The sequence below is a fragment of the Triticum aestivum genome, chromosome 5B (assembly GCF_018294505.1).
Source record: "Triticum aestivum cultivar Chinese Spring chromosome 5B, IWGSC CS RefSeq v2.1, whole genome shotgun sequence".
Taxonomy (NCBI): domain Eukaryota; kingdom Viridiplantae; phylum Streptophyta; class Magnoliopsida; order Poales; family Poaceae; genus Triticum; species Triticum aestivum.
The window spans coordinates 552,936,688-553,001,638 of record NC_057807.1 but is presented as its reverse complement, the minus strand read 5'-3'; the positions used below and the strand labels follow the sequence as shown (position 1 = coordinate 553,001,638).

General features: G+C 46.6%; 1 protein-coding gene and 2 pseudogenes across 1 annotated transcript; 2 read left to right on the top strand and 1 right to left on the bottom strand.

The window, feature by feature from the left end:
* The first annotated feature begins 24,060 nt into the window (after positions 1-24,060).
* LOC123113146 (28 kDa ribonucleoprotein, chloroplastic) lies at positions 24,061-26,266 on the top strand. Its single transcript, XM_044534297.1, has 4 exons — positions 24,061-24,568; positions 25,208-25,309; positions 25,502-25,783; positions 25,910-26,266. The coding sequence occupies exons 1-4, from the start codon at positions 24,128-24,130 to the stop codon at positions 25,970-25,972; spliced, it is 888 nt and encodes a 295-aa protein (XP_044390232.1). The 5' UTR covers positions 24,061-24,127; the 3' UTR covers positions 25,973-26,266.
* Positions 26,267-27,737: 1,471 nt separating this feature from the next.
* On the top strand, positions 27,738-29,576 carry LOC123116891 (trans-cinnamate:CoA ligase, peroxisomal-like; annotated as a pseudogene).
* Positions 29,577-39,047: 9,471 nt separating this feature from the next.
* Positions 39,048-42,361, bottom strand: LOC123116890 (uncharacterized; annotated as a pseudogene).
* Between the last annotated feature and the right edge of the window lie 22,590 nt (positions 42,362-64,951).

Genomic DNA, 64,951 nt, shown 5'->3' with positions numbered 1-64,951 from the left:
GCTTTGATCACACTATCAAAACGTTTATTCCAACTCCGAGAGGCTTGCACCAGTCCATAAATGGATCGCTGGAGTTTGCACACTTTGTTAGCTCCCTTTGGATTGACAAAACCTTCTGGTTGCATCATATACAACTCTTCTTCCAGAAATCCATTCAGGAATGCAGTTTTGACATCCATTTGCCAAATTTCATAATCATAAAATGCGGCAATTGCTAACATGATTCAGACGGACTTAAGCATCGCTACGGGTGAGAAGGTCTCATCGTAGTCAATCCCTTGAACTTGCCGAAAACCTTTTGCGACAAGTCGAGCTTTGTAGACAGTAACATTACCATCAGCGTCAGTCTTCTTCTTAAAGATCCATTTATTCTCAATTGCTTGCCGATCATCGGGCAAGTCAACCAAAGTCCATACTTTGTTCTCATACATGGATCCCATCTCAGATTTCATGGCTTCAAGCCACTTTGCGGAATCTGGGCTCACCATCGCTTCTTCATAGTTCGTAGGTTCATCATGATCTAGTAGCATGACCTCCAGAACAGGATTACCGTACCACTCTGGTGCGGATCTTACTCTGGTTGATCTACGAGGTTCAGCAGTATCTTGATCTGAAGTTTCATGATCATTATCATTGGCTTCCTCACTAACTGGTGTAGGTGTCACTGAAATAGTTTTCTGTGATGAACTACTTTCCAGTAAGGGAGCAGGTACAGTTACCTCGTCAAGTTCTACTTTCCTCCCACTCACTTCTTTCGAGAGAAACTCCTTCTCTAGAAATGATCCATTCTTAGCAACGAATGTCTTGCCTTCGGATATGTGATAGAAGGTGTACCCAACAGTTTCCTTTGGGTATCCTATGAAGACACATTTCTCCGATTTGGGTTCGAGCTTTATCAGGTTGAAGCTTTTTCACATAAGCATCGCAGCCCCAAACTTTAAGAAACGACAACTTTGGTTTCTTGCCAAACCACAGTTCATAAGGCGTCGTCTCAACGGATTTTGATGGTGCCCTATTTAACGTGAATGCGGCCGTCTCTAAAGCATATCCCCAAAAAGATAGCGGTAAATCAGTAAGAGACATCATAGATCGCACCATATCTAGTAAAGTACGATTACGATGTTCGGACACACCATTACGCTGTGGTGTTCCGGGTGGCGTGAGTTGCGAAACTATTCCACAGTTTTTCAAATGTACACCAAACTCGTAACTCAAATATTCTCCTCCACGATCAGATCGTAGAAACTTTATTTTCTTGTTACGATGATTTTCAACTTCACTCTGAAATTCTTTGAACTTTTCAAATGTTTCAGACTTATGTTTCATTAAGTAGATATACCCATATCTGCTTAAATCATCTGTGAAGGTGAGAAAATAACGATATCCGCCACGAGCCTCAATATTCATCGGGCCACATACATCGGTATGTATGATTTCCAACAAATCTGTTGCTCTCTCCATAGTACCGGAGAACGGTGTTTTAGTCATCTTACCCATGAGGCACGGTTCGCAAGTACCAAGTGATTCATAATCAAGTGGTTCCAAAAGTCCATCAACATGGAGTTTCTTCATGCGCTTTATACCGATATGACCTAAACGACAGTGCCACAAATAAGTTGCACTTTCATTATCAACTCTGCATCTTTTGGCTTCAATATTATGAATATGTGTATTACTACTATCGAGATTCAATAAGAATAGACCACTCTTCAAGGGTGCATGACCATAGAAGATATTACTCATATAAATAGAACAACCATTATTCTCTGATTTAAATGAATAACCGTCTCGCATTAAACAAGATCCAGATATAATGTTCATGCTCAACGCTGGCACCAAATAACAATTATTTAGGTCTAATATTAATCCCGAAGGTAGATGTAGAGGTAGCGTGCCGACTGCGATCACATCGACTTTGGAACCGTTTCCCACGCGCATCGTCACCTCGTCCTTTGCCAGTGCCCGCTCATTCCGTAGTCCCTGTTTCGAGTTGCAAATATTAGCAACAGAACCAGTATCAAATACCCAGGTGCTACTGCGAGCTCTAGTAAGGTACACATCAATAACATGTATATCACATATACCTTTGTTCACCTTGCCATCCTTCTTATCCGCCAAATACTTGGGGCAGTTCCGCTTCCAGTGACCAGTCTGCTTGCAGTAGAAGCACTCAGTTTCAGGCTTAGGTCCAGACTTGGGTTTCTTCTCTTGAGCAGCAACTTGCTTGCCGTTCTTCTTGAAGTTCCCCTTTTTCTTCCCTTTGCCCTTTTTCTTGAAACTAGTGGTCTTGTTAACCATCAACACTTGATGCTCCTTCTTGATTTCTACCTCCGCAGCTTTCAGCATTGCGAAGAGCTCGGGAATAGTCTTGTTCATCCCTTGCATATTATAGTTCATCACGAAGCTCTTGTAGCTTGGTGGCAGTGATTGGAGAATTCTGTCAATGACGCAATCATCCGGAAGATTAACTCCCAATTGAATCAAGTGATTATTATACCCAGACATTTTGAGTATATGCTCACTGACAGAACTGTTCTCCTCCATCTTGCAGCTATAGAACTTATTGGAGACTTCATATCTCTCAATTCGGGCATTTTCTTGAAATATTAACTTCAACTCCTGGAACATCTCATATGCTCCATGATGTTCAAAACGTCGTTGAAGTCCCAATTCTAAGCCGTAAAGCATGGCACACTGAACTATCGAGTAGTCATCAGCTCTTTGCTCTGCCAGACGTTCATAACATCTGGTGTTGCTCCAGCAGCAAGCCTGGCACCCAGCGGTGCTTCCAGGACGTAATTTTTCTATGCAGCAATGAGGATAATCCTCAAGTTACGGACCCAGTCCGTGTAATTGCTACCATCATCTTTCAACTTTGCTTTCTCAAGGAACGCATTAAAATTCAACGGGACAACAACACGAGCCATCTATCTACAATCAACATAAACAAGCAAGATACTATCAGGTACTAAGTTCATGATAAATTTAAGTTCAATTAATCATATTATATAAGAACTCCCACTTAGATAGACATCCCTCTAATCCTCTAAGTGATTACGTGATCCAAATCAACTAAACCATGACCGATCATCACGTGAGATGGAGTAGTTTTCAATGGTGAACATCGTTATGTTGATCATATCTACTATATGATTCACGCTCGACCTTTCTGTCTCCGTGTTCCGAGGCCATATCTGCATATGCTAGGCTCGTCAAGTTTAACCTGAGTATTCTGCGTGTGCAAAACTGGCTTGCACCCGTTGTAGATGGACGTAGAGCTTATCACACCCGATCATCACGTGGTGTCTGGGCACGACGAACTTTGGCAACGGTGCATACTCAGGGAGAACACTTCTTGATAATTTAGTGAGAGATCATCTTATAATGCTACCGTCAATCAAAGCAAGATAAGATGCATAAAAAGATAAACATCACATGCAATCAATATAAGTGATATGATATGGTCATCATCTTCTTGTGCTTGTGATCTCCATCTCCGAAGCACCGTCATGATCACCATCGTCACCGGCGCGACACCTTGATCTCCATCGTAGCATCGTTGTCGTCTCGCCAATCTTATGCTTCCACGACTATCACTACCGTTTAGTAATAAAGTAAAGCATTACATCGCGATTGCATTGCATACAATAAAGCGACAACCATATGGCTCCTGCCAGTTGCCGATAACTCGGTTACAAAACATGATCATCTCATACAATAAAATTCAGCATCATGCTTTGACCATATCACATCACAACATGCCCTGCAAAAACAAGTTAGACGTCCTCTACTTTGTTGTTGCTTGTTTTACGTGGCTGCTACGGGCTTAAGTAAGAACCAATCTCACCTACGCATCAAAACCACAACGATAGTTTGTCAAATAGACTCCGTTTTAACCTTCGCAAGGACCGGGCGTAGCCATACTTGGTTCAACTAAAGTTGGAGAGACAGTCGCCCGCAAGCCATCTCTGTGCAAAGCACGTCGAGGGAACCGGTCTCGCGTAAGCGTACGCGTAAGGTTGGTCCGGATCGTCTCGTCCAACAATACCGCCGAACCAAAGTATGACATGCTGGTAGGCAGTATGACTTGTATCGTCCACAACTCACTTGTGTTCTACTCGTGCATATAACATCAACATAAATAATCTAGGCTCTGATACCACTGTTGGGTTTCGTAGTAATTTCAAAAAAATTTCCTACGCACACACAGGATCATGTGATGCATAGCAACGAGGGGAGAGTATTGTCTACGTACCCAACTCAGAACTGCGGAAGCGATGACACGACGTAGAGGAAGTAGTCGTACGTCTTCTCGATCCAACCGATCAAGTACCGAAACTACGGCACCTCCAAGTTCGAGCACACGTTCAGCTCGATGACGATCCCCGGACTCCGATCCAGCAAAGTGTCGGGGAAGAGTTTCGTCAGCACGACGGCGTGGTGACGATCTTGATGAACTACAGCAGCAGGGCTTCGCCTAAACTCCGCTACAGTATTATCGAGGAATATGGTGGCAGGGGGCACCGCACACGGCTAAGGAATTGATCACGTGGATCAACTTGTGTCAACTTGTGTGTTTAGAGGTGCCCCTGCCTCCGTATATAAAGGAGCCAAGGGGGGAGGGGGCGCCGGCCAAGAGGGAGAGGCGCAGGAGGAGTCCTACTCCTACCGGGAGTAGGACTCCCCCCCCCAATCCTATTCCAACTAGGATTCCCAAAGGGGGAAAGAGGGAGAGGGGTGGCCGGCCACCTCTCCTAGTCCTAATAGGACTAGGGGAAGGGGGGAGGTGCGCAGCCCCCTTGGGCCGCCCCTTTCTCCTTTCCACTAAGGCCCATGATGGCCCATATGGTTCCCGGGGGGGTTCCGGTAACCTCCCGGTAACCCGGTAAAATCCCGATTTCACCCAGAACACTTCCGATGTCCAAACATAGGCTTCCAATATATCAATCTTTATGTCTCGGCCATTTCGAGACTCCTCGTCATGTCCGTGATCATATCCGGGACTCCGAACAACCTTCGGTACATCAAAATGCATAAACTCATAATATAACTGTCATCGTAACCTTAAGCGTGCGGACCCTACGGGTTCGAGAACAATGTAGACATGACCGAGACACGTCTCTGGTCAATAACCAATAGCGGGACCTGGATGCCCATATTGGCTCCTACATATTCTACGAAGATCTTTATCGGTCAGACCGCATAACAACATACGTTGTTCCCTTTGTCATCGGTATGTTACTTGCCTGAGATTCGATCGTCGGTATCCAATACCTAGTTCAATCTCGTTACCGGCAAGTCTCTTTACTCGTTCCGTAATACATCATCTCACAACTAACATATTAGTTGTAATGCTTGCAAGGCTTATGTGATGTGTATTACCGAGAGGGCCCAGAGATACCTCTTCGACAATCGGAGTGACAAATCCTAATCTCGAAATACGCCAACCCAACATCGACCATTGGAGACACCTGTAGTACTCCTTTATAGTCACCCATTTACGTTGTGATGTTTGGTAGTACCCAAAGTGTTCCTCCGGTAAACGGGAGTTGCATAATCTCATAGTCATAGGAACATGTATAAGTCATGAAGAAAGCAATAGCAACATACTAAACGATCGGGTGCTAAGCTAATGGAATGGGTCATGTCAATCAGATCATTCTGCTAATGATGTGACCTCGTTAATCAAATAACAACTCATTGTTCATGGTTAGGAAAGATAACCATCTTTGATTAACGAGCTAGTCAAGTAGAGGCATACTAGTGACACTTTGTTTGTCTATGTATTCACACATGTATTATGTTTCCGGTAAATACAATTCTAGCATGAATAATAAACATTTATCATGATTATAAGGAAATAAATAATAACTTTATTATTGCCTCTAGAGCATATTTCCTTCAGGTATGTGAACCGGAAATTCCAACTGGCCCTATTGTCGAGAGGTTAAATTTAGTTGAAAGAGAAAACGAGTATTTGAAAGAAAAATTGAAAATAATTGAGGGGGAGAAGATGGAATTGGAGTTGCATGTTGCCAATGTCGTCGATGATCACAAGATCAAGATGGAGAAAATGAGATTGAAGATTAGAAAGATTAGAAAATATGCCATTGATAGTGTGGCTTGGTATCATTATGCTGTTGGATCAATTGTTACCTTAGTTGCGATCTTCATCGCATTTGTTATTGCATTTAAATTCTTTAGCTAGAGAGTTATTTGTATGTTGCATTTAATTAAGTGCTGTATATGAACTTTATGTATGAACTTTATGTATGAACTTGTATTAATTTGGTCTATTCGGTGTTGTGTAATGAAGATGAGCCGACAATGGATGTATGATGACCGATGCTCTCCCAAGTTCATTAATGGAGTGCATACTTTTCTGTGAGCCGCTGAGGCAAACAAGCGGGCAGATGGTTTTATGCCTTGTCCATGTGCTGGCTGTAAGAATGGTCACAGTTACTCTACGTCAAAAACCAGTCACGTCCACCTATTTAAGTCCGGTTTCATGCCCCACTATAATGTTTGGACCAAGCATGGAGAAATAGGGGTTATGATGGAAGACAATGAAGAAGAAGAGGACGACAACGGCTATCCTGGCCATGGGTTCCCTGAATACGATGATACAACAATGTGGGCAGAAGCTGAGTCGGCAATGCGGGAAGAAGCTGAAGAAGAGGCATCAGATGAGCCCGCTGATGATCTAGGTCGGGCCATTGCCGATGCAAAGAGAAACTGCGCAAGTGATCTGGAGAGGACGAAGTTGCAGCGCATGTTAGAGGATCACAAGAAATTGTTGTACCCGAATTGCTAAGCTGACAAAAAAAAGTTGGGCACCACACTTGAATTGCTGCAATGGAAGGCAGAGAATGGTGTATCTGACAAGGGATTTGGAAAGTTGCTGGTAATGATAAAGAATATGCTTCCAAAGGACAACAAATTGCCCGAGAGTACGTATGAAGCAAAGAAGGTTGTCTGCCCTCTAGGGTTAGAGGTGCAAAAGATACATGCATGCCTTAATGACTGCATCCTCTACCGCGGTGAGTATGAGGATTTGAACGCTTGCCCGGTATGCGGTGCATTGCGTTATAAGATCAGTCGCGATGACCCTGGTGATGTCGAGGGCGAGCGCCCCAGGAAGAAGATTCCTGCCAAGGTGATGTGGTATGCTCCTATAATACCATGGTTGAAACGTTTGTTCCAAAACAAGGAGCATGCGAAGGCGATGCGGTGGCACGCAGAAGACCGTAAGAAAGACGGAAAGTTGAGAGTACCCGCTGATGGTTCGCAGTGGAGAAAAATCGAGAGAAAGTACTGGGAGGAGTTTGCAGGTGACCCAAGGAACGTATGGTTTGGTCTAAGCGCAGATGGCATTAATCCTTTTGGGGAGCAGAGCAACAACCATAGCACGTGGCATGTGACTCTATGTTTGTATAACCTTCCTCCTTGGTTGTGCATGAAGCGGAAGTTGATTATGATGCCAATGCTCATCCAAGGCCCTAAGCAACCCGGCAACGACATTGATGTGTACCTAAGGCCATTAGTTGAAGAACTATTACAGCTGTGGAATGGAACGGGTGTACGTACGTGGGATGAGCACGGACAGGAAGAATTTGACCTAAAGGCATTGCTGTTCGTGACCATCAATGATTGGCCTGCTCTCAGTAACCTTTCAGGACGTACAAACAAGGGATACCGCGGATGCACACACTGTTTGGATGATACCGACAGTATATATTTGGATAGTTGTAGGAAGAATGTGTACCTGGGACATCGTCGATTTCTTCCGACAAGGCATCCCGTAAGAAACAAAGGCAAGCATTTCAAAGGTGAGGCGGATCATCGGACGAAGCCTCGCCACCGTACTGGTGCTGATGTACATGATATGGTCAAGGATTTGAAGGTAATCTTTGGACAGGATCCTCGCGGACAACCTGTTCCTAAGGACGCTGACAGACGCACACCCATGTGGAAGAAGAAATCTATATTTTGGGACCTGCCATATTGGAAAGACCTAGAGGTCCGCTCCGTAATCGACGTGATGCACGTGACGAAGAATCTTTGCGTGACCCTACTTAGCTTTTTGGGCATGTATGGGAAGACAAAAGCTACACCAGAGGCACGGGAGGACCACCAACATATGCACGGAAAAGACGGCATACATCAGGGTCAGGCCAGCTACGCTCTTACCAAAGAAGAGAAGGAAATCTTCTTCGAATGCCTGCTCAGTATGAAGGTACCATCTGGCTTCTCGTCGAATATAAAGGGAATAATAAATATGGCAGAGAAAAAGTTCCAGAACCTAAAGTCTCATGACTGCCACATGATTATGACGCAACTCCTTCCGGTTGCATTGAGGGGGCTTCTACCGGAAAACGTTCGATTAGCCATTGTGAAGCTATGTGCATTCCTCAATGCAATCTCTCAGAAGGTAATCGATCCAGAAATCAATGATTTGGTGCAATGTCTTGTCAGTTTCGAGTTGGTGTTCCCACCATCCTTCTTCAACATCATGACGCACGTCCTAGTTCACCTTTGCGAAGAGATTAACGTTTTGGGTCATGTATTTCCACACAATACGTTCCCCTTTGAAAGGTTCATGGGAGTCTTGAAGAAATATGTTCATAACCATGCTAGGCCAGAAGGAAGCATCTCGAAGGGCCATGAAAATGAGGAGGTCATTGAGTTTTGTATTGACTTTATTCCTGACCTTAAGCCGATTGGTGTTCCTGAATCGCGGCATAAGGGCAGACTAGAAGGAAAAGGCACGCTAGGAGGACATCAAATAATATGTATGGACGGGCATTCTCTCACTGAAGCACACTACATAGTTCTACAGAATTCCGCCTTGGTGGCTTCGTATATGGAGGAACACAAGAATTTTCTATAGTCCAAACACCCGGAGAAGTCTGACGACTGGATTACATGCGAACAAATGAGGGCTTTCGCCGGTTGGTTGCAGAAACGTGCCCTGAATGATGGCGATATTCAAAATGACCTATACTCGCTGTCCCAGTTACCATCTTTGAATATAATGACTTTCAAAGAGTACCAGATAAATGGGAATACATTTTACACGATCGCCCAAGATAAGAAGAGCACAGGAAAGGAAACAACCAACACGAGGCGGGGTACATAGAGGACAACAACCAACACGGGAAAGGAAACATATTATGGTTACATAGAGGACATATGGGAACTTAACTATGGATCAGGTGATTTGAAGGTCCCTTTGTTTCGGTGCAAATGGGTCAATATGACACGAGGCGGGGTAACGGAAGACCCGCAGTACGGAATGACAATAGTGGATCTCAACAATCTTGTGTATGCAGCCAAACCATTCGTCCTAGCCAATGATGTGGCACGGGTTTTTGCATGTCTACCACGCCGAGAAAAAGAAAAGACAAGGAAGCAAATGGATCATACGACGAGCCAAAGCGTCACATAGTTCTTTCAGGAAAAAGAAACATCGTGGGAGTGGATGACAAGACAGACATGTCAGAAGATTATGAAAAGTTTGATGAAATTGCTCCATTCACAGTGAATATTGACCCGAGCATCCAGTTAAATGATGAAGATTTTCCATGGCCACGGCGCAAAGGGACACGCGCGAAGAAAAAGTTTCACACCCAAAGATCTAGGATGTGATCGGCTTCACTATCATCACTTTCTTCTATGTTTCACACCTAGGAGGGAATGTCTGTAATAGTTAGGGTAGTTATGTGTTTTGGCATTTGAAACGCGAAGAAATTTTATGTGCAAACAAATTCTTTTCATGCATTTACTGATTTTTTCCAGCTAAATGACCCTGAAATTGAAAAGCATTTCAAATGAACTCAGAAAAGGTTGAAAGATGGCATGGTATCATAATTTCATACAAATAGCATGTGCAAAAAAGTAGAGAGGGTTACAGCAAAAACTGGATACACTTCGTGTACAAAATGGACAATCTCTTTCGAAGTATCAGGGTTTCCGACGAAAACTGAACTGTTAGAACGGCATTTCATTTTTTAAATAACCTAAGCATTACCAAATTAAATATAATGATAAAACACACTAATATTAAACATAAGAAAAAAGAATCATTAAAAAAACTTTTTTCAAAGTTAAGTTATTCACAAACTAGTGATTCACACAAATTTCAAATAATTCAAAATTTAAACTATTCAAATTTGAAAACTACCGGCACTAACAGAAAGTTTGTAATTTTTTGTACCTAAAGCAAAAACATTCACAACGAAACTCTAAATACAGCAAAAAACAACTCAAAAATAAATAAAACAAAAATAAATAAAGAAAAAAAATTAAGAAAATAAAAAAGCCCGCCTACTGGGCCAAAGCGGCCTGCATACGACTAGGAACACAACCTTTAGTTGGGCCAGGATGCAGGCCCGCAAAGGCCCCATAGGCCCACTGGCCAGAAGAGGACAGGTAGGCCTAGTAGGCCTGCTTAGGAGAGGAGCTCGAGAGAGCTACCGCACTGGGGCTTATAAACCAGTGCGGTAGCCCCTCGGCTAGCGAGGTGGGACTAAACTTGCGCACCGCCTGCAGCCAGCGCATCCCCTTTAGTACCGGGTCGTGGCTCCAACCGGTACTAAAGATCCCCCCTTTAGTACCGGTTGGAGCCACAACCCGGTACTAAAGGGGGTGCGCTTCCCGCCACTTGGCCTGGCCAAAACAGACCTTTAGTACCGGTTGGTGGCTCAAACCGGTACTAAAGGTCCATCATATATATACAACACTTGAAAAAAATTCAGTTTCCCTCTGTTTCCTCCCTCCGTCGCGTCGCCCTGCCCCGATCGACGCCGTCCCCATCGACGTCGCCGCCCCCGCCCCTCGTCGCCGACCCCGGCCGACCCCGCCCCTCGTCGCCGCCCCCGTCGACGTTGCCGCCCCGGCCATCCCCGTCCCCGTCGTCCTCGTTGTCCCCGTCGCCGCGCCCCGGTCGCCCCGTCGCCGCGCCCGCCCCGCCCCGTCGTCGCCGCCCCGTCCCATCGCCCCGGCCGCCCCGCCCCGTCGTCGCCGCCCCGTCCCGTCGCCCCGTCGTCGCCTCGCCGGTGAGCTCGCCCCGGCCGCCATGTCCACACACACACACACACTACACACACACACATTAGTTTGTTTGTTATAATTTTTTTCTGTTTTTTAGTTATAGAACTGTTAGAAATTATTCTATTTTTTAGTTATATAAATATTATAAATGTTAGTTATATATAATTGTTATAAATGTTTTCTGTTTTTTAGTTATAGAAATATTTATAGAAATGTTAGCAATTTTTTGTTTTTTAGTTATATAAATATTAGAATTGTTATAGAAATGTTAGTTATATAATCAGGAAATTTTAGAATTAGTTTTAGTTAGATGAATTAGATTAATGTCAAATTGTTAGAATTTGCATATATATAGAATTTTAGTTATCACAATCCAATCATTTAAAAAATGTTACTTTTTGCGGGCATATAGTATTTGTTCTCGGTGATATGCCCGGCCCGCATCCTCGCCGTCGACCCGTTCGCGACGACGTCCTGCTTCAGAGGACCCATGTCCGGGACTAGGCTCCGCCGGGCTGGCACTGGGAGGTGCTACCTGGAGGGGCGCGCCGCTTGGTGAGGAACCCGACCTCGGGTCCCGTCGTCGACCCTGATCTTGTTTGGTGGCGTTCGCGTGGGCCACATTCGGTGCAGAGGCAGCCGGCCCCGCCGGAGGTGGTGCGTCGCCGTGTCAGGGAGGAAGATGAGCACGTCCATCGCTACATGGCTGCTATGGACGACGTCAGGTTCTCCACTACTTGGCGGGTTCTTTGGGCAGATGCCGGAGATATGATCCTGTGATGGTTCCTTCTCTTTGGGTGTGCACCGCCCGCGCCCCAGGAACCGCGAGTGGCGCCCTAGATACTTCTGTAGTACTCAATCTTTATTAGGTACCTAGCCAGTGATGTATTCGATATATAATATTCGAGACGATGTATTACTGATTATATATATTAAGACGATGATGTATTCGAGATTATATATTCGAGACGATGTATTCGAGACTCAGTTTTTCCTTATTGATTAATTGCATCCATTGCATTGTAATTTGAATACTAAATTGTTTTATATTTCTTCTTTATTAATTAGTAAAGTGAAGCTATGGCGGACAATACCGGCAAAGAGAGAGAAGAGGAATTGTTCGACATCATACGCAGCCCTCACAGGCTAGATGATCTGAATGAAGATGACGGCTCCCAATATCTGAACAATACCGGAGAGGGTGATGAAAAGATATTCGATCTCGACGACCGAGTTGATGAAGTCATGAACTATGATTATGATGACACATACAATGTTTGTGATGACACAGACAATGCTGATATTCAAATAACAAAGACTACCGGCGAGGTATATTTATATAAGCATGCATCCTGGTGATCATCACATGTTTTTTATTGAAGATATATTAACGAATCGATCTTTCTTCTTTCAGCCCTCCGGATCGAGCAAATCTGCTTCTACAGACAGGAAGACAAAGTGAGGCCCGGCCAGATTGTTGAAGGATGGTGTAAAGTACCACATCGAATCCACCAAACTTAGTGGCGAACCCCTCACGCCTAAGAACATTGCGGACAAGTGGACTCGTCAGTGCGGAGTTCTTGTGAAGGACAAACTCCTGATCTCCATTCAAGAATGGAAAGAGCCAAAGACTAAACATCCAGGTGTTACTTGGGTCGACGACAGAGCCAAAAAAGACCTGGTGAAATCTCTGATGGAACATTTCACCCTACCAGATCATTTCACTGAAGCAGATGTGGAGAAAGTCAAGGCCGCTACTCTTAAGAAGATGGCAATTGCATTCAACACCCACAAGAAAACTGTATGGGCCAACTACCTTGCTAATGAAAGGAAGACTCCAGATTTCAAGGGAACACTGGAGAAGCAAAGAGAACACTGGTACGATTTCGTGACCTTCAAGGATTCAGAAATATCTAAGGAACGGTCGATTAATAACAAGGCAAATGCCGCAAGAAAGACGCAGTTCCATAGGCTGGGTCCAGGTGGCTACGCGGTGGGATTGCCTAAGTGGGATAAGTCTGAGCAAGAGATGGAGGGTGCAGGGGTCACTCCGATTACTAGGAGTTGGCCCCCCAGGTGCAGAACTTGGTTCTATGCGCATGGGGGGCGTTGGACCCGAAGACAGGCCGGGTTTCAAAGAAGGCAAGTCTAAAAGGAGCCAAACAAAAGATACTTGATGCAATAGAAGAAGCTTGAGCGGGGGTGTTCACGCCCAACAGAGAGAACGACGAGCTTACGCGCGCCCTGGGAAGTCCTGAACACCCGGGAAGAACATGAGGCATGGGCATTATTCCCTGGTATGAGGGCTTTTCGGACTGGAAAGACGACTACAGGTCCCGTGCAAGAACGAAGATGGAGGAGGAGAAGAAGAGGAAGCTGGAGGAGGAGCAGATGAAGCAGGACACAGAACGCCTTCAAGGCCTAGAAGCAAGGCACACGGACCTGGCACTCAAAATTCAGCAGCGGCAGCAGCAGATCGACTCACTTAGCCAGGAAAGGGGGTCTCAGCAGCGGCAGCAGCAAGCGGATGATCGTCCAGCATTGGATAGCATCGTCCCATCCATGCCGAGAAGCAGCGTTGGTTCTGCCCCGGGCGACACACTGCTGGATACATACCCTGTGGATGACATCATAGAGAACACTAACTGTGAGCTACACTCCAAAATGAAGAACATATCCATGAAGGTGGTGGACGGTGTTGCTTTTCCAGTTACCCCCGAAGCAACCTACCATTGCATCCCGATTCCAGAGGGCTATGCTCGTCTCATGGTTGATGAAGTGGTGGACCCATATTCGGGGCTAATGCTTGACATTCCTGGAGGTGAAGACGAGCGCACACTGGGAGAGGCCATAGATCGTATCATCCTATGGAGAAAGGATTGCATCATCTTTCGAAGTCCACCGACACCGCGTCGTCTGCCGACTCCTCCTCGAAGTCCGCCATCGAGTCAGCAGACTCCCGCTCCTCCAAGTCCACGAACGCGTGAGCCGACTCCTCCTCGAAGTCCGCCACCTCCTCCAAGTCCCCGAACGCGTGAGCTGACTCCTCCGGTTTCAAGTCCGGCACAGCGTCATGCCACTTCTCCGGTTTCAAGTCCAGCACCATGTCAGGCCACACCTCCTGCTTCAAGTCCGGCACATCGTCATGCCACTTCTCCTGGTCCAACTCCACGTTAGCCGTCTCCGCCGTCTCAGCAATCGCAGAAGAGACATGCCGTAGCTTTGGTGCGTAGCGGTACGAGTCGAGGTAGTTCAGGAAGTACAGGCGGAGAAAAGCGATATAAATATGGTCCAAGCCTCGCTCCTCTTCCTCAGAGGCCTTACGACATGACTAAGGAGCAAAACGCAGCCATAGTGCAAGTCCAAGTGGACGCCTATTTTGGACCGAAACCGGCACCGCCGCCAAAGGAGAAAGTGCCTGAGAAAGTAATTGACCACTTCATTCGTATGGCTAGAGAACCAGCTCCCAAACCCGTTGACTCGGACTATGAGCGCCAAATCAGGAAACTACATCGAGAACGGCTAAAGAAGGAAGCGAGCTCGAGCTCGAGCCAACAAGCAGCTGGCAAAAAATGCGGGAAAACCGTTCCCCGGTTGGGAGAACAGGCAGCGCAAGCGATCCCCCCGCTTGTTGTTCCAACAACACATGAGAGGAGTAGTACGCGCGCCAAATATTATTGTGGGCAAACCGTTATCGTTCCCCAGCATGACGATGTGGTAATAACGGAGGATCATATAATGCAGGCTCAAATGCTCAATATCTCTGTTGGACAACTCCTCGAAATCGAGCCCATGCCTACGCTTAGAGAATCGGAAATAGCATGGAAATATGTCCGGGGCCAACCTTTGGTTCATCCAGACAAGGTCAAGAACCTCCCAACAAGAATGTATGAATTGCATCAATGGTACATGAACATTACCAAGATTTCCAATCGAGAGTCCCTCATGGTGAATGTCAAGCATGAGCATTATTACCATGAGAAAGCTTTGGCCATTGAGTATCCAGAACTATTTCAGTTATACAATCAAGACGCACTCGACAAGTCTATCGTCAGTTGCTATTGTTTGTAAGTGATTTCTTTCTGTAATTTAAGTCTCAAGCTAGTTATGTAGTGATAATTTTGATCAATCATTACATGTAATTATCCTCACTATATTCTTTTTCTGTGGTATTATATGCAGGATGAAGATGTATGAAATGAAAAAAGCTGGACGCTATGGCGTTGGGTTCATTGACCCAAATACCATTAATGAGGACATATGGAAGATTGAATGTTGTCAAGATGCTGTAGAGGAAAGCATGCTAGAGTTCTTGAAGCGCCTCAATAGCAATGAAGATATACTACTTCCTTACAACTTCCCGTGAGTCACACTGTCTTGTACCACAAATTTTGTTTTTGCTTACTAGCTAGCTAGATGTTAATAATTAAGTGTATACGGTTTACGATAGTTGATTAATTTTATGCACATGCCCGCTTAATTAAGACATGCAAACGTGTGTGTATGCAGTTGGCACTGGGTTTTGTTAGACATTAAAGTTGAGGAAGGAAAAGTTGAATTACTGCACTCACTAACTAAAGAAGATAAAGACTACACCATCGTGAAGGGTATAATCAACATGTAATTTCAATCATTATTAACTATATCTCGGCCTATTAATTATTAGTTCGTCATTTCCTGATATGAACTATTTAATAACCCCTTTATTAATTTTCTTTGCCGGCGGGCAGGGCATGGGCAAAGTTCATCAAGGTGACTCCAGGCAAGTGGCCAAAAAAGTTGTTTTGGCATCGACCCGAGGCAAGTAATTAAGTAGTACTAGCTAGCTACCATCTCTTTAATTCTTGTTTCAATATCACTAATTAATTATCATGCTTGATTAATCATTATCTGATTCAATTCCATTCTCGTAAAGGCCCTGAAGCAGGCGCCGGGGAATAATTTGTGTGCATTCTACGTTTGCGAGAACATTCGCATGATGACGTGCGAAAGGAGCAGATCTGATAGACAGGACTGGGTATGTTTGTGAGAACACTATTCACACCATTATCGATATCTAGTCACACAACTAACACACATGCATATTGATCTCCTTCTTAACAGTTCAGAGAGGTGCGGGATAAGCTCCTACCAACGGAGCGCATACTAGCATTCAAGAGGAAATAGTCGGATTTGTGCTCGACCAGGTCATAGATCCCAAAGGAGAATACTATTACCCGCTACCGCCCCCATGAACCACTTGTCATCGTGCTCCGGGGGCACCAAAGGAAACATATGTAGGAGAAATTGTATATGTATATACATGTGTATGTGTGAATAATTAATGGTGTTGGTTTGTGAGACATTCGATGATATATATATCGGTTCTACGTACGAGAAAATATATTTATATATATGCATAACGTGTACAATTTGTACTATCGTGAAATACCAGCAAACAAAACAAATTGAATGGAAAATAAATCAAAAACCACCCCAAATATTTAGTACCGGTTGGTGTTACCAACCGGTACTAATGCCCTACGCGCACCCGGGCCTGGCTCGTGCCACGTGGTGACACTTTAGCGCCGGTTCGTGATGAACCGGTACTAAAGGGGGGGGCCTTTAGTCCCCACTCTTTAGTGCCGGTTGTCAAACCGGCACTAATGGCCGTTACGAACCGGCACTAAAGGCCGGTTCTGCACTAGTGACTTGGCATGCTCTTTGTTTCTGAACAGTCATTTCAACCGTGGTATTATAGGAGCATACCACATCACCTTCGCAGGAACTCTCTTCCTGCGGGGCTCGCCGTCAACATCACCAGGGTCATCTCGTCTAATCTTATACCGCAATGCACCGCACCGGGCATGCGTTCAAATCCTTGTACGCACCGCGGTAGAGGATGCAGTCATTAGGGCATGCATGTATCTTCTGCACCTCCAATCCTAGACGGCATACGACCTTCTTTGCTGCGTACGTACTGTCGGGCAATTCATTATCCTTTGGAAGCTTCTTCTTCAATATTTTCAGTAGCTTCTCAAATCCTTTGTCAGGCACATCATTCTCTGCCTTCCACTGTAGCAATTCCAGTACGGTACCCAGCTTTGTGTTGCCATCTTCGCAATTGGGGTACAACCCTTTTTTGTGATCCTCTAACATGCGATCGAACTTCAGCTTCTCCTTTTGACTTTCGTATTGCGTCCTTGCATCGACAATGACCTAGCGGAGATCATCATTGGGCACATCGTCTGGTTCCTCTTGATCTTTAGCATCTTCCCCCGTTGCAGCATCATCAGGCACATCGTCTGGTTCCTCTTTATCTTCAGCAGCTCCCCCCATTGCAGCATCACCGTATTCAGGGGGCACATAGTTGTCATCATCCTCTTCTTCTTCGCCGTCTTCCATCATAACCCCTATTTCTCTGTGCCTCGTCCAAACATTATAGTGTGGCATGAAACCCTTGTAAAGCAGGTTGGTGTGAAGGATTTTCCGGTCAGAGTAAGACTTCGTATTCCCACATTTAGTGCATGGACAACACATAAAACCATTTTGCTTGTTTGCCTCAGCCACTTCGAGAAAATTATGCACGCCCTTAATGTACTCGGAGGTGTGACTGTCACCATACATCCATTGCTGGTTCATCTGCGTGCATTTTATATAATTATGTGTGTCAAAAGTAAGAAAATCAGACAAATATCTATCTAAAATAAGAAAATCAGACAAGTACCAGAAAGAAGATAAGAACAAGAGGCTCACCACGGTGGTGCCGGCGACGAGATCGGCGCAGGCGATCAACGGCGGTGAAAACGGGGACGGGGCGTGATGGACCGCTAAATCTAGACAAATCTTGAAAAAAATGGAGCTCCGAGGTCGAGCTTCGAGAGGAGAAAGCTTAACTAGTGTGGCTCGGGCATTTCATCGAACACCTCATGTGCTTAGGAGGTGAACTAGAGCACCCAAATGCCCTCTCCTCGCCGGATTGAAAAAACAGAGCACTGTGGAGTGGTCTGCCGCGACGGTGGGTATATGTAGGCAAGTTATTTGTCCCGGTTCGTGGCATGAACCGGGACTAAAGCACCCCCTTCTGTCCCGGTTCAAGCCACAAACTGGGACCAATGGTTGTGGGCCAAGAGCGAGGACCATTGGTCCCGGTTCGTGGCTTGAACCGGGACAAATGGTTCCACACGAACCGGGACCAATGCCCACGAGGCCCCGGCCGGCCCCCTGGGCTCACGAACCGGGTCTAATACCCCCCATGGGTCCCAATTCTCGAAGAACCGGGACTAATGGGCTGGCCAGGCCCGAACATTAGCCTTGTTTTCTACTAGTGAATTAATCTGGGTACACATAATGGGGTGGTTATAGAAAAGAAAATGTTCTCTTGTTTAATAGTAGTATAGATATATTGCCCACCTCCCTCCATTAGTTCAGACTTTTGGATGAGTTGGCTGGTGCATGAATTCAATACAATTGACTGAAGCATGTCCAAGTGTCCATAAGTGATTCGGAGCCAATTGTAGAAACAAACAGGGCCTCTGAGGGCATGGCTAGTGCATAGCCTCAGGGTGATGCCCCACATGCCATGTAGGATCAGATGTCAGGAGAAATAGGTTTGGATAGGGAAGGCGACCCACTTCAGGATGTGGGTGCTTGGGGAAAAACCATGTGATCCGGTGTAAAAAGCTACTCTATCCATTCCTAAATATAAGTCTTTATTAGAGATTTCAATAAAGACTACATATTTTAGAGTATAAATTCACTCATTTTGCTCCGTATGTAGTCTGCACTGGAATCTCTAAAAAGACTTATATTTAAGAACGGAAGAGGTAAAAAAGTTGAAGTGAAGAGTAGAGATGCATATGTACTAGAGTTTATATTTTTTTTCTATTCCTTGCATTTTCACTAGTGGTAGCTTGCATTGGATTTTTTTTCATGTAGATGCCTCAAACATTTTTTTTCACGGGGCATCTGTATCCATATGCCATCATAGTTCATGCCTTGAATGGGCTCCTGAATTTCGAGTTGAGCTGAACAGATTCTGTGACGCCCCTCTCACTCATAAGCTCGTTGTTTTTCCTAATTCAGGCATGGGCAACAACAAATTTGGAGTCTGTGAGAAAAGAAGCGAAAAAGACCACGAAAGGGTGCGTATAAGAACCATACAACAGCAGCGGTTGAGGCGGCCCTGGGGACGAGGGCCCAAACAAGTTGTCCCCAGACGAGGAAGGCGGCTACGAGGATGATGAAGTGGTGTCGTATTGGGTCAATACGCGGATCGACAGATTACATCGGATAGAACTCCATGGAGATCATGGAGAACATGGTATTTAAGATCAGAGAGAAAAAAGAAGTCATCTAGCTACTAGCTATGGACGTGTAGGTTTGTGGTAAACTACTCCACATCATTGGAGGTGCAGCAAGGTTGATGTAGAAGCCCTCCATCATCGACTCCTCCTCCGACAGCGTACCGGAAAAGGCCTCCAGATGGGATCGTGGAAGAACAAAGACTTGCGACAACAGAAAAAGTGTTTCGGGTGGCTCTCTGTTTGGGTTAGTCCTCGGAAATGATATAAAATTGCATATAAAGTATCTAAGATTGGTAATATAATAACATGAAACAATCAAAAATTATAGATATGTTGGAGACGTATCAGTCAACACAACAATGGCTTTTGATTTCAAGCGGTGATTATGGCCATGTGATGGCACCCTAGGGTAATAGTATCGTGACTCATTAATTGCGTCAAGTCCTTTGTTCGACTCTAGGAAGTCAATTTTTTTATGCTAATGATTAGTTTTTCATTCGTTTTTCTCTCGCTGTCCTACACAGGGAGACGTATAGTCACATCAACGTCCGCGCCACTCTTCTTCCACACTAAGCCATCTCCGCTCCCCATTCCAATCGCCAACCCCCCTCTTGTTGCCAACTCCCATGCGGGACTGCCGCCCCCTTCACCGCCTCTCATCTCCGGAGAAGATCGCCTTCGCCTACTTTCGCAGCTGACGTCGTCAACCACCTCGACGACATCGAGAAACCCTAGGCAAGCCGACTCGCCGATAGAAAATGCAGGTAAATCCTTCTTCAATATCTTTGATTTCGGTTAAATCAAATGTGAATGTTGTATGTGTACTGAATTGATTGTTTGGATTCACAGTGCCCAAAGTGTTTGGACACCAGGGGTTTGTGCGGAAATGGCCACGTAATGTATGCCAAGACCTTCCGCATAAGACTTCCAGTTGGCTTTGAAGACACGACGTTATGTTTTTTACATTGGTTGTTCTTTCATTCATGGTGTGCCTGAATTGATTTACTTCATGAAACTATAATAGTGTTCTATGATTTAGGCCTTTGTTAAGGTCATGGCCATGGTTGCCCTGCATGCAACTGGCTAACACTCAAATTGATATGTGAACATGCATGCAGGTTGTTTACATGATTGCTTCATAATTACAAAGGAGCATGATTGCTTCATAATTACAAAGGAGTACTGATCCGATTTTAGATCATTCACATTGTTTTATGAAAAAAACCTAACAATAGTTATCCATGCATAAACTAGGAAAGATGCTAAAAATAAAACAGTACAGTTTTCTAAAATTTATGCCACATAGTGCATAGTTTTGTTAATGTTTGAATAGGCATAATGACCTCTTGGACATTAATCTAGTTGTTTTGTTCAAGTATTTTAAAAGAGCAAGCCATTGTTAAATTTGTGAACATGCTGACATAAAGCCACTTTGAATTAATGGACAATTGGTATATGTACTTATTTATGACTTGCAAGCGTAACTATTCTAATCCTTCCATTTGTCCACAGTTCATCCCACGCTTTGCAAGAAAACAAGTCCTGATGGAGCTGGGTGTTTATTCATTTCAACACTCCTCTGCTAAGACTCAGCTAAAAACAAAGCATGATTTTCTTTTCTATTGTTGTCTCCAAAACTTTGAAGGGAAAACATTTTTTACTGGACCAACTTGGAGAGAATTTGCCAAAGTATACATATTTCAAGTTGATATGTTGTACTTTGTTATTAGCACACATGAACATCAAATTGATGTGGAACTGGATAATGTTCCAATTGTTCATCCTTGTAAGTGTTCTTAGACATACATACCTTGCTTACGTGGACTTGTGTTTACTTGCCTGTTCTTAATAGTCCTAACTGTAAATATCTGACAATGGTGTCATTATTGTATATGTATACCTACTCAGCTTACTATGTGATATTGGAAGAAACAAAAGAGATAGTTGACAAAATGGAACTCACTCCTGGAACCACATGTACGTGGAAAGACATGCCATACATCGTCATTTTTGCTGACGACATTGAAACGTTTGTATGGTGGTATGCACATGAACCAAGTTCTGGACTGTACAAAGTACTGATGCAAACTCTGACCGAGACCAACATTAAGAAGAAACTGCTGGTAATAATTTTATTTATTTCATCATTTATAGTACAACATTTGTTATTTAAAATATGTCATCATACCATGTAACAATCGTGTTATTGCAACAGAGACTCCCTAGTCATGTTCTTTCTGATCAGATGAATCCACATGGTGAAATGAGAATTATTATGTTTCCTAATGCTACATATGGTCGTTATACCCGATGTTAGAAAAAGATGGACACCTCATCGTAATGGATGGCTGGAAGGATTTGCTTTCCTTGTCTAAATTGGCCGTTGGAGACAGGCTACTCTTCGTGATCCACCACATAGGTGATGAGGATATCCTCTTTGTACCTATACCTGGCAATCTGTGTAATCTGCCGAAGAGTAGTTCTATGTTGTTGCTGCACTTCATGTTGTTGCTCGAACACTCCTACTCGTGATGCGCGATACTTTTGGAAATGTCGGTGCTGATGTACCCAATGTTTGTTCCATGTCTGAACCTGTAATGCTATATTATTATCTGTGATTATATTTTCCTATTCATGTTTTATTTAAGAATTAGTATGGCATCTCATAGTTCAGTAAAATGATAGCATAAACGGAAATAATGTAATAGATTTCATTACGAGCATCTCAACTAATATCCATTAGATAAACCCAAAACTTTGTTTTCAAGCCCACTGCACCATTTTTTTTCTTTCCCAACATGCCAAACATCTCAAGTAATACCCTAAAAAATTATTATAATATGTTATAAATTCTACCATGGCAGAAATTATAAGGTACTACATTTTGAACACCAACTCGCCATTTTTTAAATCATTTTTCTAACCAGCCTATCATTTTCTGTGACACCAAACATCTTATGTGACATTACAAACCGTCGGAGAAAATGGAAATGTGTAGTGACGCCCAAATGCATGGCCGAAAATCAGGCTAGAATGTCGCCAAAGTTGGCTAGGGCGCTGCCCTAGGAGGAAAAACCTCGTGATGGTGGACCGTCACAGAAAATGGTTTTAGGCGACAGTTCCTTTTTTGTCTCTAGGGTTTTTGTCACTAAATAGAGCAAATTTTGTAGTGTGGGCATGTTTATCCCTTAATGTAACCAACCTACATGTAACCCTAGGTACCCTCGGTGACTATATAAGCCGAGGGATTTAGATCGTAGGAGAGGGACATTCAGATACAATCTCGAGGTAGATCACCCTGTACTTTGTACCTCATCACAATCAATACAATAAAAGTAGGACATTGGGTTTTACCTCTTCGAGAGGGCCCGAACCTGGGTAAACATCGTGTCCTTTTTATCCTATTACCATTCATGCAAGATCACCATCTCAAGACTCCCTATCCAAGATCCACCAGATTCAACCCCGATACCAGGAGATGACCTCTTTGTTGGTTCCGTCCTGGGCCAATTTGGGAGGCCTATGGTGAATACCAAGAAGACTCCAGAAGGCTTGTTCAAGACAAGGACTTCGTATGCATGGAGGACTCCTCTCAACTGATGTAGCCGACTAGGACTCTAGTAACCCTAGAACCTCGGTATCTTATATAAACCGGGATGGGCTAGTAGATAGATCTTACAAGTTAGACACATCATACAATCTCGTACTAGTCTTACACATGGTATGCACATAGTCCAACACAATTAAGCACAAGCAAAACACATGGTTTTATCTCCTCAGAGAGGTTGAACCTAGGTAAAATTATGTGTCCTTGTTGCCATCATTCCAAGAGACATAGCTTAAGATCCCCTACCTCGAGATCTATCGATTTGGGTTTCGTCATCAACCCCATTTGTGTTTGAGTGGTGTATTCCATGTTCTACCATCATATTTAGTGGGTACATGTGCATGATTACGTCTTTATAAATTCCAGCAACCCCGGAATACTAAATACATCTAGATACATCCATTTCTCTGACAAGTATTTTGGACGGAGGGAGTATAATAAAATGTTGACCATTATTTTCTGTGACATTATTACTAACATACACTTTTAACTGACATGATTGTGTTAGATCTAAAAATAATAGCCAAAAGAATTTATAAAAACTTAGTGTATCATTTTGAAGTTCAAACTTTAATGGTTACAAATACAAATTGTATACAGTCCATTTTTCCATGGGAATGAAGTTATTCTTTTCTTAAAGAATAGCCACACTCAATATCGGCCAAGAAGCTGAAGAACACTCCTTGTTTGTGCCACTTAGATGTACTCCATAATGTTTGAAACGAGACGACTTGAAACTTAAATACATAGGCGTCACATAAATTTTGAATGAATGGGGCATAAAATCGTTGAACTATGCTATGCTTCATTGCTTTATAGCAATGGTAGTGAAGCCCGGCCGCGAGGTCTTATAGAGAAGAGAAAAAACTTACTATCAACTTTGAACTTGTTTTTAGTTTTTATTTTGAGACAATTGAACTTGTTTTTAGTTTTTATTTTGAGACAATTGAACTTGTATTTAGTGTCGCTATCAACTTTGAACTGTATTCTTATAAACCAAATGGAGGGAAGCAACCTGGCCCGGCCCGGCCCAGCCCAGCCCAAATGCAGGATAAGGGGTAGGAGGAGGGAGAGGGAAGAGGGAAAATATAAAAACAAAATCCCGCAAAATCCTCAGTCTCTTTCCTTCTCCCCCCCAAACCCAGAAAATCCCTTATCCCCTCCCCCTGCTCCTCGACCGTCCATGGCGATGGCCTCCTCCACCACCGCCTCCGTCGCCGCGGCGTCCCTCCGCGCGCTCGCCGGCGCCTCCCCGGCCCCGCCCCCGAAGCCGTTCCTCGTGCTGCTCTCCCCGGCGCCCCCGCGCCGCCTCGGCCTCGGCCTCCGCGCCGCCCGCACGCGCGGCCCGCTCGCCCCGCTCGCCTCCTCCGACTCCTTTTTCGAAACCTCCGCGGCCGTCGACGTAGCCGAGCCGGAGGACGAGGCTCTGGAGGCCGCCGCGGAGGAGGAGCCGGCCGTGGTGGAGGAGGATGAGGAGGATGTGGCAGCGGAGGAGGAGGTGGTCGGGGAGTACGTGGAGCCGCCGGAGGAGGCCAAGGTGTACGTCGGCAACCTGCCCTACGACGTCGACAGCGAGCGCCTCGCGCAGCTCTTCGAGCAGGCCGGCGTCGTCGAGGTCTCCGAGGTGAGCGCTTCTTTCCCCTTCATGCACACACCTTGGCCTCTTTGCTAGGTGCCTGTCTGTGTGCACACACACGTTGGCTCAGTCAAGAGAATGCATCAATTCTTCCGGGCCCTGATTATGTGCTTTGTTTATGCGCAACTGAAATTGTCACGTTCAGTCCTGGACGGAATGATGCCTAACTGAATGTTGAGGCTCATATGGTGGAGCTGCTAAAATCTAGTTTGCCTCTTTGCAACCTGCTTGTGTGATAGGCTTGGATGCAGTAGGTTGGCCAGCGATGTTATTTGATGGGGTGCATCGTGTTATAGTTGTGTGTGGAGGCCAGTCATTTCACGTCTTTATCAGAATTATGTCCATTAACCTGCTAGCGCATGCACACAATGTTTTCAGAAACTGTGAAATACAGAGATATTTATCATGTGGTTTCTAATATGAAGTTTCGGTCCAATTAAGATGCATTTCCTTCCACGTAACAATGTATTATTTGCTGACCCTGTTACTGTTAATTCACGACTAGCGTGGTGTCGGCTTCATCAGTAATTCAGTATGGTTGGAGGGGCAGTCAGACAATGGTTGCTTGGATACTGTATGCCTTTTCTCCCTGTTGTAATATGTAGTTTCTATTTTGTGGATGTACAGGTCATTTACAACAGGGAAACAGACCAGAGCCGTGGATTTGGGTTTGTCACCATGAGTACCATTGAAGAGGCTGAGAAGGCCGTGGAGATGTTCCATCGCTATGTGAGTGCATACTCTGTATTTACGTAATGGAACCTGCATAGAATGGCTGCTTCCAGTTTGCATTTTCTATGTTTCCTGTCATAGGGCATTAATTCCAATTTCAAAAGCATTTATAATTCATATGCTATGTAAGCATGCTCTAAAGAATGCACCAAAATGTATGGTTTGCTGACTGACCTTTAACGTGGACAGGACGTGAATGGGAGGCTGTTGACTGTAAACAAGGCAGCTCCTAGAGGCGCCCGGGTGGAAAGGCCTCCCCGTGATTCCGGGTCTTCATTCAGGATCTACGTGGGCAACCTGCCATGGCAAGTGGACGACTCTAGGTTGGTAGAGCTGTTCAGCGAGCACGGCAAAGTTGTCGATGCCAGGGTTGTCTACGACAGAGACACTGGGCGCTCACGGGGATTTGGTTTCGTGACAATGGCATCGCAGCCGGAACTTGATGATGCCATCGCTGCCCTCGATGGACAGGTTAGTTAGCAATCATCTGATTGCCCTACCATTTTTACATACCGTGATAACTGCATGAATCGAACCTCGTTCTAGCGGGATAACGAATGCCGTGTCGAGTCTCACATTACTATCTGAATTCTGCAGAGCTTGGAGGGGCGTGCTCTGCGGGTGAACGTCGCGGAGGAGCGGCCACCGCGGAGGTTCTAATGAAGGTGTATTTGATGGTGGACTACGACAAGATTGCTGCGTAAGAGACACGATAGCACGCCCAGTACCGGCTTAGACCCCCCATCCATCCTTGTGCCATGTCTGCCTCCTCTCTCTCTCCAGTGTTTTTCTCTTTTGCTATCTGCCTGTTGCTTCCACGTTCTCAATCTGTCGATGCAATTCAAAAGTTTTGTCTGACATACTACATATGTTTAAGCCCCCCATATGGGGTGCGTCGCCCTGAGATTCGTGCTCGCCTGATGTGCGAAAAGGATCCAAAATCCCCTTATGTTATATGGATCTGAAATCTCCTTGTGACCCTGGTTGAATACCTATGTCTACATGGTCGCATGCTTCGCATCAAGCAGTGCAATACCGATTCGCAGTCCTGATGCTAAAGGGACCCTAGCGTGCATATATGTGTGGGGGTTGGGTGTTGCATCTGCAACTCAGATCTCGAGAAGTTTTTGCTCCATTGCCGCGAGTACATCGGGGCCAGCCTCCGTGCCAACTGCTGGCCATGGCGTGCCGGCCGATGTCCCTGGCGAAGTAGCGAACCACCCCAAGCCATGGCGCGTCGCGCGCATTGCCACTGGGTTACCAGAGCTGACGGCCAGTTCGCCTGGTTTTTATTTGCCGGCCGCCCTGAGCCTAGGCTTGTCGACTCTCACCCGCACCGCCATTGTTGCCTGTGTTATCGGCCAAGATTGTTGGGTCGATGCAAAAATGCCGAATTTTTACGACTTAAGGGCTTACTTGATTTTTTTGTGGAACACAAGGCACCATCAAGCGCCAAGACATCATTCATCTCATACGCAAAGTACAACGTGAATCACAACACCCTCCATTTGGAAGTTGTGAAGATTAAGCAGGGAAAGGCAAGAGCCAATGCCATGAGCTGAATGAGTACAACCTAAGACACGTTCTAATCTAGAATTGAGAACCTGATGAGCATCATTGTGGGCAATGCCGTTGATGTTTCTGGGAATATGATAAACAACGTGGTGTTGATGGTGAGTCTCCTGAATGAATCTGCTAATTTGTAGTTCTACATCTCCAAGGCCTACTTGATGCGGTTCTCTTGTTGGCATCGACTCCGACTCATCAAGCTTTGGCTGTTTATTTTCTATTAACGCTCATCGTCTGTAGAAAGTTGACACAGTATTAGAGATTGACAAGGTCTTTCATGTGCATCAATGGCCATGTTAAAAAAACATATATGTAAATCAAATATTGCAGTGACTATATAGATAGAAATAGGAGTCCAAACAACTATTGCATCAACCAGTTACAAGAAATAGCAGCAAACAAAGCAACTAAAGAATGAATCAGTGGCATTGGTATTATCCTTTAGGAAGAAATATGATGAAAAAAATAAAAATAAATTAACAAAAGTTTGCGCATAATTTACACATAAATTACGTTTTTTATAATATGCAAGTATATAATAGTGAAATTTCGCAAAAATAAGTTTCTTAAGAAAGAACGAATCAGTGGCGCTGGTATTACCCTCAAGATGGAAGAAAATAAATAAAAATAAAGCAAAATCAAAATCATGTAGTTTCTTTTAGTGGGAGGAGGTGTTCCCGTCGATGACGAGGCGCCTACGGTGACTTCGTAAATCTTAAGATGATATGTCGGCTCAGTCTCTCGGAGTTGCTCATAGGGATAAGGTGTGCGTGTGTGTATTCATAGGGGTGAGTGTATGCGCGCATGCATGAGCGCTTGCGTTTGTACTGTATTAAAAAAATATTATTTTTTAACAAAGCTCGCACCGAGAAAAATCAAACTTTCCTTTTTCTTTTTGAGGGGCCGAGAAAAATCAACTGATCCAGGCGACTAGTCGCTAGTGGGGCCCATAAATACGTACGCCTGCTAGCCTTGGAGCCTCTCAACACAACTGATCGGTATTGAGCTGAAGGCATACAGGTACGGTTGTTGGTGGAGGAAATGGAGAAGCTCCCCAAGCGTCCGGCTAACTACGTGCCGCTTAGCCCGGTTGGGTTCCTGCCGCGTGCCGGTGCAGTGTACGGTGACCGCACGTCCGTCGTCTACGGGCGTCTACAGCGATGTATGAGATGCACTTCGCCGTGCCCATGGCTGCTGCCGTGCTCAACACCATCAACACGCGCTTGGACGCCAAGGCGGTGGCGGCCATCCTGAGGCACTCCCAGGCCAAGGTCTTGTTCGTCGACTATGAGTACGTGCGCCTCGCCAACGGCGCGCTCCAGATCGTCGCCGATGCCGGCGCGCCCGTCCCGCCGGTCGCCGTCATCGACGATATTGACAGGCCCACTGGCGTCCGGCTCGGCGTCGGTGAGCTCGAGTATGAGGCGCTGGTCAGCGACGGCGACCCGGCCGCGGAGCTGCCCTCGCTGGCGGACGAGTGGGACGCGGTCACACTCAACTACACCTCCGGCACCACGTCGGCGCCTAAGGGCGTGGTGTATAGCCACCGTGGTGCGTACCTCAACACCACGAGCCAGCTGCTGTCGTGGGGGGTGGGCACCGAGCCGGTGTACCTCTGGACGCTCCCCATGTTCCACTGCAACGGGTGGACGCTCACCTGGGGAATGGCAGCGCGCGGCGGCGTCAACGTATGCATCCGCGAGAACCGCGCCGCCGACGTCTACCGTGCCATCTCCGACCACGGCGTCACCCACATGTGCTGCGCGCCGGTGGTGCTCAACATTCTCCTAGACGGCATCGGGGAGGCCCGTCGGCTGGCAGCTCCCGTCCACGTCCTCACTGGAGGGGCCCCGCCGACGGCCGCCCTGCTGGACCGCGTCGAGCGGGTCGGTTTCAAGGTGACGCACGGGTACGGGCTCACGGAGGCCACCGGCCCCGCTCTGGCCTGCGAGTGGCGCCACGAGTGGGACCTCCTGCCGCTCCCGGAGCGCTCACGCCTCAAGGCCAGGCAGGGGGTCAGTGTCCTGTCTCTCGCCGACACCAACGTCGTCGACAACAACACCATGGCTAGTGTGCCGCGCGACGGCAAGTCCGTGGGTGAGATCGTGCTCCGTGGCAGCAGCATCATGAAGGGGTACCTCGACAACCCGGAGGAGAACGACAAGGCCTTCAAGGGTGGGTGGTTCATGACGGGTGACGTCGGCGTCATGCACCCGGATGGGTACATCGAGGTAAAGGACAGGTCAAAGGACGTGATCATCAGCGGCGGCGAGAACATCTGCAGCAAGGAGGTGGAGGAGGTGCTGCTCCAGCACCAGGCTGTGGCCGACGCGGCGGTGGTTGCCATGGCTCACCCGCACTGGGGCGAGACACCCTGCGCGTTTCTCGTGGCCAGCAACAGGGCTGCCGGGGTCTGCGAAGACGAAGTGATCGCCTTCTGCCGTGAGCGCATGGCGCGTTTCATGTCACCCAGGAAGGTAGTGGTCGTCGACGCCCTCCCGAGGAACGCGCTGGGAAAGGTTGACAAGGTGAAGCTACGCGATGCGGTCCGGAGTCTTGTGCTCCCCAAGGCCACGTCTAGGCTATAGGTTCGGCGCCCATCATAAATGGTGATAAGGGCAATATGGTCTACAAATTCTTAAAAATACAGCAGTGTCAATGTTGTACCAGTAAGTATGCGTGGTTTGAACTATGTATGGATGTTGTTTTGATTGTTTTTTTTTTTGGAAATGGAGGCGTATCTCCGGCCTCTGGATCATAATGATGCATGCAACCATCTTATTAAAAATCCATGAAGTAGCACAAAGTCATAAAAGTATTATAGCTCGCAAGCGGAGTGAAACAAAAAGAAAAAAGAAAAGTACATGCTGACAATCACAACCGGTACGGCAATATGAAGGATAAGCTTCCTAGACTCCTATCCTGTTATGCGACCGCCATCCGAACCGGTTGAATATTAGTTTTTTTTTGAGACAACTCACGAAGCTTCTTATTGATTCGTCACAATGTTTACAGGGACGAAGGAAAGATCTCCGGGATGGCCTAACCACACACGGCGTCCGCCCCCGAGAGATAGAGCATGCTTCGCTAAGTTGTGAGCTTCATAATTTGAGCTCCTAAATTCATGGCTAACTTTACACATATCAAAAGCTAAAGAGTGGCTTAATATTTCATGCACAATAGCACCATATGGAGATGCATCCTCCTTCTTCAGTGAGTCCACGACCTGCTTGCAATCAGATGCAACATGAATGCGCCTTTGGTACAGGTCCTCCGCAAGTGCAAGTCCTTCTCTGATCGCCATGGCTTCTAGCGTCTCCGGGTCCCCAATGTGCCTCATAATCAGCGCTGAAGCTCCCAAAAACAGGCCATCTGAGTTTCTGCAGATTGCACCAACAGCCCCAAAATGAGCCTGCCTGGGTGCGGCTGCGTCCACATTTATTTTCACACATCCCGTGGCCAGAGCCTGCCACTGAGTTGGCCTTGTGGCTTTCACAACGGTCCTTCGAGGTTCACGTGCATTGATATATCTCAGGTCATCAAGAAAACTTGTGATAAATTCATAAATAGAGTGCGGTGATTGGAAGATGTCCTCATAGATCGCTTTCCTCCGAGCTCGCCAAATCGCCCACATGATAACAATCATATGTGCAAACATATCTCCGTTCAGAACTCCATTCATAGCAAAAAGCCAATCCTTGGGATGTTCTTCCATTCTATCCACAAGATGATGAACCAAATCCTCCGGAGCTAGGGCCCAAACACTGCTTGACATCGGGCACATAAAGAGCGCATGTCTCCATGAATCAACCGCCCCGCACAAAGGGCAATTGTCCTCGGTAGCCATATTGCGATGCTTCAGTACGTCAATAGTGGGCATGGAGTTTCTCGCCAACCTCCAAACGAACATGCGGAGTTTCGATGGAACCTGCATGTGCCAAATAGTACTCCACTTGTCCGTCTCCTGCTGCTCAATAGATGTTCCCGCTTCTTCGCTCAGCCAGGCCTCACGCTCGTGCTTTGTTCTGAGAATCATGCGATAGCGGGAACGAACACTGAAATTTCCCCTTGGTTCTTCGTGCCAAGCCCAAAAGTCCGAAACCTTGCGAGTACATAGTGGTATTTTCAGAATCTCGTTGGCATCAAACTGAGCAAAAGTTGCTCGAATCAGCTCCTCCTTCCAAGATGCCGTGGTACTGTCCATGAGCTCGGAGACCATCGTCGGAGGGTTTTGCGTGAGCAATGTGATGGGCCTCCTCACTCCGTCCCTCGGTATCCAATTGTGTCTCCAGATATTCGTGGTTTCGCCATCTCCAATCCTCTTCACAGTACCTTGTATCAAAACATCCCGACCATCAAGGATCGAGCGCCATATCTGAGAAGGGTGTGACCCAAGCTCGGCCTCAAGAATAGAAACCTCCGGGAAGTAAACGGCCTTTAAAATCCTGGCACTTAAGCTGAGCTCCCCTGTTAGCAATCTCCAAGCTTGACGTGCTAGGAGAGCTAAGTTGAAGATCTCCATATCCCGGAATCCCAATCCTCCCAAATTTTTTCGGTCTGGTCATAATATCCCAAGCCACCCATGCGGGTTTCCTTCTCCCCTGGTTGAATATTAGCTCGTGCTATTATCTCCCACTGGTTGCACCCAATAACCAAAGGCTTCCTGGAGTCCATACGAGTGAGTAAGGACCATGTACGGATCCATGCGGTAGCTCTGAAGATGACCTGCAAGAAAGTTAAAGTATGTTGTCTATTAAAAATCAAATCATCCTTACAGTTCCATATAGCCCACGGAAGTGCACATATTTCAATCCAAATACTAGCCGCAGTGTATGCTCAACCCCAGCTAACCACGTTCCAAACAACGACTCAATGTCAACTGGAGGATCACTAGTGCAGAACCGGCCTTTAGTGCCGGTTCGTAACGGCCTTCAGTGCCGGTTTGTCAACCGGCACTAAAGAGTGGGGACTAAAGGGCCCCCCTTTAGTACCGGTTTGTCACGAACCGGCGCTAAAATGACACCACGTGGCACGAGCCAGACCCGTGTGCGCGTAGGACATTAGTATCGGTTGGTAACACCAACCGGTACTAAATGTTTGGGGGGGGGTTTGGCTTTATTTTCCATTCAATTTTTTTTGTTTGCTGGTATTTCACGATACTACAAATTGTACACGTTATGCATATATATAAATAGATTTTCTCGTACGTAGAACTGCATATATATATATATATATATATATATATATATATATATATATATATATCATCGAATGTCTCACAATCAACACCATTAATTATTCACACGTACACATGTATATACATATACAATTTCTCCAACATATGTTGCCTTTGGTGCCTCCGGAGCACGATGACAAGTGGTTCATGGGGGCGGTAGCGGGTAATAGTATTCTCCTTTGGGATCTATGACCTGGTCGAGCAAAAATCCGGCTATTTCCTCTTGAAGTGCTAGTATGCGGTCCGATGTTAGGAGCTTATGCCACACCTCTCTGAACTGTTAAGAAGGAGATCAATATGCATGTGTGTTAGTTGTGTGACTAGATATCGATAATTGTGTGAATAGTGTTCTGACAAACGTACCCAGTCCTGTCTATCAGATCTGCTCCTTTGCACGTCATCATGCGAATGTTCTCGCAAACGTAGAATGCACACAGATTATTCCCCGGCGCCTGCTTCAGGGCCTTTACGAGAATGGAATTGAATCAGATAATGATTAATCAAGCATGATAATTTATTAATGATATTGAAACAAGAATTAAAGAGATGGTAGCTAGCTAGTACTACTTAATTACTTACCTTTGGTCGATGCCAAAACAAATTTTTTGCCCACTTGCCTGGAGTCACCTTGATGAACTTGGCCCATGCCCTGCCCGCCGGCAAAGAAAATTAATAAAGGGGTTATTAAATAGTTCATATCAGGAAATGACGAACTAATAATAGGCCGAAATATAGTTAATAATGATTGAAATTACCTGTTAACTATCCCCTTCACGATGGTGAAGTCTTTATCTTCTTTAGTTAGTGAATCCAGTAATTTAACTTTTCCTTCCTCAACTTTAATGTCTAACAAGATCCAGTACCAACTGCATGCGCACACGTTTGCATGTCTTAATTAAGAGGGCATGTGCATAAAATTAATCAACTACAGTAAACCCTATACACTTAATTATTAACATCTAGCTAGCTAGTAAGCAAAAACAGAATTTGTAGTACAAGACAGTGTGACTCACGGGAAGTTGTAAGGAAGTAGTATATTTTCATTGGTATTGAGGCGCTTCAAGAACTCTAGCATGCTTTCCTCTACACCATCTTGATAATATTCAATCTGCCATATGTCCTCACTAATGGTATTTGGGTCAATGAACCCAACGCTATAACGTCCAGATTTTTTCATTTCATACATCTTCATCCTGCATATAATACCACAGAAAAAGAATATAGTAAAGATAATTACATGTAATGATTGATCAAAATTATCACTACATAACTAGCTTGAGACTTAAATTACAGAAAGAAATCACTTACAGACAATAGCAACTGACAATAGACTTGTCGAGTGCGTCTTGATTGTATAACTGAAATAGTTCTGGATACTCAATGGCCAGAGCTTTCTCATGGTAATAATGCTCATGCTTGACATTCACCATGAGGGACTCTCGATTGGAAATCTTGGTAATGTTCATGTACCATTGATGCAATTGATACATTCTCGTTGGGAGGTCCTTGACCTTGTCTGGATGGACCAAAGGCTGGCCCCGGACATATTTCCATGCTATTTCCGATTCTCTAAGCGGAGGCATGGGCTCGATTTCGAGGAGATATTGAGCATTTGAGCCTGCATTATATGATCCTCCGTTATTACCACATCGCCATGCTGGGGAACGCTAACGGTTTGCCCACAATAATATTTGGCGCGCGTACTCCTCTCATGTGTTGTTGGCACAACAAGCGGGGGGATCGCTTGCGCCGCCTATTCTCCCAACTGGGGAACGGCTTTCCCGCATTTTTTGCCAGCTGCTTGTTGGCTCGAGCTCGAGCTCACTTCCTTCTTTAGCCGTTCTCGATGTAGTTTCCTGATTTGGCGCTCATAGTCTGAGTCAACAGGCTTGGGAGCTGGTTCTCTAGCCATATGAATGAAGTGGTCAATTACTTTCTCAGGCACTTTCTCCTTTGGCGGTGGTGCCGGTTTCGGTCCAAAATGGGCGTCCACTTGGGCTTGCACTATGCCTCCGTTTTGCTCGTTACTCATGTCGTAAGGCCTCTGAGGAAGAGGAGCGAGGCTTGGACCATATTTATATCACTTATCTCCGCCTGTACTTCCTGAACTACCTTGACTCGTACCGCTACGCACCAAAGCTGCGGCATGTCTCTTCTGCGATTGCTGAGACGGCGGCGACGACTGACGTGGTTGAGTTGGACCAGGAGAAGTGGCCTAACGATGTGCCGGACTTGAAGCAGGAGGTGTGGCCTGACACGGTGCCGGACTTGAAACTGGAGATGTGGCATGACGCTGTGCCGGACTTGAAACCGGAGGAGTCAGCTCACGCGTTCGGGGACTTGGAGGAGGTGGCGGACTTCGTGGAGGAGTCGGCTCACGAGTTCGTGGACTTGGAGGAGCGGGAGTCTGCTGACTCGCTGGCGGACTTCGAGGAGGAGTCAGCAGACGACGTGGTGTCGGTGGACTTCGAAAGATGATGCAATCCTTTCTCCATAGGATGATACGATGTATGGCCTCTCCCACTGTGTGCTCGTCTTCACCTCCAGGAATGTCAAGCTGTAGCCCCGAATATGGGTCCACTACTTCATCAACCATGACACGAGCATAGCCCTCTGGAATCGGGATGCAATGGAAGGTTGCTTCGGGGGTAACTGGAAAAGCAACGCCGTCCGCCACCTTCATGGATATGTTCTTCATTTTGGAGTGTAGCTCAAAGTTAGTGTTCTCTATGACGTCATCCACAGGGTATGTATCCAGCAGTGTGTCGCCCGGGGTAGAACCAACGCTGCTTCTCGGCATGGATGGGACGGTGCTATCCAATGCTGGACGATCATCCGCTTGCTGCTGCCGCTGCTGAGACCCCTTTTCCTGGCTAAGTGAGTCGATCTGCTCCTGCTGCTGCTGGAATTTGAGTGCCAGGTCCGCGTGCCTTGCTTCTAGGCCTTGAAGGCGTTCTGCGTCTTGCTTCCTCTGCTCCTCCTCCAGCTTCCTTTTCTTCTCCTCCTCCATCTTCCTTCTTGCAATGGTCCTGTAGTCCTCGTTCCATTTTGAAAAGCCCTCATACTAGGGAATAACGCCCTTGCCTCGTGTTTTTCCCGGGTGTTTAGGATTTCCCAGGGCGCGCGTAAGCTCGTCGTTCTCTCTGTTGGGCGTGAACACCCCCCTTCGAGCTTCTTCTATTGCGTCAATTATCTTTTGTTCGGCTCCTTTTAGATTTGCCTTCCGCGAAACTTCGCCTGTCTTCGGGTCCAACGCCCCCCATGCGCATAGAACCAAGTTCTGCACCTGGGGACCAGTTCCTAGTAACCGGAGTGACCCCTGCATCCTCCATCTCTTGCTCATACTTATCCCACTTAGGCAATCCCACCGCGTAGCCACCTGGACCCAGCCTATGGAACTGCGTCTTTTTTACGGCATTTGCCTTGTTTTTCATCGACCGTTCCTTAGATAATTCTGAATCCTTGAAGGTAGTTGGCCCATACAATTTTCTTGTGGGTGTTGAATGCAATTGCCATCTTCTTAAGAGCAGTGGCCTTGACTTTTTCCACATCTGCTTCAGTGAAATGATCTGGTAGGGTGCAATGTTCCATCAGAGATTTAAGGTCTTTTTTGGCTCTATCGTCGACCCAAGTAACACCTGGACGTTTAGTCTTTGGCTCTTTCCATTCTTGAATGGAGATCGGGAGTTTGTCCTTCACAAGAACTCCGCACTGACGAGTCCACTTGTCCGCAATGTTCTTAGGCGTGAGGGGTTCGCCACTAAGTTTGGTGGATTCAATGTGGTACTTTACACCATCCTTCAACAATCTGCCCGGGCCTCGCTTTGTCTTGCTGTCTGTAGAAGCAGATTTGCTCGATCCGGAGGGCTGAAAGAAGAAAGATCGATTCGTTAATATATTTTCAATAAAAAAAACATGTGATGATCACCATGATGTATGCTTATATAAATATACCTCGCCGGTAGTCTTTGTTATTTTAAGATCAACATTGTCTGTGTCATCACAAACATAGTCTGTGTCATCATAATCATAATCATAGTTCATGACTTCATCAACTCGGTCGTCGAGATCGAATATCTTTTCATCACCCTCTCCGGTATTGTTCAGATATTGGGAGCCGTCATCTGCTTCATTCAGATCATCTAACCTGTGAGGGCTGCGTATGATGTCGAACAATTCCTCTTCTCTCTCTCTGCCGGTATTGTCCGCCATAGCTTTTACTTTACTAATACAGAAGAAATATAAAACAATTTAGTATTCAAATTACAATGCATGGATGCAATTAATCAATAAGGAAAAACTGAATCTCGAATACATCGTCTCAAATATATAATCTCGAATACATCATCCTCTTAATATATATAATCTCGAATACATCGTCTCGAATATTATATATCGAATACATCACTGGCTAGGTACCTAATAAAGATCGAGTACTACAGAAGAATCTAGGGCGCCACTCGCGGTTCCTGGGGCGCGGGCGGTGCACACCCAAAGAGAAGGAACCATCACAGGATCATATCTCCGGTCATCTGCCCAAAGAACCCGCCAAGTAGTGGAGAACCTGAAGTCGTCCATAGCAGCCATGTAGCGATGGACGTGCTCATCTTCCTCCCTGACACGGCGACGCACCACCTCCGACAGGGCCGGCTGCCTCTGCACCGAATGTGGCCCACGCGAACGCCACCAAAGAAGATCAGGGTCGACGACGGGACCCGAGGTCGGGTTCCTCACCAAGCGGCGCGCGCCTCCAGGTAGCACCTCCCAGTGCCAGCCCGGCGGAGCCCAGTCTCGGACATGGGTCCTCTGAAGCAGGACGTCGTCGCGAACGGGTCGACGACGAGGATGCGGGCTGGGCATATCGTCAAGAACAAATACTATATGCCCGCAAAAAGTAACATTTTTTAAATGATTGAATTGTGATAACTAAAATTATATATATATATATATATATATATATATATATGCAAATTCTAACAATTTGACATTAATCTAATTCATCTAACTAAAACTAATTCTAAAATTTCCAGATTATATAACTAACATTTCTATAACAATTCTAATATTCATATAACTAAAAAACAGAAAAATTGCTAACATTTCTATAAATATTTCTATAACTAAAAAACAGAAAACATTTATAACATTTCTATATAACTAACATTTCTAATATTTATATTACTAAAAAACAGAAAAAATGCTAACATTTCTATAAATATTTCTATAACTAAAAAACAAAAAAATTATAACATTTCTATATAACTAACATTTCTAATATTTATATAACTAAAAAACAGAATAATTTCTAACATTTCTATAACTAAAAAACAGAAAAATTTATAACAAACAAACTAGTGTGTGTGTGTGTAGTGTGTGTGTGTGTGTGTGTGTAGTGTGTGTAGTGTGTGTGTGTGTGTGTGTGTGTAGTGTGTGTGTGTGTGGACATGGCGGCTGGGGCGAGCTCATTGGCGAGGCGACGACGGGGCGGCGATGACGGGCCGACGGGACGGGACGGCGACGACGGGGCGACGGGACGGGGCGGCGACGACGGGGCGGGGCGGGGCGCGGCTATGGGGCGGCCGGGGCGTGGCGACGGGGACGGCCGGGCGGCGACGTCGACGGGACGGCGCCGAGGGGCGGGGACAACCGGGGTCGGCGACGAGGGACGGGGGCGGCTACGTCGACGGGCGGGGACAGCCGGGGTCGGCGACGAGGGACGGGGGCGGCTACGTCGATGGGACCGACGTCGATCAGGGCAGGGCGGCGCGACGGAGGGAGGAAACAGAGGGAAAAAAGAGAGGGAAAGTGAATTTTTTTCAACTGGTGTATATATAGGATGGACCTTTAGTACCGGTTGAAGCCACCAACCGGTACTAAAGGTCTATTTTGGCAAGGCCAAGCGGCGGGAAGCGCACCCCCTTTAGCACCGGGTTGTGGCTCCAACCGGTACTAAAGGGGGGGGGGTCTTTAGTACCGGTTGGAGCCACGACCCGGTAACAAAGGGGGTGCGCTGGCTCCAGGCGGTGCGCAAGTTTAGTCCCACCTCGCTAGCCGAGGGGCTACCGCACTGGTTTATAAGCCCCAGTGCGGTAGCTCTCTCGAGCTCCTCTCCTAAGCAGGCCTACTGGGCCTACCTGTCCTCTTCTGCCCAGTGGGCCTACTGGGTCTTTGCGGGCCTGCATCCTGGCCCAACAAAAGGTTGTGTTCCTATTCGTATGCAGGCCGCTTTGGCCAAGTAGGCGGGCTTTTTTATTTTCTTATTTTTTTCACTTTATTTATTTTTGTTTTATTTATTTTTGAGTTGTTTTTTGCTGTATTTAGAGTTTCTTTGTGAATATTTTTGCTTTAGGTACAAAAAATTACAAACTTTCAGTTAGTGTCGGTAGTTTTCAAATTTGAATAGTTTAAATTTTCAATTATTTGAAATTTGTGTGAATCACTAGTTTGTGAATAACTTAACTTTGAAAAAAGTTTTTTTAGTGATTCTTTTTTCTTATGTGTTTTATCATTATATTCAATTTGGTAATGCTTAGGTTATTTAAAAAATGAAATGCCTTTGTAATAGTTGAGTTTTCGTCGGAAACCCTGATACTTCGAAAGAGATTGTCCATTTTGTACACGAAGTGCATCCAGTTTTTGTTGTAACCCTCTCTACTTTTTTGCACATGCTATTTGTATGAAATTATGATACCATGCCAACTTTCAACCCTTTCTGAGTTCATTTGCAATGCTTTTCAATTTCAGGGTCATTTAGCTGGAAAAAATCAGTAAATGCATGAAAAGAATTTGTTTGCACATAAAATTTCTTCGTGTTTCAAATGCCAAAACACATAACTACCCTAACTATTATAGACATTCCCTCCTGGGTGTGAAACACAGAAGAAAGTGATGATAGTGAAGCCGATCACATCTCAGATCTTTGGGTGTGAAACTTTTTTTCGCGTGTGTCCCTTTGCGCCGTAGCCATGGAAAATCTTCATCATTTAACTAGATGCTCGGGTCAATATTCACTGTGAATGGAGCAATTTCATCAAACTTTTCATAATCTTCTGACATGTCTGTCTTGTCATCCACTCCCACGATGTTTCTTTTTCCTGAAAGAACTATGTGGCGCTTTGGCTCGTCGTATGATCCATTCGCTTCCTTATCTTTTCTTTTTCTTGGCCTGGTAGACATGTCTTTCACATAAAAAACCTGCGCCACATCATTGGCTAGGACGAATGGTTCGTCTGCATACGCAAGATTGTTGAGATCCACTGTTGTCATTCCGTACTGCGGGTCTTCCGTTACCCCGCCTCGTGTCATATTGACCCATTTGCACCGAAACAAAGGGACCTTCAAATCACCTCCATAGTTAAGTTTCCATATGTCCTCTATGTAACCATAATATGTTTCCTTTCCCATGTTCGTTGTTGCATGAAAGCGGACACCACTGTTTTGGTTGGTGCTCTTCTTATCTTGGGCGATCATGTAAAATGTATTCCCATTTATCTGGTACCCTTTGAAAGTCATTATATTCGAAGATGGTAACTGAGATAACGAGTATAGGTCATTTTGAATATCGCCATCATTCAGGGCATGTTTCTGCAACCAACCGGCGAAAGTCCTCGTTTGTTCGCGTGTAATCCAGTCGTCAGACTTCTCTGGGTGTTTGGACTGTAGAAAATTCTTGTGTTCCTCCATATACGGAGCCACCAAGGCGGAATTCTGTAAAACTGTGTAGTGTGCTTCAGTAAGAGAATGTCCGTCCATACATATTATTTGATGCCCTCCTAGCGTGCCTTTTCCTTCCAGTCTGCCCTTATGCCGCGATTCAGGAACACCAATCGGCTTAAGGTCAGGAATAAAGTCAATACAAAACTCAATGACCTCCTCATTTTCATGGCCCTTCGAGATGCTTCCTTCTGGCCTAGCACGTTTATGAACATATTTCTTCAAGACTCCCATGAACCTTTCAAAGGGGAACATATTGTGTAGAAATACAGGACCCAAAACGTTAATCTCTTCGCAAAGGTGAACTAGGACGTGCGTCATGATGTTGAAGAAGGATGGTGGGAAGACCAACTCGAAATTGACAAGACATTGCACCAAATCATTCTGTAACCTTGGTATGATTTCTGGATCGATTACCTTCTGAGAGATTGCATTGAGGAATGCACATAGCTTCACAATGGCTAATAGAACGTTTTCTGGTAGAAGCCCCCTCAATGCAACTGGAAGGAGTTGCGTCATAATCACGTGGCGGTCATGAGACTTTAGGTTCTGAAACTTTTTTTCTGTCATATTTATTATTCCCTTTATATTCGACGAGAAGCCAGACGGTACCTTCATGCTGAGCAGGCATTCGAAGAAGATGTCCTTCTCTTCTTTGGTAAGAGCGTAGCTGGCCTGACAATAATGTATGCCGTCTTTTCCGTGCATACGTTGCTGGTCCTCCCGTGCCTCTGGTGTATCTTTGGCTTCCCATACACGCCCAAAAAGCCAAGAAGGGTCACGCAAAGATTCTTCGTCACATGCATCACGTCGATTGCGGAGCGGACCTCTAGGTCTATCCAACATGGCAGGTCCCAAAATATAGATTTCTTCTTCCACATGGGTGCGCGTCCGTCAGCGTCCTTCGGAACAGGTTGTCCGCCAGGACCCTTTCCAAAGATTACCTTCAAATCCTTGACCATATCATGTACATCAGCACCAGTACGGTGGCGAGGCTTCGTCCGGTGATCCGCCTCACCTTTGAAATGCTTGCCTTTCTTTCTTACGGGATGCCTTGTCGGAAGAAATCGACGATGTCCCAGGTACACATTCTTCCTACAACTATCCAAATATATACTGTCGGTATCATCCAAACAGTGCGTGCATCCGCGGTATCCCTTGTTTGTCTGTCCTGAAAGGTTACTGAGAGCAGGCCAATCATTGATGGTCACGAACAGCAACGCCTTTAGGTCAAATTCTTCCTGTCCGTGCTCATCCCACGCACGTACACCTGTTCCATTCCACAGCTGTAATAGTTCTTCAACTAATGGCCTTAGGTACACATCAATGTCGTTGCCGGGTTGCTTAGGGCCTTGGATGAGCACTGGCATCATAATGAACTTCCGCTTCATGCACAACCAAGGAGGAAGGTTATACAAACATAGAGTCACAGGCCACGTGCTATGGTTGCTGCTCTGCTCCCCAAAAGGATTAATGCCATCTGCGCTTAGACCAAACCATACGTTCCTTGGGTCACCTGCAAACTCCTCCCAGTACTTTCTCTCGATTTTTCTCCACTGCGAACCGTCAGCGGGTACTCTCAACTTTCCGTCTTTCTTACGGTCTTCTGCGTGCCACCGCATCGCCTTCGCATGCTCTTTGTTTTGGAACAAACGTTTCAACCGTGGTATTATAGGAGCATACCACATCACCTTGGCAGGAATCTTCTTCCTGGGGCGCTCGCCCTCGACATCACCAGGGTCATCGCGACTGATCTTATAACGCAATGCACCGCATACCGGGCAAGCGTTCAAATCCTCGTACTCACCGCGGTAGAGGATGCAGTCATTAGGGCATGCATGTATCTTTTGCACCTCTAACCCTAGAGGGCAGACAACCTTCTTTGCTTCATACGTACTCTCGGGCAATTCGTTGTCCTTTGGAAGCATATTCTTTATCATTACCAGCAACTTTCCAAATCCCTTGTCAGATACACCATTCTCTGCCTTCCATTGCAGCAATTCAAGTGTGGTGCCCAACTTTTTTTTGTCAGCTTCGCAATTCGGGTACAACAATTTCTTGTGATCCTCTAACATGCGCTGCAACTTCGTCCTCTCCAGATCACTTGCGCAGTTTCTCTTTGCATCGGCAATGGCCCGACCTAGATCATCAGCGGGCTCATCTGATGCCTCTTCTTCAGCTTCTTCCCGCATTGCCGGCTCAGCTTCTTCCCCCATTGTTGTATCATCGTATTCAGGGAACCCATGGCCAGGATAGCCGTCGTCGTCCTCTTCTTCTTCATTGTCTTCCATCATAACCCCTATTTCTCCGTGCTTGGTCCAAACATTATAGTGGGGCATGAAACCGGACTTAAATAGGTGGACGTGAATGGTTTTTGACGTAGAGTAACTGTGACCATTCTTACAGCCAGCACATGGACAAGGCATAAAACCATCCGCCCGCTTGTTTGCCTCAGCGGCCCGCAGAAAAGTATGCACGCCATTAATGAACTCGGGAGAGCATCGGTCATCATACATCCATTGTCGGCTCATCTTCATTACACAACACCGAATAGACCAAATTAATACAAGTTCATACATAAAGTTCATACATAAAGTTCATATACACACTTAATTAAATGCAACATACAAATAACTCTCTAGCTAAAGAATTTAAATGCAACAACAAATGCGATGAAGATCGCAACTAAGGTAACAATTGATCCAACAGCATAATGATACCAAGCCACACTATCAATGGCATATTTTCTAATCTTTCTAATCTTCAACCTCATTTTCTCCATCTTGATCTTGTGATCATCGACGACATCGGCAACATGCAACTCCAATTCCATCTTCTCCCCCTCAATTCTTTTCAATTTTTCTTTCAAATACTCGTTTTCTCTTTCAACTAAATTTAACCTCTCGACAATAGGGTCGGTTGGAATTTCCGGTTCACATACCTCCTAGATAAAAATATCTATGTCAACTTGATGGGCATAATTTGTCATAAACACGAAATGCAACAACTAGTTTTAAAAGAGAATATACCACATCCGAATCATAACAAGGACGAGGGCCGACGGGGACGGATATCAAAACCATGGCACTATGTATAACAAACAACGTACGGGTAAGATAATTATACGAGTAACTATATATCCAAATCACACAAACATCAATTTGGTAATGTAAAACATTCATGAACAAGAGCCTCACCACAAGGTGGTGCCGGCGACGGGACGGTGCGGGCGATCGACGGTGGTTACGACGGAGATTTAGAAGGCACTAAGTAAACCACACCTACATATGCAAACTAAGTGTTATTTTTGACCTCAAATTGCATATAAATCAAATACTAGCAAATATAATTCCTCCCAAATTAATCACTATACAAAGCATTGCAAGAGCTAATCTAGCAATGAGAGTTGAAAGGACAAAGTTGCCAACCTTTGTGATCATTTGAATGGATGGGGGCCTTCAAATCTTGACAAATTTTGGGCAAAATTTGTGAGGAGCTCGAGGAAGAGAGGGGAAGAACAGAGGAAGTGAGGGGAAAGGGGAAGAACAGAGTGGCTCGGGTGGACGAAGGGTTTATGTACGTCGACCTTTAGTTGTGCCACGAACCGGTACTAAAGGTGCTGGAGGGGCCCCAAACTGACAACACCCTGCCACCACTCTCTTTAGTACCGATTCGTGGCACGAACCGGTGCTAAAGGTTCACCACGAACCGGTACTAATGAGATAGGCCGGCTAGCCGTTGGAACCGACACTAATGGACACATTAGTGCCGGCTCAAAATCAAACCGTCACTAATGTGTCTCATATTAGGTCTTTTTTCTACTAGTGGATTAATGTTGAAGGCTATATGAATCATTCTCCAAAGCAATTTGGCGAGTGGGTATTCAAGGAATAAATGTTGTATTGTTTCATCATGAACACAAAAACAACAATGTGAACTACCTGCCCATCGCCTCTTTATTAAGTTATCCTTGGTGAGTATTACTTGCTTGTGGACGAATCACATAAATTTTTTAATATGCAAGGGAACCTTAACCCTCCAAATATGCAACGATCTTGAGATTGGGCTAGAATTAATCAAATCCATATAGAAAGATTCCACTGTAAAACCCCCATTTTTAGCTATTTTCCATTGCATCGAATCCGGCTGGTCGGAGAGTTGAACATCTATCAATCTCCAAACCAAGTGCATCCAGGCAGTCCATCGCTCACCAACTAACACGCGTCTGAACTGAATATTTAAGGGAATCGTTTGAAAAACTGTGCCAACGTAATCCTTGTTACGTTGCACAATGTTATAAAGGGTGGGATATTGTACGGCTAGGGGTGTCTCTCCTAACCACGTATCCTCCCAAAATCTTATTGGCATCCTGTTGCCAACCAAGAATTTGACCCTACGAAAGAACAAGTCCTTTGTTCTCATAAGACCCTACCAGAATAGCGAGTCAGTTGGTCTCATGGTAACCTGGGCGAGCGTTTTTGACTGTAAATACTTATTGTGCAAAATCTGTGTCCACATGCCCTCCGACTCTGTCTCTAACCTATAGAGTCATTTGCTCATAAGGCATTTATTCTTGATTTCTAAGTTCTCAATACCGAGACCCCCCCTGGTCTTTTGGTCGGCAAAGGATATCCCATCGCGCGAGACGGTATTTCCTCTTGACCTCATCTGATTGCCAGAAGAACTGTGATCCAAAGAAATCAAGTCGCTTCCGTACCCCTTTCGGAATTTCGAAGAACGATAGTAGGAACATCAGCATACTAGTCAGTACCAAGGTAATCAACACTAGCCAACCTCCATAAGACATAAGCTTGCCCTTCCAACAGCTAACCATTTTTTCAATTCGATCTTCGATACACTTCCATTCTTCATTAGATAACTTACGGTGATGAATTGGTATGCCCAAATAACTAAATGGTAAAGAACCTAATTCACACCCGAATAGTTGTCTATAAGTTGCAATATTAACTATTGTAATATAAACTATATTCTAGTTGTATGATTGTGATATTGTATTTTATACTATATTCCTATACATCAGTAGATAGAAACTTTATCACTCCTTTTCACAATGTTGTGGCATTATGAGTTGTCCAGAGTTCAAACATTGCAGGTGTTCTTGACCAAGTTTAAGAAAAAAAACATCTCCACTATCAAATCATCATATCACGCGAACCAACATGTGCTTGGATGGTTTGGAGGACAGTGGTATCCCAGTCCACGAAGGTTCAAGTCCTGGTGCTCGCATTTATATTGAATTTATTTCAGGATTTCCGGCGATGCGCGTTTAGTGGGAGGAGATGTTCCCGTCGATTATGAGGCGCCTACGGTGACTTCGTAAAATCTCAAGATGATATGTCTGTCCAATCTCTCGAAAGTGCTCATAGGGGTACAGTGTGCATGTGTGCGTTCATAGAAGTGAGTGTATGCACGTATATATGAGCGCTTGCATCTGTACTGTGTTAAAAAAATATTCACCATATCACACACGTTTATGATGTATTCATTTAAATTTGCTCAGAAATAAATTAGTTGGACCAAGCGACACCATTTAAAAAAGAGGAAGTAAATTGCTATATACTCCAGGTTCCTGAATTCATGCAGTCACCATCTGTAATGGGAAGAACCCTCAGTACATTCTCACTGATGTTTCAGCCTCGAGCCCCGACTGCGAGATTTGAATATGTGTCATATTTTGTTTTCTATAGGCATTCTCCTCATATCTTACTCTTATTGCAAAGCTAGAGTTGAACTTCCCACCTTTGTGGACACCCACGTCATGAAAAGATGAGGTTACTTATATCAAGATTCAAGGCAGCAGCCCTTCTTTTCCCCTTTAGACCAGTCAGCAACATTGAGAAGTACAACTTAAAATTCAAATCCTCAACCAGTTAAGAATTATCTATTCATCACATAATTTTCATGAAAATATTTATGCACGATGTACAATGGGAGTGGTCACTACTTCATCTTTTTCATCTGACAACGCCACTACATTGCAAGATAAATTGGGCATGGAATCCTGAAGCTGAAGGCACTAAAGATATTCAAGCCTTACATGAGGTGCTAAACTAGGACTCTACACGTTTCCGCACAAAGAAGTGACCCTTGATTTTTGTTTGGGTGAATGTTTCACCATTTTACTACAGTTATATACCTAACAGCGCTCTTTCCGAATTTGATTCCCTCTACGGTGCATAGATATCCAAACAAGTAAATGGTTTGAAAAAGAGTTTTCTTCTGCAAAATCTATGATAATATTTCACAGCACGTGAGGTAAAACAGAGGTGATATATGAATATAGCGAATATACCAATTACACCCAGTCTCTGCACCTATAAGATGTCACAAAGACATCCAGGATGCACACAACCAAAGGAAAAAAATAAGGTCCCGCCACAATGATCGACTCCTCTCAGCAGGTGCACACAAACCACCACCAAATACAACACCCAAAAAACATAAAGGTCTCCAGAAGCAACACCCGCAAGAAGAAAACAGTGCACAAGTGCCGCTGTTGACTGATCCAAGATCTTAGGTTTTCACCTTGGAGAAGTCCGAGCTCTCAAACAATTCCAGGCAATTGCCAGGCATAACCAATGAAGGCCAGACTGTAGGTTTTCACCCTGAAAGTCATGGCTCGGCACTTGAGGAGCACCACCGACAATGAATTCTTCCAGTGCCGCCGCCTCCACTTGACACTGCTGCTCTTGAGAGTTATCAAACACCTGGCTGACTCCATCGCCTCGAAGGCCCCAACCATCTAACTGCTCCTCTAATCTCAGCCACCATGACCTTCTCCATAGCTGTCTACACCACAAAAATCAAGAAGCCAACATGTCCCATTGTGTTAAAAAACATCAGAGCTTCGCGCCACGCCCTCATGGAATCTCGTAGACCGAAATGGACGTGCACGACCGAATTCTACCTGATCCAGATATCCTGGGCAAGATATCCGGCATCAGTTCCGGAACACTTCGATGACCAGATCGAGGAGGACCAATCACGCCAGTGGCGGAGACAAAGGCGGGGGTGGGGGCAGCAGGGGCCTGGCCCCCCGTAACGATCGAGCGATGCTGTCTAATTAGCGATGCGAAAGCATGTAATCCCACGTTTTTTTTGAGACAACGTCACGAAGCTTTATTAACTCATCACAATGTTTACAGGGACGGATGGTAAATTCTCAGGGTTGCCTAACCAAACATGGCGGCCACCACCGAGAGATAAGCATGCTTTGCTATGTTGTGAGCTTCATAATTAGAGCTCCTAAACTCATGACTAAAATTGCAAAATTGAAAAGCTACAGAGTGATCTAGTATTTCATGTACTATTGCGCATTAGCTTGCCCGATTTTCCTTGTGTAAGCTTTCAACCACATGCTTGCAATCCAAGGCGACTTGAATTCATCTGAGATATAAGTCATCTGCCAAAGCAAGAGATTCCCTGATGGCTAGGGCCTCAAGAGTTGGAGGATCTGTAATATTCGGAAAACAGAGCGAAGATGCTCCCAGAAATCCTCCGTCTTGATCCCTGCAAATAACGCCAACTGAGCCACCTCCTCTCCTGGAAATAGCTGCATCGACATTGATTTTGGCATTGCCCGCCATCGGTGCTACCCAGCTCGAAGATCTTCGAACTGTAGGTGTATGTTGTGTTGTTGTTTTAGCATTAATGAACCGCAACTCACCCAAGTAGTTCGATATGAAGCTGTCAACCGATTGGGGTGACTGAAAAATATCCTCATAAATGGCTTTCCTTCTTACTCTCCAGATTGTCCATAGGGTGACAACTAGTCGATCAAACAGAGCCTGATTCAGAGATTCATACAAAGCAAAAAGCCACTCTTTCAGGGTATCCTCAACCCGCTCAAGCATGGCTTCTACCCGATCATCGGGGGCCAAGGCCCAAATGCTGCCATCGGGCATGATATTAGAGCATGCTTCCATGTATCAACTGATCCACATAACAAGCATGTATCCTCTGTCGCCATGTTCTGGTGTTTCAGCATCGTTCCCGTCAGCATAGACTGCCGCGCCAGCCTCCACACGAATATCTTAAGTTTTGAGGGAACTTTGAGATGCCATATCATTGCCCACTTACTTGTTTCGCTGCGATCATACGATGTTCCCTCCTCCTCGTACAGCCACACCTCTCTGCTTTGATTCGTTCGTAGGATCATACGATATGCCGATCTCACAGAGAAACCACCCTTGATTTCCTCATGCCATGCCCAAAAGTCTGCCACCCTTCGCGTACACAATGGGATTTTGAGGATAGCTTCTGCATCAAAATGAGTGAAAACTGCCTGGACCAGGCCCTCGTTCCAACTTGCTGATGAAACGTTAATGAGTTCTGGCACTCTTTCAGGTTTTTTTTGTTGAAGCGAGGTGATCGGGCGCTTAAAGATGTCCCTCGGGATACAGTTGTCGTGCCATATACTCGTGGATTCTCCATCCCCAATTCTGCGTATAAGCCCTTGGGACATAATGTCTGTCCCGTCCAGAATAGCCCGCCATATTTGGGATGGATGAGCTCCCAGTTCAGCCTGCAGTGAAGTACAATTCGGGAAGTAGACAGCTTTCAAAATACTTGCACTTAGTGAGGAACTCTCTGTTAAGGTCCTCCAAGCTTGCCTTGCAAGGAGTGCTAGGTTAAAAATCTCCAAATCCCTAAACCCTGGCCCTCCCAAGTGCTTTGGCATGGTTAGAATATCCCATGCTACCCAACTTGGCTTCCTGCGCCCTTGCTTAGAACCCCAAAAGAACTGTCGAATGGTGGATGTAATGTTGTCACAAAGCCCTCGGGGTAATCTGAAGCAAGACATTGAAAATACCGGAATCACTTGAGCTACTGACTTGATCAGAACTTCCTTCCCCGTCGATGAGAGTAGTTTTTCCATGCACCCCTTGATCTTCTCCCACACCCTATCTCGAAGATATCTGAACATTCCATTCTTCGAGTGACCTACATCAGTAGGCATGCCAAGATAGCGCTCGCTCAGCGATTCATTGTGAACCTGTAAGTTGTTTTTCACAGTTTCCCTCAAAACAGCTGGGCAGCCCTTACTGAAGAATATCGAAGATTTGTCATTGTTCATCCTTCGTCCAGAAGCATTACAATAAGTATCAAGTAGGTTTGACACAGCGATTGATCTTTCCCCACTGGCCTTGAATAGCAACAGGCTGTCATCCGCAAACAGGAGATGGTTCACGGTGGGAACTATGGGAGCCACATTGATTCCTGTCAAAGATGACTGAGAACTTGATTTAAGGAGGCACGAGAGGCCCGCTGATGCAATCAAGAATAAGTAAGGGGAGATCGGGTCTCCCTGTGGAATACCTCAGGTAGGATTAAAAGAATCAAGCCTTTCACCATTAATGTAATCCACGTATATCTACATACTTGCCCCCCTATCTTAGGTTAAGTTTAGAAAAGGGAATAAGGCTCATGTGAAGCCCACTAGCAGTCAGGTTGGGCTATTGGCTCAAGTCTTCTCCTGGGCGTTGTGTTCTCCTGTGATTAGTACGGAGAAAATTATCCGCAACTGTTCCGTGCCCTAGCCCGTCCGGCCGCCTCTGCTCTCCCAGCCCTGCTGCTGCTCTCGATCCTATTCTTACGACGACGGCACCATGCAACCTTCTTCAGTTTTCAAATCTTTCGGATCCAACCAACAGGAACTAGCCAAGGACACATGGTTTAACACATCACTACATCACACCATCTAGTAATCTCAATTCCCGTATTGTATCGTTGTTCAATTTATACATCAGCTTTTTGTCGTTTACTTGTTTCGGTTGTGTGATTTCTGATGGTACGATCCTATCTTGTACTGTCCTCGAGATAATCGTGATCACGATGCGAATTATCTTATATGAGTTTCTATATGTGATGCAAAATTTTCCTATGTCGAATAGCTAATTGTGAGACTACAATCCGACAGATACAAAGAGAAAAGCGCCTGAAATGCCTCTATGATTAATTATTTTTAAGACGGATTTGTCAAGTTCTCAACCTACTGAATTGTTAATGATGCTGATGCGCGAGTTACAAATCCCAGTCGAATTAACACTCATGATAAGAATATGCCGGACATGGTAAAAGTTGCAGAACAAGAAAACAACATATCCCCAATTTATCTGCAAGACCTGATAAACATTGTCAAATTGGAGCTACCACCAGACAAGAAAGATGAAGCTCCACATTTCTATATACACCTGAGGGACCATATCAGCCACAAAGTGCCCGTAAACACTCTAACTATTTATTTATCAGTTAAGCACCGCCATATGGGAGACGAGTTACTTCAATATTGAATGATCTTACATGTTGAAAAAGAGTTAGCAGGTAAGTTCTCTTCCAGTGAAATTATTAAACTTTTTCATCTTATTTGGCAATTGTAGAGGCGAATTTAAAGTCATACAATCGTATGCATGTTTTTAGTGTGCAACACATCATTATATAGTATGAGGACAGTTATTTACTTTTGCTCCAGAAAAAAATGAACTTGACTTGGCCCCCCTATACCAAAATCCTGGCTCCGCCCTGGATCACGCAGGACGTTGCCGTGATGCAAGAAAAGCACGAGGACCGTCACCTTTATTATCACGGCACCTGGCTCCAACGCCGCCCCTATCCAGCCCGCCGCCGTTAGCCTGCCAACATCCATGGTTTGAAGCCAGCCAACATGAGCCCCAAGCCGCATCAGTCGATGAGGCAAACGGACGACCACAACCTTGGGCCTAGCTCCACCAACCCACCCAGATCAATATCAGGGGGATCGGTAGCCCCAGCCGTTGCTGCAATCCATGGCGCACCATCGGGCAGAGGTTCCCGAGGGAGTCCTGGATTAAGGGGTCCTCGGCCGTCCGGACTATGTAACATGGGCTGGACTGATGGGCCATGAAGATAGAAGATAGAAGACTTCTTCCCGTGTCCGGATGAGACTCTCCTTTGTGTGGATGGCAAGCTTGGCATTCGGATATGAAGATTCCTTTCTCTGTAACCGACTTTGTACAACCCTAGTCCCCTCCGGTGTCTATATAAACCGAAGGGTTTAGTCCATAGGGGAGAATCATAATCATATAGGCTAGACTTCTAGGGTTTAGCCATTACGATCTCGTGGTAGATCAACTCTTGTAATACTCATATTCATCAAGATCAATCAAGCAGGAAGTAGGGTATTACCTCCTTAGAGAGGGCCCGAACCTGGGTAAACATCGTGTCCCCCGCCTCCTGTCACCATCGACCTTAGAAGCACAGTTCGGGACCCCCTACCCGAGATCTGCCGGTTTTGACATTGACATTGGTGCTTTCATTGAGAGTTCCGCTGCGTCGTCACCAAAAGGTCTGATGGCTCCATCAATCATCTACAACAACGCAGTCCAAGGGGAGGTCTTCCTCCCCGGATAGATCTTCGTATTCGGCGGCTTCGCACTTCGGGCCAACTCGCTTGGCCATCTAGAACAGATCAACAGCTACGCCCCTAGCCATCAGGTCAGGTTTGGAAGCTTGAATTACGTTGCCGATATCCGCGGAGACTTGATCTTCGACGGATTCGAGCCCATGACAGCCGCTCCCTGCCACCACGATGGACATGACCTAAATCTGTCATCAAACCGTGCCCAGGAGATAGCGCCTGTAACTGCTCTAGCCCTAGATCTGGAGCATACACAGGCCCCGCCACGGAAACCGCAGACTCAGCAGCATTAGAGCCGCACGCAGATCCCACCTTGAACGGGGTTTGTGTCACCGGAACCTCGGATTCGTCTCCGGCCATAGGTTCTGAACCACATGCATCCGCGCCCATCGAACCTGATTAGGCGCCGATCATTGAATTCAGCTCCGCGGACATCTTCCAGCACTCACCTTTAGGCGATGCGCTGAACTCATTAAAAGCCCTCTCCTTATCAGGGGACTCTCAGCCGAACTATATCTGGTTTGGATTGAAGGCCGGTGACGAAGAATTCCGCTTCCCAGCCACCACCAACTTCATAGCACTGTCGAAGACTTAACCGACATGCTCGACTACGACTCCGAAGACATCAACGGTATGGACGACGATGCCGGAGAGGAGCAGGCACAAAAACCACCACTTATAGGGCACTGGACAGCCACCTCCTCGTACGACGTATACATGGTGGATACACCCAAAGAGAACAACGGCGACAATGAGAAGGATCCAGTCGAGGATAAACCTCCTGAGATACAGCCAAAGCGCTGACGTCAGAGGCGCCGCTCTAAATCATGCCATGGAAAAAATAGCAATACCGACACAGGAGAAAATAATACTCCGGACAATGCTGAATACAATGAAGACCTCGTTGAGCCAACCTTCGAACAGGACGAACGAGAAGATGGGTGAGTTAGCCCTGATGAACATGCCATGAATGAAGACTCAGAGGACAGTAACTACCTTCCGCTCTCCGAGGACGAGGTGAGCCTCGGAGACGAAGAATTTATCATGCCTGAGGAGCCCGTCGATCAGGAGCGCTTTAAGCGCCGGCTAATAGTCACTACAAGGAGCCTGAAAAAGAAGTAGCAGCAGCTTCAAGCTAATCAAGATCTGCTCAATGATAGATGGACTAATGTCCTAGCAGCCAAAGAATACGGCCTCGACCGCCCAACCTAAAGTTACCCGAAGCGCAAATTGTTACCCCAATTTGATGATGAGGCGCTAGAGCCCGTCCAACCAGTGCGTAATGCGGCTGACAGACCACCACGTGGCCGGGACAAAGCGACAACTCAAGCCGAACACCATCCCGCACTACCTCGCCGTAAAAACAGAGACACAACAGCTCGAGGATACACATATGACTTGCGGCATGACCTGGAAAACAGAGCAGGTCAGACCAGATCGATCTACGGATCGAGGGGCGTGCCCCAATGCACGACGACGGCCATCCGTCCAGGCCAAAGACCGCAGACGAACTCCATCTGAGCTGCGTCACGACTTGGCCCGATATAGAGGTGCCGCACACCCCTTTGCTTCACTGATGAAGTAATGGAACATGAATTCCCGGAAGGGTTTAAATCCGTGAACATCAAATCATATGATGGGACAACAGACCCCGCGGTATGGATCGAGGATTTCCTTCTCCATATTCACATGGCCTGCGGTGATGATCTTCACGCCATCAAATACCTCCCGCTAAAACTCAAGGGACCTGCTCGGCACTGGTTCAACAGTTTGCCCGAAAACTCAATTGGCAGCTGGGAAGACCTGGAAGATGCCTTCCTCGACAACTTCCAGGGCACATATGTCCGACCTGCGGATGCCGACGACTTAAGTCACATAGTTCAACGGCCCGGAGAGTCAGCCAGGAAATTCTGGACTAGGTTCTTAACTAAGATCGTCGACTGTCCGGATGCTGAAGCCCTAGCGGCCTTTAAAGACAGCATCCATGATGAATGGCTCGCCCGACACCTCGGCCAAGAAAAGACGAAGTCTATGGTAGCCCTCACGACGCTTATGACCCACTTCTGCGCAGGCGAGGATAGCTGACTAGCCCGTAGCAATAACAATGCAAGCGAACCTGACACTTCTGAAGCCAGAAATAGCAACGACAAGCCCTGACACAACAGACACAAGCGTCGAAGCAACGGTGACAACACTGAATACACGGCGGTCAACGCCGGATTCAGTGGCTCTAAGTCTGGTCAGCCGAAGAATCCATATAAAAGAAACCATCCGGGCCCGTCCAGTTTGGACCGCATACTCGATCGACCATGTCAAATCCACGGCAGTCCTGATAAACCAACCAATCATACGAACAGAGAGTGTTGGGTTTTTAAACAAGCCGGCAAGTTAAATGTCGAGAACAAGGAGAAGGGGTCGCAAAGCAAGGACGATGACGAGGAGCCCCGGCCACCGAACACAGGGGGAAAGAAGAAGCCCCCCCCCAAGTTAAAACAGTGAACATGATATACGCTACCCATATCCCAAGAGGGAGCGCAAGCGCGCGCTCAGGGACGTCTACAGGATGGAGCCAATTGCCCCAAAGTTCAACCCATGGTCGTCCTGCCCGATCACCTTCGATCGCAGAGACCATCCGACCAGTATCCGTCATGGCGGTTCAGCCGCACTGGTCCTCGACCCAATCATTGATGGATTCCATCTGACGTGAGTCCTCATGGACGGTGGCAGTAGCATGAACCTGCTCTATCAGGATACAGTGCACAAAATGGGTATTGATCCCTCAAGGATCAAGCCCACAAAAACTACCTTTAAAGGAGTCATACCAGATGTAGAGGCCTGCTATACGGGCTCAATCACACTGGAGGTGGTCTTCAGATCTTCGGGTAACTTCCAAAGCGAAGAGTTGATCTTCGATATCGTCCCTTTCCGCAGTGGTTATCACGCACTGCTCGGACGAACCGCATTCGCTTGATTCAATGCGGTGCTGCACTACACTTCTCTCAAGCTCAAGATGCCCGGACCTTGCGGTGTCATAACAGTCAATGGAAATACGGAACGCTCCTTCCGTACTGAGGAGCACACCGCTGCCCTCGCAGCAGAAGCACAGAGCGGCCTTTTCAGGCAGAACCTTAATTTGGCGGCCAAGCTCCCGGACACTGTCAAACGAGTCCGAACTACTCTGCAGCAGGATAGTCCAGCTCGTCAAGAGCTTGACTAGTAGTTCGGCCTCCGTCCCAGTCCCGACCAAACTGCGGCGTTCGTACCGCGTGTACATAACTACGCACTCAAAATACCATGGGCTTAGACGGAGGCACAGCTAGATCGTGGTCCATAATACGGCTCAACCTGTCCTGGACCCCATACTTTCACTTTTCCTTTTCCTTTTTAGGTTTCTTTCTTTTTTCCAGGCCTTTCCTGGTGGCCTGATTGTCGGACCTATCAAGGAACGAATTCACCAAGACGGTAGGAAGCATTGACGTATAAGGGAATTTCCAGGTGGTTTCTTTAAACGATCGTTATACCTGTTTTAAGGACCTGCACGCAGCTCTCCCTTGGTCTTGGCATGTTAAATAGCCCCGTTGCTTATCGCACTACTTATACAAATACACTTTGACGTGTTAATCACCCTATAATGGAAAATAGCTTGCAGCCCAATTTCTGCGGCATTAACCTATTACTTCATTTTTTCCCTTTTCTTGATATTCTTATCAATTGCACCCGTAGACTCTAGTACGCCTTAATTCTCCAGGGGCTTCATTACGCCCCATAATATGGCAACAAAGTCCGACCATTTTTTTATAGTATAGTTCAGCACCCCGAATTGTAGCATTATATGCATTGGCTCAGAATCATGTCTTTGGTCAATAGTTGGGTTGCGTGGCTCCTGTGCTTACTACCTTACATTCCACTATATCGGTTAGGGTAGTAAAGGGAGAACTATTGCGATTGTGTCTTGGTTCACCCGGATAAGCACCTCAGTAGAGAAAGCCTAAAACTGACCGTCATGATGCGGCGTGAGCCGGTCAGTTGTTTGAGAGGTTACAAATCTTTTGCGATTTTTTCTGCATTATCTGATGAATCGGTTTCATCCGATCAGGTGTTTACATCATCCCAAGTTCGGACTTACTAATACTAGGGGTTGCGCCTAAATTATTATTGCCAAACTCCTATGGCTAAGTGAGGGTGATAAAGCCACATAGTCCGATTGTCTGGTTCGTTGCGCTAAACACCTCCTTTAAGGACCAAAGTAAAGAGTGTTTAGATTCATCCCGAACACCCCCATACTACCTACGTGGGGGCGGAAGCCGACAACTGGCCAACTCTCAGATTTAACAAAAACGGCCGCACATGAGGTAAAAGTTTAAATAACAAGCATTATATTACATAACGACCTTGTTTCATAGTATAGGACATGATAACATGAATGTATTCATTCAAAGATAACATCCTTAGCACATTGCTCCACCACAATGCGGGTTCCCTCCAGGACATCTTCAAAATACCGCTCGGGAGTGCGGTGCTCCTTGCCTGCGGGCGGTCCCTCGGTCATAAGCTTCACGACGTCCATCTTCACCCAGTGCATCTTGACTCGGGTAAAGGCCATTCGCGCGCCTTCGATGCAGACCGACTGCTTGATGGCATCAAGCAGTTGGCAGGCATTGACCACCCGCTTCACGAGCCCGAAGTAGCTGCTGGGTATGGCTTCGGCAGGCCATAGCCGGATTATTAAATTCTTCATGGCTAGTTTCGACGCCCTATGCAGTTTGACCATCTGTTTTAGCTGATCACTATTAAAGATCACCGGATGTTCCGGCTCAAGGTATTGCGACCAAAACAGCTTCTCCGTAGAGCTCCCCTCTTCGGCTCGGAAGAACTCTGCAGCGTCTGAAACGCTGCACGGCAGATCCACAAACGCCCCTGGAGAACTCCAAATCCGGGCCAGTAAGAGGAACCTTTTCTTCATATATTTGCTCTGCATAATAAAGGCCTTACCCGTCGTGATTTTTCTGGCCTCCTGGATTTCCTGGAGGGCGCCCTGCACTTCAACCCGGGCATCGTGTGCTCTCTGGCGGGCCTTGGCAAGTTCGGACTCTTGATCCGTAATGTTGCACTCCAAGGACTCGCATTTCTTGACGGCATCCTGGAGCTCATGCTGGACCTCACTAACCCTGGCCTCGTGCTTTTCACGGGCGGCTTGTTCCTTGGCCGCTCTCTCCTCGGCCTCAACCAGTGCCTTCTTGAGAGCCTCCACCTCAGTCGCCGCTCCTACAAATAAAATGGCACTATGGTCATTACAAGTCATCTATCCTTTCTGATATACAGAAGGTCATTGCATACCTTGTTTATCCTCTAGCTGCTTTTCTACGCGGCCGAGCTCTTCCTCGGCCCGCTCCAGACTCTGCTTCAGTCCGAAGACCTCAGCAGTATGAGAGGTCGCAACCAGTAACGATGCCTGTTTGTTCACCTAGACTCATCTAGTTAGTCTCCTGCGAAAATTGTTGGATCCTCTTTCTGGCTTTTGTTTTCGAATACCGGACAGTGTCTCAGGGGCTACTGTCTATATCGTGACATTCTTTTTACATAATTGCGTTGATTACCTCAAAGCCTGTTAGAAGGCTTGTACAGGCTTTGGTCAGTCCGCTCTTTGCGGACTGGATACTCTCAACCACCGTACACATAAGGGTACGGTGTTCATCAACAATGGAAGCGCCTCGCAGCGCTTCCAGCAAATTATCCGGTGCCTCTGGATGGACAGAGGTCACCGGTGGAATAGGCGCACCTCCTTCTTTCGAAAGAGGCGGCTTGCCTGATTCCGGAGCCATGTGGGTCTCCGAAATTGTATTCGGCTAGTGGCTGAATTGGATATGGCTCCCATCGCCAGTATCCATGGGGATCATCTCCCCCATGTGTCTGGCAGCCAAGGTTTCCCCCTCTGGCGCCGCCTTAACGGCCTCCCGCGTCTCTCCCTGGCCTGGGGTCCTTCGAGACAACGCCTCGGTGCCATCCATGGCCTTGGGAGAGGAGGCCGCTGGAAGGGTCCCGCTGTCCATCGCCTCTGGGTCCAGCGAATCTCCCGAAGATGAGGACTGCTTGAGGTTGGACCGAGCCAGACTGCAAATGCATGATTCAACATGCTAAGACAATGAAGTAGAGAGGTCGGATATATAAATGCGTCCGAGTTTTCGAGTACTCACGATTTGGCTAGGGGCTTGTCTCGAGAGCGCCGTTCTGGGCTGCTGTCGACGTCCCACACGGAGTTATCCGCGAGGGAACCCTTCCCCCTCTTGGATGCCTCTGCCTCCAGATTGGTGGAGGCCGCCCTCTTCTTCCTTCCCCCCTCAGGGGAGAGTTGCTTTCCTCCTCCTCTTCGTCCTCGGCGATGGAGGAGTGAGTCTCGGTGTCTTCGAACTTCATGTCCGAAGCACCCTTGCGAGGGAGACCACCTCTGGTCCTCTTGGCCTTCTTTTTGGCCTTCTTCTCCGGCGCTTGATAGGGCGCCGAAACCAGCATCTACGCCAGGAGTGGGATTTCTGGGTCTTCGGGTAGCGGAGCTTAACAGTGTATCTGCTCCGCCTTCTTTGTCCAGCCCTGAGAGAATGAGTAGAGAGGCTTAGGCGTCTTCCTCGAGTATGCAAGTAAATGATATACCTTGAAAACATGAAAAAACTTACTGGACTAGCAGGATGAGCCAAGTTGTACCCACGGTCCTCGGTGGTATCCAGCCACATCTCGCTGGACTTAAAAAACACCTTCTAGATGTCTCCTTGTGTAGTGCCGAAGAACTACAGCAAGGTCTGGTGCTTGGCCGGATCGTACTCCCACAAATGGAAAGTCCGGCGTTGGCACGGAAGGATCCAGCGAACAATCATCACCTGGATCACATTGACGAGCTCGATATTCTTGTTTATCATGCTCTGTATGCGCATCTAAAGCGCTGTCAGCTCGTCTGGCAAAGACCAGTCCAGGCCCTTCTCTGGCCAGGAGGTGAGCCGCATCGGGGCTCTGGACCAGAATGCAGGAGCCGCAGCCCAGGCGGTGCCGCGCAGCTTTGTGACGAAGAACCACTTCTGTTGCCACCCTTTGACAGTCTCCACTAAGGAGCCTTCGGGCCATGTGACGTTGGGCATCTTGCTCACCATGGCGCCTCCGCACTCTGCGTGTTGACCACTCATCACCTTCGACTTCACATTGAAGATCTTTAGCCATAAGCCGAAGTGGGGTGGGATGCGGAGGAAGGCCTCACACACGACAATGAATGCCGAAATGTTGAGGAAGGAGTTGGGGGCTAGATCATGGAAATCTAGCCCGTAGTAGAACATGAGTCCGCGGACGAACGGGTGGAGAGGGAATCCCAGCCCGCGGACAAAGTGGGGGATGAACACTGCCCTCTCATGGGGCTCCGGGGTGGGGACGATCTGTCCCTTGGTCGGAAGCCGATGGGCAATTTCCTTGGCCAAATACGTGACCTCTCAGAGCTTGGTAATGTCTTTCTCCTTAACGGAGGAGGCCATCCACTTGCCCTGCTCTCGGGATCCGGACATGGTTGGAGTGCTTTCTTGGGGCAGAAAAGATGAGAACTTGGGCGCTGGAGCTCGAGAATGGATGAGTAGAGAGAGAGAGAGAAGGCGTGTGTGAAAGGGGTAAATCATTATCTCTTTATAAAGGCAGTGAATATCAAGCGCGTCCCCACTCGCCTTAAAACTCACCTATTCCCTAAGGGCCGTGCAGATGGCACGGTTGGGTTACCCATACCCGTATTGATGAGAATCCCGCAATAAGGGGACACGATCTTTGCTTTGACAAGACGTGCCAATGAAACCGCATCTCGAAATATGGAGCCGCAGGCTAAAAAACGGTTCGAATAATGGCCAGGCGGCGGCGTGATGTCACGCTACAAAAAGTTGTCAGCAGATTGGACTCGTGAAATATTATACTCTCTGCGGTTGTATGTGGAATTTGTTTTGCAGAACTAGACATGATTCCAGTGTTCAAGGACTATTTTGGAGTATTCAAAGAAGGAACCCGCCTTGCAATGCCGAAGACAATTCGCGCGTCGGACACCTCGTCATTGAAGCCTAGTTCAGGGGCTACTGAGGGAGTCTTGGATTAAGGGGTCCTCGACCGTCCGGACTATGTAGCATGGGCTGGACTGATGGGCCATGAAGATACAAGACAGAAGACTTCTTCCCGTGTCCGGATGGGACTCTTCTTTGCGTGGATGGCAAGCTTGGCGTTCGGATATGAAGATTCCTTTCTTTGTAACCGACTTTGTACAACCCTAGTCCCCTCCGGTGTCTATATAAACCAGAGGGTTTAGTCCATAGGGGAGAATCATAATCATATAGGCTAGACTTCTAGGGTTTAGCCATTACGATCTCGTGGTAGATCAACTCTTGTAATGCTCATATTCACCAAGATCAATCAAGCAGGAAGTAGGGTATTACCTCCATAGAGAGGGCCCGAACCTGGATAAACATCGTGTCCCCCGCCTCCTGTTACCATCGACCTTAGACGCACAGGTCGGACCACCCTACCCGAGATCCGTCGGGTTTGACACCGACAGTTACCCCACCACACCCGCAACCGAGCAACGGCACAACCCAAGCCTCGCAACACCATGCCACCAAGAATCGCCCGATCTGCTACAGAGGCATACAGGAGCGGGTAACCCCCAACGGAACTGAGCCTGACCCGGATGGTTCGGGCCATGTACGCCACAACGTCTGCAGACTGCGACAGATCAGGGCAAGACCAGGGGAGCACCGCCGCCTGGGACCTACTCCCGCACCGTGCAGAGACCTTCGCCGCCGAGCCATCCCACACCCCTAGAGGAGCTAGACAATCGCGATGGCCCGCACGCCCACCAGAGCAAGATCGTTAGCCGCTAGAGCTTCGAGGCCCGTCGTGCACGCACCACCGCTGAGCCCGCACCTACGCGACGAGAGCACCAACCACGCTGGGGAACTGAGGCCAGCTGCCACCGGGGCTTTGCCCGGCAACGTGTGCCTGTGGCGATGGTGGCGGCAGGGGAGGGAGGGGTGGCAGAGCTGGCGGCTAGGGTTTTCCGCCCGAGCCGCCCCTATGGAGCGGCGCGGGGTGCATTCAACACTTTATAATTCCAAACTTTATCCTTCATGGAGAAACTTGGTATATTGTTTATTCTTATTCACCCTTGTTTCTCTTGGGTACACAATTCCATAGGCATATAGTAATTTCAATGGACCAATAACAAAGGTTGAGAGGCATTGATCAACTGGCCTTTCCAACAAGTATGTTCTTTAGTAAGTATTTTCTTTAGCAGGCCGGTCTAAGAGGTTATTCTGGGTTGGCTGGGCAGCGATCTGTTGGTCGCTGTGGACTACTAGAAACAAGTTCACTATCAAACACATTTTCCCGGCTAACCCTGTGAATTGCACATTTAAGCCAATGTCTTTTTGCAGCAGTGGAGATCATTGACTAAGGAAGGGGACCTAGAGGCATTCGACGACATGTTATCTAAGATGAGATCTATGGCGTCTTCCCTGTTGCGGCGCTCTAGGAGGATGGCTTAATGTCCGGTTCTTTTGGACTCTTTACTGGCCTGCGTGCCATGTTTGGCTGGTTGCCATGTACTCGCACTTCTTAACTCTGCTCGGCTCGGCTTATGTGTTGTTCTGGGGCCTGTGATGTGACTCTGCCTGGTGGCTTTATCTATAAAGTCGGGCGCATGCCTTTTATCTAAAAAAAAGCACTACATTGGAATCCACTGTGGCTGTCACAAGTTTGGATGGGAATGGCTGCAAACCATAAAATATGATTAGTTTAGTTTGAGTTCCAGAGGGGAAAAGTAAACATAGAATCTATTAGCAGACGTACACACTTGTGTTTGCCTGAGGCCGTGGTCGACTATCCTACTTGCAGCATGTGTGGTCCAGCAATACATGTGATGCATGGGCACGAGCATCTACAGCCGGACTTAGAAAATCAAACCCCTCATACGCCCGCGGACACGATCGAATGCGTATGCAGATGGTGGCCGATCACACCTCAAATTTGCTCCTTTGCATCTGAGTCTCTCATATTTCATCCCCTAGATGCATACAAACCATGCAAAATAAACCTACGTACTAGGACATCCATTTTACAATTCATCGTCGGAGATGTCCATGGCGTCAATGCCAGGCACCGAGTGACGGGCGCGTAGGAGGGCTCCGGCTCCTCCACCTCCTCGACCTCATCCATGTACCCGAGCATCTCCTCCTCCTCCGCGACATCCTCGGCCTACATCTCTTGCGGACAACGGCGTCTAGTCTCCGCATTCGACTCCAAGCGAAGGGAATCGAGGATGGCCTGCTGCTCCGCTTGCAGATCCGCGTCCCCTGTGTCCCCCACATCCTCCTCCAGCCCCATCTCAGTCTCCTCCTCCTCCTCCTCCTCATCCTCCCTAACCTCATCCTCCTCCTCCTCATCCAAGTCCTCCTCCGGATCCATTGCATCCTGAGGTAGCCCCGCGACGATCCGGGCTTCATGCCTTGGCCGGATCTACTCAAGGAGTTGCAGCAGGCGCTCCGATGTTAGATATGGGTAGCTCTTTACTAGGAGGCGTGTGGGCATGGCTACTAGTGGTGAAGGACGGGGAGTCAAAAGTGGCGACGACAGTAGACGGGAGGGGGAAAATGTGGACGGGGTAGGGTTTTGGTGCCAGCGGTTGTCTTAAATAGCCGGGCTAGGCATTACACGGCCCGCCAGAGTGTCGCCACGCTGCGCCATCAGTTTGACGGAGGAGACGAGTTTCGGACCGCCGGGTTTCAGACTGTTTTTCTATGGGACCTCGGCATCAGTCCGACATGGCGGACGTGTCTGGGCGCGCCCGGGCGCCCTCATATCCACCCCATATTTGGGCTGGATATGAGGGGTGCCGATCAGCCCGGGCGTTTGAGACGGATTTGCGGCGCTCGGCTGTAGATGCTCTAAGGAAGCAAACAATAGGATGAAGAGTGTTTGCGATGTTGAATGTGCACCATGCACGTTGTTCGCACCGGTGCTTCAACAACTCCTGCTATGATATTTTCTAGATCATTTACAAGACTATTACCTCTCGATCCATATAAATTTTCAAACAACGTATTTTGCAAGTAGTAGGTTATTAATTGACATGTATGACTGAGACCAAATTGTTTTCATGTAAATATTTTTGTTTTCTTTCTACATGCTCATGCGCAAGACTTCTCCTTGTAGTAATTAGTGTTTCAATGTATTTTTTATAGTTGTTGCACTACTACCTTATACATGAAGATGGTGCTACTTTGAAGCTATATATTGCTGGTAAGTGTTTATAGAAATATAGTAATTGTTTGAAAAACAATCTTGTAGTCGATTCTAAATAACAAGATAACTATACCAGTGAATCCGGGAGCTGCTTCTGAATAATGTATGTTGTATGTTTTTATATACCACTAATCAATGACAAACAGGACAATACCACTGAAAAATGGTCGGTATCAGATGACACGATAATCGGCAGCATCCCATGGGGAAAAAAGACAACACAAATGGACACAGAGTGGTGGCCCTTTTTTGCTGATGGTACCAATAGGGACACCATAGTACCGTTGAACAAAAACTCATGAATAGATTTGACATGATAGCTAGTAGTAGTAGCCCAAAGAAAGACATCGGGAAAACAACACAAATCCAGCTAAAACTAAGCAGTACGATCTATATGCCATGGTTTTATACTAATTCTAATTTGTGATGGTTAATTTTATTTGATTTAATTTTCTTAAAAGTTTTTACTAATATTGAGCCACTATAATGATTTCATTATTTTCGTTACTCCATAACTTTGATAAGATTTTCTTTTGGAATTATTTTGTGTTTCATGCCTATGTCATGCCATGGTATAAAACAATAACAACAACTAGAAGACGGGGAGCATCATAGCATGATCACATCAGTCGATTGTGAAATGGATATTTGTTAGTCGTCGGAGCTCAGTGACTCCATACAAATATATATATTACAAACACTGCACATGTACCTTATACATTAAGGCGGTAGTATTTTCAAGGTATATATTATTGGCAACAATGTTTTGAAAAATATAGTAATTCATATGGAACAATGACAAAGATTGTGAGGAATTGATCAAATGCACATTTTGTTGGGTTTAGTCCCACATCGGTTATGGGGGGAGACATAACACGACTTATATGGGCGCGGGTGTCCCCTCCTAACATGTTAGTCTTTTGGGGGGAGAGGGCCCAAGGCCTCTTATAAGTCGGTGTTGCTCTCCGGTTGGGCCTGGTTGACGCATGTGGGTCGGAAACGCTGGTGATAGCGGGCCCGGGATTGCGTAACAATTGGTATCAGAGTAGACTCACGGGTGGTTGTTTATGGTTGGTGGGCTGGAAACGCTGGTGTTAGCGGGCCCATGGATGACCGATGTGTGAGGGGGAGATTGTTGGGTTTAGTCCCACATCGGTTATGGGGGGAGACATAACACGACTTATAAGGGCGGGGGTGTCCCCTCCTAACAGGCTAGTCTTTTGGGGGGAGAGGGCCCAAGGCCTCTTATAAGTCGGTGTTGCTCTTCGGTTGGGCCTGGTTGACGCATGTGGGTCGGAAACGCTAGTGATAGCGGACCCGGGATTACTGCGTCGAGCCTCCGCTGTCCCGGTCGAGTCTCAAGGGTCGCAAACCCACACCACTCAACCCCCACTGCAGAGTACCACCGATCATCACCGACCGATGACGAGTTTCATGCTTCCATCAGACCACTGGGCTCCAGTCCAAACTACGTGTACCTCGCTTTTCCCGCTGAATAGGCTTCGACTCTCCGTTAACTTACGCCGTAGCCCCTCCATCAGCTCAGAGTGAAGTCATCCATCAGACTCCAACTCCACCTTCAACGTGACTCTATGGTGGTCATACATGTGGTGAGACAACTGCGAATTTGACTCGGGATGACTACAAGCAATGGTGAAATTCCTTCAAGTTTCAGACAGGCGGTCAAGAAAGGAGCGGTGATGTTGACTTCAGGTAACTCTTATGTGTGACACCCAATATGTGAGTTGTTCATTTTTCACGCATGCCAGTGATCAGTGTTTGATTGCGTTGGACGGATACTCTGGAAGTTGGAAGCACAAACTAGAGTAACAAGAAACTTAATTTTGCTCGAGTGTTGACTATGGTCAAGAAAAGGAGGGACTACAAGTTGCAGGTGGAGTCATATGGAGTCTTTGGAGTAGCAACAGAACTCACGGGACAAGCTCAAGTCCAATGTACATGAAAGTTTGACGCATTGACGAATTCATGGTGGTGGAGAATATTCGCCAAGGTGGAGTTTGTTAGAATTGTGTCGAATATTGTGTATAAGGTAGGTTATAGTTCGACTCTGAGTAGTATTGTGTTTACATAGGATATGGAGGCGTGTCCTAGTAGGACACCTGTATCCTAGGCCTCTCATATATAGCGGGGGTAGACACACGATGTAACCTATGCCAACATAATAGCACGGGCACGCGGGGGAGCCGGCGGCGTGTGCCTGCGCCCGGGCGGCCGTGGTGCGGTATTGTGACGGTGTGACGGGAGGAGCGCCCGTAATCAGGCCCCGGGGATGTAGCCATATCGGTGAACCTCGTTAACAAATCTCGGTGTCGTGCTCGTGTGATTTCTTGGCCTCCGATGATCGACGGTATGCCTCGGATTTATTCTAACACATTTC

Excerpts from the sequence above, each read along its gene's own strand:
- LOC123113146 (XM_044534297.1), top strand. The coding sequence starts at position 24,128 with ATGGCGATGGCCTCCTCCACCACCGCCTCCGTCGCCGCGGCGTCCCTC. Across the intron at positions 25,310-25,501 it reads TGGAGATGTTCCATCGCTAT|GACGTGAATGGGAGGCTGTT; the intron begins GTGAGTGCATAC and ends TAACGTGGACAG. Across the intron at positions 25,784-25,909 it reads TCGCTGCCCTCGATGGACAG|AGCTTGGAGGGGCGTGCTCT; the intron begins GTTAGTTAGCAA and ends TGAATTCTGCAG.